Source organism: Phoca vitulina, unplaced genomic scaffold (genome assembly GCF_004348235.1).
Source record: "Phoca vitulina isolate PV1807 unplaced genomic scaffold, GSC_HSeal_1.0 scaffold7, whole genome shotgun sequence".
Classification (NCBI taxonomy): Eukaryota; Metazoa; Chordata; class Mammalia; order Carnivora; family Phocidae; genus Phoca; species Phoca vitulina.
Genome location: NW_022589710.1, coordinates 49,858,108 through 49,930,196, shown reverse-complemented (window position 1 = coordinate 49,930,196; position 72,089 = coordinate 49,858,108). Strand labels below are relative to the sequence as shown.

The following is a 72,089-nucleotide window of genomic DNA, read 5'->3' as shown; positions in this document are numbered from 1 at the left end:
GAGCACAGCAGGCCGAGCAACAGGCAGAGGGAGAGGGAGAAGCAGACTCCCTGCTAAGCAGGGAGCCTGGTGGGGCTCCATTTTAGGACCCTGGGATCATGACCTGAGCCGAAGGCAGACGGTTAACCACTTAACTGCTTAACCAGCTGAGCCACCCAGGTGCCCCTAAAATCTAAACTCTTGAACGCAGCCCACAAGGACATGCAAAATCTTGTCCTTGCCTACTTTTCCAGTCTCAAGGAGCACCTCTTTCCCGTTTGCTTCAACTTCTCCAACCTCACTGGCCTTTCATTAGTTCCTTATACTTCTAACAGACTCTTTCCTTTGCCTCACACATCACTGTTCCTCCTTTCACCTGGGTACTCATTGTTGAAGTCTTAACTAAAGTGTCCCTATCTTAGAAAAGAGGCCTGCTTTCCTGAATTATCGTCCCAAGCCTTCTACTTTATGGCCCTTGCTCCAACTTTCTATAATACATTATTTCCTTAATTATATTTTTAATATTTGTCTCTCCCACAATTTTTAGCCCTTGGAAGGGGCAACCTAGAGGCTCTGTTTGGTTCACTATTGCTTATTAGCACCTAGCACAGTGCCTAGCAAATAATAGGTGCTTATTTGATAAATATTTATTAAGTCATGAATGAGCCTCAGTATGTTCGTATATAAAAGGAACTTTTTAGGGTTGTCGTGAAGATTAAATGATATTTATTCACAAGCACTCACACATCCACAGCTTAGCACAGTTCTAATATATGAGTGAATCCTGAATAAATATTAGTACTCTCCCTTCTTTACCCTTTGATGTTAGTGACCTCAGTTTGGGCTCTTTTTAGCTTCTCTTAGGCCATGGTTAAGGGTGATGAATGATGGCTGGTGGAAATGCTGGGTGTGGGGTATGTGGGAATCCCAGGAAGAGAGGGCAGCGTGAATAAAAGCAGAGGGCAGAATAGTGAATGCAAAATTTGAAGAAAAGGGGTAATTTTGATTGAGTAAAAATCAGGGGCTATGTGAAAGAGTTATGGTAGGAAAGAAAATAGACTTGATTCAGATTTGGAGAGTGTTATTAAGGAGTTCAGAAGAGAGGTTGACTAATTGATATAGATTTTGGAGTTATTTGCAAGGTTGCTTGGGACACTTCACTTGTAGCAAGAAGGAAAACATGGAATATGACTGCCAGCACAGGTAGGTTTATAGAATTGGCAATAATTTCTTTTCCCTTGCTGACTTTTCTTCTGCTTACCAGTTAAGTGCTGATACTTCCTGGACTCTGGTTTGGTATTATTTTCTCCTTATTCTGTTCTTTTTCCCTGACTCCCTCATCTATTTTCCCATTATAATCATATAATTGGACTCTCTTATGCTTACGAGTATCAAATTATATTCCAATCCAAAGCACAAAGTCCAGACCCATCTAGCCAATACTCTCCAGATTCCTCTGAGATATCTCAATCTCATTGTTTCTAAAACCACCCCACTGTTTCTCCCACTAACATAGACTTCTTCTTATATTGCCTGTCTGTAAGATAAGGCACCAGCAGTATCCTTTCAGAATCCTGGGAGTCATCTGGGTTTCCTTTCTCTCTCTCCCTCCTTTTTATATGGAATTAGGGTCAAATCCTATAGATTTTACCTCTTTGATCCTTCATGCCTGTCCATCTCCCCTTTTCCATCTTCACTGATGCTTAATTAGGTCATGCCTGAATCAGTTCTCACCCAGCCAACAGTTCCAATAAGTCTCCACCTCTCTAGCTGAGTATTTTCTTCCATTGCTTTCCCTGCTTTCAACAATCTTTCTAAAATGCAAATTGGTGTTACTTCCTGTCTTAAAAATACTCAGTTTCTCTTCATCCATGGGATAAAGTCTAAGAAGTTTAATCTCTTTATTATCATCTATGAGATTTGTCCTTTCCTAGCAGAGGTCATTCCAGACTCCTCTGCAAGCAGAATCTGCCACTTTCTCCTTTTATGCACTTCACTCTGTTTTCAGTCCAAAACCAGTGCCTAACACAGTGCTAAATATATAGCAAGCTTTCTAATTAATGTTTGCTGAAATAAAATGGCATGAAGACTGGAAACAGACTTGGAAATGGCTTTTACATGGGGAGTGGAAGGAGAAAGCAGAGCCAGGAAAAGAGTGAGAATGGGTGAAATAAAGAAAGAATAGCCACTGAAATTATGGAAGACAAGAATAGCCATTGGAATTAGAGAAGAATAACCAGAGTGTTGAGTCATAAAATCCATTTACCTTTGGTTTCTAAAGGAGGAGGAAGATGTATAAAAGTGTCAAATATAGCAGAAGGATCAAAGAGAAAGAGAGAGCAAAGATTTAATAATTGGGTAATTAGGAAGTCATCGGTGAGGTTTGGGAGAAGAGTTTTAAGGGATTAGTGGGTGGGAGGTAGAAGACCCATGGTAAACACTGAGAAATGTGTGGCAAGGAGGTTGGCAAGAAGTGCCCCTGAGAATTTTAATCAAGAAAGGAAGAGTGGTATCATGGAGTTCATGTTAGAAGCAGAAATTCTCCCCCAAAATATGTATTAAAGCCACCCCTTCCACTTAATTTGAGAAAGTTAAAAAATGTGATGGAGTTATGTTTTATGCCTTCCTCTGCACACCAACTGCTTTTGAATCTTGAAAAGATTATTAGGATAAATGTTGAATGTGTAAGGATTTGGATTTGGTTTGGGAAAAATGATACATAAGCATATATATGCACAAGTGTTGGAGAGAGAGAGAGAGAGAACTTTGTATATATGTTACTTAGTTTTTCAATTTGTCAAGTATTTGTACAGATTTTAAAAAGTAATGCATATTATCATTTAATATAGTCATATAAAAAGAAAAGAAAATCCCATGTAATTCCTCTTCCCAGAGAAAACTATTAGCATATCCATATTATGTGTGTGTGTGTGTATGTGTGTGTGTATACACTTATTGCATGACTTAATTTTAGCATCCTAACTCAAAATTTTAAAGATTAGATAGGAGGGTATGGGGTTCGTTTATTGTAGAGTTCTTTTGCTATGGCTGCTGGTTGGAACTGCTTATAACTATTTTTTTCCAGTGGAAGCTCCCAGTATACTTTTACATTTAATGACTATGCTGTTTGAATGCAGTCTAACAACATTGAGGAATTTATGACAGAGGTTTGTGAGTAGCAAGCTAAGGCCAGTGTTTCTGAGCTTAATGACCCAAAGAGATATGGTCAATCGATAATATGTTGTAAAAATTGTACAGAATAAATAATTCAGGCTTTTCTCTTCTACCAAAATAAACTCACCATCTCAGCAGTTCTTGTTGGGCCTTTGATTCCCTGAATGCTACCCTCCATGACATCACAGCTCCTTCGTAACCAGTCCAATGACTTTTGGAGCCCTTCGGTCATCCAGTGATTATAACCAGGAGTGTCCTAAAACCTTGAGGGAGAGGCTATCTTCTGTTTTTCTGAGCTAGCACAGGAAGTAGAACCACTGGGACAAAAGCTCTTGCCATTTCTTGCCACTTTTCTAGCTGACTGCTAATGGGATTTAGGATTTGGCTCTCTATTGAGACTTTTGGGGAAACTTAAACTCTGACCTAAAGAGTTCCATTAGGTTTGAAGAAGAAAGCAAGCAATGTTGTTACATCGTGCTGGTCCCTTATGGAAACTATTGTTTCAAGGCTCTACTTTTCAGTGTTTGAAGCCTGCCTCGTCACATCGTCTGCACAGGAGATGAAACTAGCCTGACTTCTCATGCCAGCCACACTCTGATATTGCTCTCTTCCCTTTTACAATGTTCTTTACATGTCATGCCAGAAAAATAATAATTCTGTGAACCTTTTTACCCCTGATAAGTGCTCACACAATGAATTTAATTAAAATCCCCTTTATCTATTATGCTGAAAACAAGGAATTAACAATATCCATTAAAATGACTATTACATTCACATCAAATGGATTTTAACACCCGGCTAAAATGATGTGGAGGAAGCCATAATCATGTGGGGCCCAATATGGTGTATAATTTTTAAACCTTTCAAAACCCTAAATTATTTTAATCTTCAAATGTAATTATCATAAATGTCAGTCATACTTTCTCAAGGCCTCTTTCTGTTGAACAAAAAGAAACAAATGAGACTGTGAAGACTTTAAGCTTTACAAACTCATGATTAACTCTTCCATTACCAGTGGACTCTCAGGCTCCAAATAAACAAGACATTTTTAAGGGTGTCACAGGGCCTCTTGCAGAAAATATAATCAGAGGATTATAGTCAGTGGGTTATAGCATTCCTTGAATTAGTGTTGGTTGGCTGATAATGCCAATAACTCTTTAACAATAGCTATAGATTCTGCTTTTTGCCACGAATTTGTAAAAGTGATTATGTAATAATCACTATATGATAATATTCAACTTTATATAATAGGTGAAGTTGTTCATCTTCTTGGCACCTTCAATGGGTAGCATTCCAGAGTCCTATCAGGTTGAGACACATAGTAAATATAGTGATTGTCTTTCTTATGGCATCGAAGGGTATATTTATCAAAACCAAATTCTATTGCTCAGGTAAAATTTGTCCAAGGAAAGGAAGAAGACGTATTATTTCTTGAGAAGAGAGAGCCTAGTTTTACTTGAGGGGGTGTATTAAAAGATGATGTCAACAGAAGAGACACAAACTTATTTTAGTTCATTCTTTACCACCATTTCCAATAATATACTTTATCCAAATTATACATTCTAAGGTACTTCCAGGAAAGAGTTTTTTAGGTTACATTATCTGTTGGGCTCATAGACGTCTCCTTCTAAAGAGACAAGTTGCCAACTCTTTGCATGTGCCATCTCCCTTCTGACACCAGTCATTACACAGTCCAAATTCCAAATTTCGATTGGAAACCAAACAAGTAACTCACAAACACCACTTCAATTACACACAGGTTATAAAATTATCTGAAAATTGTTAACCTGTTAGATATTTAGAATTCATATCATACACTAGAAAAGTCATCTTGTTAAAACCCTCCTCACATCCCTTCCACTCCATCACATCAACCCAGGGCTCAATCTTTATTCTTTTTCCCTGATTATTTTATTGCCTTATCTGGTACTTGTCCCTTCTTTATTGTTGGTAAGTTCTGAAAGCCTGTCATATTGAGCCTGCTGCTACTCCATTATTTGCTTTGAACAAACGCTATTATATCGCCCTAATAACCACAGCTGTGTAAGCATCTATCAGTCTTCTATTGTGGTATAATTTCTATATATGAAAGCAATTTGCCCTCAGTGTCTGCTGATGATTTCCATTGTTTGTATTGACACATTGCTCAACCCTCAACTCTTGGCTCTTGTCTACCCCCTCTTTCTCTCCCTCCCACTGGAGCAATTTTAGCCTTTATCCTAAAATGCTACTTTAAAATTAATGAAACTAAAGTGGCCTTAGCCCTTCAGTGACCAAAAGGGCAAGATAAAGAAAAGAGACTGGCTTACCAAATCTTGAAAACATCTCAGTTTGATGGCTCCTTTCTGAGACATCATTATTATCTGTGTGTGGATTGCCATGCTGAGAGTATTATTACCCTTAAGAGTGCCAAGGATGGAAACTTGAAACTGGAAGCTGTCTTTGGACTCTGTTACAGAGACAGCAAGTGGTCCCAGTGATGTCACTGTAGACGGGAGTTGTTCCAAGCTAAAGGTCTTTAGAGCAGAGACAGATTCTGACCTTGGACATGGCTATGAATGTTGAATATGCCACTGATGTCCCTGTTGGTGGTTTTACCAGCGTTACCTTTACAGTGTTACCTTGATGCCATACTTGGGAAAGGCTTTGAATGAGGTCCAGAAGCACAGGAAGCAGAATGGGGATAAATATCTTTCCATCTCTTTAAGTTTGTTAAACATCTGCATTTCACAAATGAGTAAACTAAGGTTCAGAGAGGTTAAGTAAGCAATCCGAGTTTTCTCAGCCAGTTAGGTGACCGAGTTAAGATTCAAACCCCAAGTCTCTCCTCTTTTCATCATATCTCTGAAGTGGAGGTTGGGGTAGCTCAGCCTCTCTGGGCTGACACCAAACCAGGGTTTTGTGATAGTGGAGGGGTAGAAGTAACTCCCATGGACACACTAACATTCAGGCTCACATAGGGCGATGCATGTGTGAAGTGAATGCTGACAAACTGTTGTTGTAGACTAATCAGCCGGGTAGAGCATCCAGAGGTGGCTCATTTGGAGCAATTTTTCAGCAGTTGTCCTAAGTCACCCATACCATCTGAAAATGGTACCTAAAGCCTCAGATCAGACCAAACCAAGGGCTTCCTGTATTCTGTGTTATTAACTGTATCTGTTTGATATGTGTGTATTTATGCATATGTGTCTGTGTATGTGTGTGTTGTTAGTATTATAATTAATCACAGGATTAGCCTGATCCTAATTTACTTTGTAATAAACTTAAAACATAACTTCACAATACTAAGTGCCAAATCCTAATCTCTCTGCCTTCAAAATTGATCTAAAATCTGACTACTTCCCACCACCTCCACTGTGGTCACCTTAGATAAAGTGACCATCATCACTTGCTCAGATTACTCTAAGAACTTCCTTATAATTCTCTGTGTGCATCTACATTCTGATTCTACCTGGCAGCCAGTGTGCTCCATCTAAGATCTATATCAGACTACATCATGTCCCTTATCAAAGACTTCAAAGGGTGTCCCTTCACAGTTGCATTATATGCATCCCATGTAAAGTCCCTAAGAGGGATGGTCTGAGCTCTTTGTATCTATCTCATTATAACCACCTCTATATCCATCTCTTAGCACTCTGCCCTCACTCTCTCTGCTCTAGCCGTACTGGCTCCTTGTTTTCCACACATATCAAACATGCTTAAATTTTAGAATCCTTGCACTTGCTGCTCCCCTAACTGGAATGCTCTTCTCTCCATGGATAGCTCTCATTCACTCACATTATTTAGGTCAGAAAGGGTTTCCCTGAGCTCCCCACCCCCATGACACCCTACCCCACCCCACACATTCACTTTCTATCCCTGGCTCTGAATGCTTTTTCTTCATAGCACTTAACACTAATTGACATCGTATTGTAGATTTACTTGTTTGTTTGTTTGCTTTGGTTTGCTTCGTAGTATGTCTCCCCCACTAGAATACAACTTATGAGAAGAGGGATAATTTTTGGTTTGTTCATCACTCTGCCTTCTGCCTCTAAAGTGCCAGACACATAACAGTTTCTCAATAAATATCTTTAATGGACTAATGAATGAATGCAATCTGTTAACCACTTTAAAAGATCCACTTTTGTACTTCTGCCAAATGAGTGGAAAAAGTAGTTTACCAGAGCTTCATTATGCACTTATTAACAAATATTTACTAAACTAGGTACTGGGACTGCAGGTACAAATAAGGCAGTCTGTATTTAATGAACTCTTGCTGGAGGGTGAGACACACAGAGGAGTGTTATGACAGAAAGAAGCAAATGTGACTGTGGAAGTCAGGGGAAGTTTCCTAACCTGGTCAACGGAAAAGAAAGACAATTAGGGTTTCTAGAGATTTCTGGAAGAAGAGATAGCTCAGCTGAGTGCTAAAGGATCCTTAGGACTTAACTAAAAGAGAATGTTGGATAGGTCAACCTAGGTAGCAGGAGGAACCACACATGAAAATGCACAGAGAGAGAGAGAGAGAGAGAGAGAGAGAGAGAGAGCAACTTTAGGAGAACTCCAGTTAGTCTCATTCATGCCCCATTCATTCTTGCATGGGAAAGGGATGAGAGTAGCAAGAGATGGTGCTTTAAGATAAACATGGACAGCTAGCAGGTTTCTCAGTGAAATAGAAGAAAATCTCTTTTCCAAAAAACTTTAAAGAACTTTATATTTACTGAAATTTTTGGAAATTCTTCATGGTTCTATATGAAGTTCAGAGGTGAAAACTTGGCCAATATAGATTCTTCTAGTTCTGTTGTAGGGAGACATTTTTGAAGCACTTTATTTACTCTAGAGATCCAATACATTTTGATATTTTAAATAAAGAAATATGTCTTTTATTATTACATATATATAGCCAAGTTTTCAATGGCTCCGAAACTTTAGCTGAGTCCCAGAAATTTTGGCTGAGAGCACTAAGACAATCTCTCCTGATATCAAAAATGGCTTGGGATTTCTAAAACCAGAGTTCCATGTACTCTGTATTAATATAAAAGTCTCATTCTGAAGCCTTCTTTAGCAGACAGTATTCTACTCCATGAATGCACCTTGTAGGGAGGGCCAAGTGGGCCTTGTGGGGATTTGGATTTGTGATTTCAGTGCTTCTAAGTATTTTACAGTTGATACACAGACAACTAAATGATTCCCCCAGGACTTCCCTATTCTACCAGTGGAGGAGGTCAACATAAATAATCTATGGACAAATGCTGGCTCTTTTGGGTGGATTTATTAGAATCCTGTTGAAAGAATTACACACTTCCAGAGTTAAACTCAAGCCTGCTGAACTGGCCTAAAGCATTAGTGTTGACCCTTCCAAAAAGATATTATGTAGCAAAATCTCAGACATTTTTATTATATCCAGTTGGAAAAACAAAAAACAAAACCAAACTCACTGAAAAAAAATTCACTGGGTTGAGTACAGTTTTTTAAACTTCTGGGGAGAACGTTCCTAGAGCCTTTCCAGCTGCTTATTCCCTCAGAGTTCATTGTGACCAAATTCACAAAGCTGTGTTCTGGCATTAGTGATAATTACATAAGCAGATGTACCACTTAAAGCTTTGATCTTAATGGTTGTGAATTAAACAGGGTTGAGCCTTGTCGCTACTTTAAGGGGAGGTCTACAGGGAATTTTAAAGGTCTGCAGCAGTAAACCTTACTTTTTGATATAGTGGTACTCAAGAGCAACCTGGAGTATAGTGGTTGTCCAAGAAAGCGCTCTGGGTTGTCCAGAAGTTTATTCATGCAGCTATTATCCTTCATATCAATTTTTAAAAGATGACAGTAACAAATTACAGGCATTTTTAATTTAAAAGTTTTGGCAAAAAAAAATGATACCTGGTGTTTAAAAAACAGAAATGTTTAAGAAACATAGAGCCTAATCCAAACATTCAGCTATCACTTCCATGCAAGTAGCCCCTTTCATCATCAGCAAAAAAAGAAAACAAAAAAACTTGCAGGTCTGGATCTGGATCTGTTCTTAGTCCTCTGTTTTCAGTTGTCTACTAGAAATACCAGACTCACTGCATGGAGAGAAAACTCATTATTTTCTCTCTTCCTCTAGGCCAACTGCTGTTTTCCAACTCAGGTTTCTAACCTAAGAAATAATGAAGCTGTCAGGGTACAACAGACATAAATGAGGTAGGACCTTTGACTCTACAGTTTTCTTCATCTCTAAAATCCATGAAGTCATTTTGATGTGTCATTTTCTCCATAAGGTGGCTCTTGAGTCTACCTTTTCCTCTTCATTCCCACTGCTTTGATTCAATTTCTCATTACATTATATGGGATTTGGAGGGCGAGGACCCTCCTAAACTGAATCATTTCCTTCTCTTGTTCCTGAATATTGCTAAAATGATAGGCTTCCTTAAATCCTACTTTGTCATGACATCTTGTCATAAAATTCAAACTCGGTGCCAGCTTTAGTAGTCCCCCATTGTTCCTCGATAGCTGTGCCTGCCATTCCCCATTGCTCATTGGCACATACCATTCATTCTCTTCTGAGTCCCTTCTGCCCTCTGTACCATATCATGCTTATTCTGTTGGGACCCTTAGCAAGAGTACTGGACTGGGAGTCAGGAAGTGTGGGTCTTAGCTCTACTTCTGTGAATTATTTGTGTGAACTTGGGCCTGTCATCCAACTCCTCTGGACTTCAAGTCGAATACTAACCAAAAGAAGTTGCCATTATCAATATCAATATCAGTATCATCCAAAGTAAACATGAAAGCAAAAGAATTACTTACGATTTTGAGAAATATAAAAAAATGATGAAAGGATAAGTTTAGGAAAAACATTCTCAAATTTTATGTACACAATTACCTCAAAAATTTGATTTAAAAACTGACAAAATTGCAGGGAGAAATGTACACAAAATCATCGGCATTGGTACTATATCTCTGTCTTTGATAGCACAAGCCAACTAAAATAATTTTACATCTATGTGTATAGAAGATTTGAACAGCAAAATCAGCAAAATTGGTCTAATTCACCTATCTGGAATATTGCATCCAACAATTAGATAACAATCATTCTTTTCAAGCACATATAAAACATTTATGAAAACTGATCATGTGCTATGTCATAAAGTTAACCACAACAAATTTCAAAGGATTGATGGCATAAGTACCACATTATCTAATTGCAATGCCATTAAGACAGAAGTCATTAATTCCCTAAAAATATGAAAAAAATGATTGAAATTTAAAATATATGTTACTAAATACACTCATGGGTCAATGAACAAATCATAAATTTGGAATATAATTATAATTTAATATTAATGAGGGGCATCTGGGTGGCTCAGTTGGTTAAGCGACTGCCTTCGGCTCAGGGCATGATTCCAGGGTCCTGGGGTCGAGCCCCACATGGGGCTCCTTGCTCAGTGGGGAGCCTGCTTCTCCCTCTCCCTCTGCCTGCTATTCCACCTGCTTGTGCTCTTTCTCTCTGTCAAATAAATAAATAAAATCTTTAAAAAAAAGAATTTAATAATAATGAAATTCCTACTGTCAAAATCTTGTTAGGTATTGAAGTGGTATTAGAAAGCAATTATTAGCCTTAAAGAAAGACTCACAACTAATAAGTCAAATACCTTAAGCATTGAACTTAATAAAGTTAGAAGAGCAAGATAATCCTAAAAAAGTGGATGGAAGAAAATAATAAGAACAGCAAGTAATAAAATAGAAAATGAGGAAACACAATGAAAATCCACAAAACTAGAAGTTGGTTCTTTGAAAAATACTTATAAATGAAACACTGACAAGATTAATCAAGAAAAAATTGATGAAATTACAAATAAGCAATATTAGAAATGAAAAAGGGAAGAGATGTTATGCAAATTAAGAGGATATTATAAATAACCTATGCCAAAATATCTGAAAACCTAGGTGAAGTCAATAAATTATAGAAAAATACAGTTTTTGAAACTGACCCAAGAAGAAATATATGACTAATTATATAATCATTAAGAAAGTTGAATTGGAGTTTAAAAACATTTCCATAAAGAAAGCACCATGCTCAGATGACTTTATGGGCAAGTTATACTAAATTGTCAATGATAAAATAATTCTAAACTCATATAAACTCTTGAAGAAGACAAAAAAGATTATTCCCCAATAAGGCTAATATTACCTTGATACTGAATATCAGGCAAGACTATTAATAAGAGGTCAATTTTATTATTAAGCATGGACACAATAATAATAGCAAATAAAATCAAGTGACATATATAAAAGAGAACCATGACTAAGGTAGGTTTATCTCAATGATAGTCTAAGATCAATTAAGTAAATTATCACATTAACAGAGATGGGAAATCAAATGTCACAATACTAAATAAGTTAAAAAAAAAAGCATTTGGTGGAACTGAATATCCATTTTATTTTTTATTTTTTATTTTTTTAAGATTTTATTTATTTATTTGACAGAGAGAGAGAGCACAAGTAGGCAGAGTGGCAGGCAGATGGAGAGGGAGAAGCAGGCTCTCCGCTGAGCAGGGAGCTGGACGTGGGGCTCGATCCCAAGACCCCAGGATCATGACCTGAGCCGAAGGCAGGTGCTTAACCGACTGAGCCACCCAGGTGCCCTTGAATATCCATTTTAAATAAAACTTCTTGCAAACTGGTAATAAAAGAAACTTTATCTAATGTAAGGATCTGCAAAAATCCTATGGTAAGCATCATATTTAACCATGAAATGTTGAAAGCATTTCTTTTTATATCAAAATGAAGTAAAAAATTGTTCAGATGGAAAATTCTAAATATTCTATAGGAATTTTACTATAATTAATATGAATTTAGCAACATCATTATATACAAAAGTCATATTCTAAAGTTTATTGTTGGGTATGCTAACATAACTGCATAATAGAGTCTGTGAGGAATTGAAGTGGATAATGTCCATAAAGCACTTATCACCTGGAACTCCAATGGTAGAATTGTTATTGATGTTAAAAAAAAGTCAGTTGCATCCCTGTACATCAGCAACTAGGTAATGTCATTTGAAATTACTGTCTTAGCCTAGGTTTCTTTAGGAGTCTGAAACAAAGGTTTTTGTGCAATCAGGAAGTAGAAAATGTGATACCATTTAGCAGTTGTGAAAGATGGGGGAATAAATGAAAAAGAAAAGAAAGCCAAGATAAGTCTGTGTTAGTGATCTGGCCACAAGAACTTCTGAAGATCTTAGGCAACACATCTCAGAAACGTCCTCCTGTGGTGTGAAAGGGGGAAGCATTTATCCATATGCTCTTGTCCACCAGTGCTCCAGGATGGGCCCAGGAGGGCTAACTCCCTTCCACTTCCAGATTGCCTACAGATGAGTGCCATGAGTGTGTCAGAGAGGCTCAGGGCAGGCGTTAGCCCATGTGAAATATGAACAAAGGCACTGTACTGTGTATAAGGTTGCATGTAATTAAGCTGGCCAAATTTGGAGATTATATTGTCATGAGGGTTGGAATAAGAGGTCATGAAATGATGCACAAGAGGTGTTTGATGCAAATGTTCTATGAAACACAACAACGAAAGGTATGAAACTAAATAAATCTAACAAAAGGTGTTAAAAATTTCTGTGATACAATTTTTGTGTTATTAAAAAACAGTAAAACCAACCAACCAACCAACCTAAATAATGATCTCGGATAGGGAGAGTCAATGGTCTGAATTGGCAGATCTCTCCAAGTTGATTTATAGGTTAAAAAGAATTCTCTACAAAACCTCAGTAAGATTTCTTATATTGTTTTGTTTTTATGGTATTGGATAAGCTGGTTTTAAAATAGATACTTTAGAGCATATGTCCAAGAAACTAAGGCCCCATGCTCCTGAAGAGGAAAGCCAGAGTGTGTGTGTGTGTGTGTGTGTACATCTTTCCCTGCCACATACTTGATATATATGCAGGGAAAGACTCATTGACAAATGGAACAGAAAAGGGAGTCCTTACACTCATGCATGCATAAAAGTAATTATCAAACGGTGACCTTTTATAACAGTGATTATATGAAATGATATGATAAATGATAAAATATGAAAATGATAAAATAAATTGAATCCCTACCATATTCCATAGTCAACTATCAATTCTAGATTGAATAAAGACTTAAATGCCAAAGCCAAAACTAGAGAACACTTCAGGATTCAATAGCAAAGAATATATTATTATTTTTTTAAAAAGTTAAATAAAGGTAAACCATAAAGGAAAAGACTGATAAATGGTACTAAATTAACATTTAAAGATGTTAAATTAATATTTAAAAGTTCCATAACCAATACCAAACAGCAAGACACATTCCAGGAGAAGATTAAGCAATCAAAAAAGGATTAGCAGCTAAACATCAGAAAGGAAGATAAGAACTCAGTAGAGAAATAGGAAACTGACCAACAAACAAGCAAACAAAAAACCGTAAAGAGGTTTACACAGAATATGAAACACAAATGGTTCATAAACACATGAGAGCCACTCAACCTCATTTGCATTAAGGGAATAACAGATTAAAATCACAATTAGATACATTTTACACACCAGTTGGGCCACTTTAAAAGTCTGAAAATAACAAGGGATGGTGATAACTTGAAGCAACGGAAACTCTCATCGGATGCTGCCGGACAGTCAGCTGGTACAACTGCTTTGGAACTGTCTGGGGTTACCAAGTGAAGTTGAACTTGTGTATTTCTTCCTTGCTCTGGAACCCAAAGAAACTCCATACCATGCACCAGGAAACATATACAAAACAAGCATGTTTTTAGTAGGGTCGTGTCTAAGAGCAACTGGGAACAGCTGAAATGCACATATTAATATTAAACATTAATATTAATATTAAATATTAATTTAACATCTTTAAATGTTAATTTGGTACCATTGTGAGATATTCATACAAATGGAGTGCTATTCATTAGCAAAAACAAACCAACCATCACTATGCATCACCATCAGCATGAATGCAAAACTGCAAGTTCAGGGGGAAAAACATGAGGCAAAGTAATATATCAGCGTGATTAGTTCCTACAAAGTTTAATACTAGCAATCTATTATTTAGGGAGACCTACACAGAGGTTGTAAAACTCTAAGAAAAACAAAGATATGATAAATATGAATTCAAGATATTTCTGTCCCACAGGGGCTTCTAAAATACTGCTGATATTTTTTTTCCTTAACCTTAGTGCTAAGTACATGGGTTTTTAAATATTATTATTGTTTACACTGTTGAAATTTGTTTAATGTACCACTTTATGAAATGTTTCGACATAATAAAAAAAAGTTTCAGTGACAGATCAATCTCATGAATAACCCATTCTGGTTTTGGACATGTCTACTTTATAATCTCTTTCTTTATGTTAAGCTGAAGCATTCAGCACTTATTCTTTATTTGGTCTATAAAGTTTCATAGAGAATCAAATCCTACTTACACATGACAGCTTTTTAAGTACTCCAGGACAGTTGTCTTGTTCCCTTTTAGGCTTCTTTTTTCCCAAAAATCAACCTTCCTTAAATCAGGTTTCCAGATACCTCACCGTTTTGGCTACCTTCCCCTGGACATGCAGCCAGAACCGAGTGCAACATTCCAGTTTGTTCTGGCCAGCAAAATGTCTGATGGGACTATTAACTTTCTTGTTTGGGACACTACACTTATTGATATAGCCTAAAACTGACCTAGGTTTTTGTAGCCTTGTACACCTCATGAATTTATCTTGGGTTCTGTGTCATTTCAAACCTGAAGTCTTTTCAGTTAAGGTCTATGTAATAAAATTTTCTTTCTCATCCTATACTTGAGAGGTTGATTTTTTAAAAACTGTATTTGGGACTTCACATTTATTCCTACTGTTTTATCTTGGAAATTTGGTTACATTGTTTTAGCCTACTGAGATCTTTTCAGTCCTGATTCTGACATCTGTGTGTTTACTTTTCTTTCTAGATTTGCATTATCAGCAAATTTGGTAAACAAGTATTTCATTAATCAAGCATTTATTTAAAAACTACCATGTATAAGGTAATGTGCTAGGTAATGCAACATTCACCCCAGTAGTAAATAAAAACATTAAAATGGAGATGCTCCAGAGTAAAGACTTCTCTCCGAATTGATAATCCACTCTTGGATTTTTGATATTTGATAAAAATTGGCACACAGATTTACAGTCTACATTTCCCTTTAAAAATTTCCCTCATTCTCACAGTGAACTGTTGCATCTTTGTTGGCAAGACCTAAATCTATACCTTCAGCCTTGACTGATTTTTTATATGTGATTGACTTCTCTGTTTTGCTACTTCACTGTCCATAAAACTAAGCTATATGCAGGATTTTCTTTTTGCCAAAACCTGCCCTTTTCCCTCTATTATTATCCGTATTGATTAATGACTTTAACATCCTCTCACTCAGTCCCGACAAACTTGAAGTGGTTTTTAATTTAAAAAATCGTATTGATTTTTTTCTTAGTATAGAAGAATATTGGATCCTGTTATTTTTAAAAAGAAGAAAATTAGTAGTATAATGGTACAAATAAAAATTAAAATAAATATTCATAACCTCCATCTAGAAATGAGCATTTTATATTGCTATTTATCCTTCTGGCCATTGTTCCATGCCTTAGAGAAACACAATCATTATTCACTTACCTGAATAAGCAAAAATTTTAATATAGTGTGAATGCATGTAACTGAAAGAATAATAAGGAAATATCTATGTGATTATCACCCCTGTCAAGAAATAGGTATGGCAAATGCGCAGATAACCCTCATATGCTCTTTCTGTGACTACTTTCCCCCTCTACAAATGTTTCTGTCGTGACTTAGAATATTATAGTTTGTTTTGCTTGGTTTTTAAACATTTATTTAAATGAAGTAATATGCATTCTTTTTGTGTCTGGAAAATTATTTCCTATATTATGTTGGTGAGCTCTATCCACATTGTATGTGGGACAGTAGTTTATTCATTTTCAGTATTGTGTAGTATTCTATTGAATGTGTCACAAAATATTTATCCAGTCTAGCATTAATTAACCTCTGGGTGGTTTCCAGTGTGAGGATATCATGAATAGTGCCGCTATGAACATTCTTTTGTATGCACACATGTATTTCTCTTTGAAATATGTCTAAAAATGGAATTGTTAATAGGACATATGTATATTCAACATTAGCATAGGATGTATGTTTCCAGAGTGGTTCTACTCATTAGAATCCACCAGCTCTCTATGACAATTTTAGATGTTCCATATTCTCACCAACACTTAGGATTACCAGTTTTATTTTAGCCATTCCAACTGGTGTGTGTTGATATCTTCTTGCGGTTTTGGTTTACATTTTCCTAAAGTGTCATAATATTGAGCACATTTTCATCGGATACCTTCTTCTGTGTACTGAGTCTCTATAAATATCTTCTCCCAATTAGTGCCTTACCTTTTTGCTCTCTTAAAATATCCTTTGACAAGTGGAAGTTTTTAATTTTAATGTCTTTTCCTTTAGCATTAGTGCTCTGTGTGTCCTGATTAAGACATTTTTGGCTTACCTCATATTACTGAGGATATTCTTCCATAGTTTCTTCCGGAGGCTTCACTGTTTTATCTTTCACATTTAGATCACACTATACCTTTAGTTGATCTTTGTGCATAATATGAGAAATATTTTCTTTTATGATATGCCTATCCAGATGAGCTAGAATAATTTTTTAGAATGACCATTCTTTCTCCACTGCTTTAGAGTACCACCTTTGTCATGAACCTATTGTATGTATATGCAAGGATATTAATGGACTGTTTGTTCTGTTCTGTTGATCTAGGCAACTATTCTGTTGGCAATACCATGCTCCCTTAATTACTGAAATTTTATTTTTTATTTTTTTTTAAGATTTTATTTATTGTCAGAGAGAGAGCGTGCCGCAGGCAGAGGGAGAAGCATCCTCCCTACTGAGCAAGGAGCCCGATGTGGGACTCGATCCCAGGACGCTGGGATCATGACCTAAGCCGAAGGCAGATGCTTAATGACTGAGCCACCCAAGCGTCCCAATTACTGAAACTTTAAAATAAGTCTCAACATCTGTTAAAGTCCTTTAATTCTTGTCCTTCAAGATTGGCAAACTTTTGCCCTTTGTAAATTTACTTCATTTTAGAATTTGCTTGTCACTGTCTACCAAACAGCAACAACAAAAACCCACTTCCTGAATTTTGACTGCAAGAAATTTGAATGGAAAGGTCAATTTGGGGAGAATAGAGATGTTTATTATATCTTCATTATATTGTAATATATTTTATTCCTCTGATTATTTAATGACCACCCATTGGCTAAATATGGTCCTCTGTCTGTTTTTGAAAATGGAGTTTTGCTGGAGCACAGCCACACCCATTTATTACATATTGTCTGCATTACAGGGCAGAGTTTGATGGTTGTAGCAGAGACTATCTAGCCTGCAAAGGTGAAAATATTTAATATCTGACCCTTTACAAAAAATACTTGCTTGCCTCTCATTTGAATATTGCTTATTTCTTTTCATAATGTTTTGTATTTTTCTGTGTGGGACTCCTAAGATATTTCCTTAGATTAGTTTCTAAACATGTAATATATTTGGATGTTGTTATAGATGATATAATTTAAATTTTCATTTTATGTTCTTTGATGTTTAAAAAATACTATTGATTTTTATATACTGACTTTGCATCCAATCTGTAGATTCTTTTTATTTTTGTGTGTATAAAATCTTATCAGTTTTTATTTCTTCTTTGCTACTTCTCATATATATTTATTAAATTGGTGATAATGGGAATCCTTGTTTTGTTACTGATAGTAGAGGGAGAATTTTAACATACCACTATTATGTAGGGCATTTGCTGTTTGCTATTTTGTTGAAATAATTTTCATCAGATTAAAGAAGTTTTTCTACTCCTGGTTTGCTTCTATTATGAATTGTTGAGTTTTATTAACTATTTTCTCTGAATACATTGAGATATTCAGTATGCTTTTACTTCTTTCTCTGTTAATGTGGGAAGTTATGTTGTTTTCAAATGATAAACCTCATATTACTGAAGTAAACCCAACTGATTGTGATGAATTATTCTTTTGGTATTTGTTTACAAATAAATTTAGATTAGAGTTAAATCTTGCAAATTTTGTTGTTTTGTTTTTGCAATTATAATCCTGAGAGAGATTTGGCTATAATTTACCTTATAAGGTTTGATATCAAGGTTATGCTGCCTCAAAAAATGAGTTGGAGAGTGTTTCTTTTTTTTCATTCTCTTGAAGAGCTTATTTAAGATTGGTATTAGTGCTTCCTCAAATATTTCATATAATTTATCAACAAAGTCATGCAGGCATGGAGTTTTCTGAATGGAAAAAAATTTTCATTGAATTAAATTATATTATAGTTCTAGGAAAGTCTATATTCCTTTAAGATATATAAAATAGTGGCAAACATTCCTTTTTCTGTAACAACTAGAAAAACCTGGATGAATTGAAAAATTATATATACCTATTACTTATATCTCTATCTCTGTATCTATGCCTACAAAAGTCATCAGAAAATAGTGAATGTATAGAGGTCTAGAGGAATTAATTTCCAAGAAGAGACCTTCTACATGGACAGAGTTTGGCAGCCATGTTCCTCTGGGGGCTTTTACCAAGTCCAGTTATAAGTTGAGGTTTCCACAGAGACAGGCAGAAATTGATGAGGGAAGGAGAAATCAGAGGAGCTTTTAATGGAGGGATGGCACAGCCACTTGGAAACTGGATGAGTCCTAAATGCATAGCTATTTTCCCCCACCATATTTCTCCACAAGACTCTTGTCTAGGGTTCTGCAGGAGGGAGATGGGAGACTGGGCTGAAATACTCAATAAAAACTATTTCTAGTCCCAATACTTAGAAGCCAAAGTTCTGTGAGGTGGAAATGTTTATAATAAACACAGTACTGCTCACGCCTTTGTAATTTAGTCTAACTAAGGTGGCAACCTGAAACATTTACCCAGCTTAATTCCTAATTAAGGAGTTCAAAAGAGCCAGTTACCCTCCCTGTCTGACAAAGAAAAGTCATGTCCTCTGAGGGAAAATAATATTGACTCCAGTCTCTATTGTCCTTTTTGGCATACATAAAATAATTATGCAGCGTATGAAGAAGGGAGAAAATGTGATCCATAATCAAAGAGAAATACATATCCCAGACCCCAGATGATCTAGATGTTGGAATTAGTAGACAAGGACTTTGAAATGACTATTACAATTTGTTATGGAAAAATAGAAAAAAAATGGAAAAATTTGATAGAAAGATGGTGAATTTTGACAGATAAATACAATTTTAACAAATTTTCCAAGCAGACACTATGGATCTGAAAACAAAAACAATATCTGAAATTAAGATTTCATGGGAATGGCTTAGTATTAGATTGTACATGTTAGATAAAATTAGTGAACTCAAAAGCAAGTCAATAGAAATTGAAATGAATGAATAAGAAGAGTTTAAGAGACTTGCAGGAGAGTCAAACATATAAGCAGAGTCTCAAAAAAGAAGAAAAGCAAAAGAATGATACTTAAGCAATATTTGAAGATACAATGGGCAAGAATTTTTCAAAACAGATGAAAGATAGCACTACAGAGATCTAAGAAGTTCAGCATGCTCCAGTCAAGATAGTATGAGAAAAACTATGAACTTAATCAACTATGGCATTTTCATCATTTTTGGAATGTTCTCAACTCTTCGTTTCTCTTCTTCTTCTAGTAGTCCTGAAGGTACAGTAGACCTTCTTAATGTATGTCCTTAGACTCTTATTCTCTTAGTGTTTTTTTTTTGTATTTTTCATATTTTAAAAATATGTTTTGGGCGCCTGGGTGGCTCAGTTGGTTAAGCGACTGCCTTCGGCTCAGGTCATGATCCTGGAGTCCCGGGATCGAGTCCCGCATCGGGCTCCCTGCTCAGCAGGGAGTCTGCTTCTCCCTCTGACCCTCCCCCCTCTCATGCTCTATCTCATTCTCTCTCTCAAATAAATAAATAAAATCTTTAAAAAAAATAAAAATAAAAAAATAAAAATAAAAATATGTTTTATTCTGAACCCTTTCCTTCCACCTAATTGTCTTTGAATTCACTAATTCTCTCTTCACCTGCAGCTTAGCTCTTCTTGTTTATCCATTGAGTTATTAATTTTGATTATTGTATTTTTGCTTTCTGAAATTGTGATTTGATTCACTTCTTTTACAATTGCTAGTTTTTATTTATTTATTTATTTATTTTTATTTATTTAAAAGATTTTATTTATTTATTTGACAGAGAGAGACACAGCGAGAGAGGGAACACAAGCAGGGGGAGTGGGAGAGGGAGAAGCAGGCTCCCTGTGGAGCAGGGAGCCCAATGCGGGGCTTGATCCCAGGACCTCAGGATCATGACCTGAGCTGAAGGCAGACGCTTAACGACTGAGCCACCCAGGTGCCCCATACAATTGCTAGTTTAAAAAAAAAAAATACTTCCAATCTTGAATTCTATTTCTTCATGCATATTCATCAAATGTTTAAATGTCTATTATTGATACTTGATTCAGCATTTATTTTTGGTAACTCCATTATCTAGATATTTGATTGCTTTGTTTCTTTTACTATCATTCCAGGCCCCCATCACAGTTTTTGTTTTGTGCATATGTGTGTATTTATTTTTTATTGAGTGTAAGGCACTGTATATAAATAATTTGTAAACTGGATAATGTTACTTTTCCTCAGTAAGGCTCTACATTTGTTTGACAAGTGGCTAGGGGCACAGACAATCCGGGACAACTTTAGTCTAATTTCAGGGTTTGAGATTATTATCTAATTCTTTGTGAGGTTTGGTATATTTGTGATTTATTGTTATTCTTATGGTGCAGCTTTTTGAGGTCTTAATATAAAGCATTGGGGTCTTGGATTTTAATTTTTGTCCCTCTATCCTAAAAGTTTTTCAAAATCTCTTCTTAGGTTCTTAGCCTCTCAGTGGCTTTTCTAGATTCTACAAACACTTACAATTAAAGTGGCCTCAAATGTCAGACACACCTCTCTGGGACCTTTTCTCTTAAATCTTTGACCTCTAATTTTCTACTGTCTCCTTAGGTCTCATAGCTTCAGGAAATCTAAAAAAAAATTTTGTCTAACTTTTCTATTTGTTTTCAATGGGAGCTTTTGCTTGAATTACCTATTTTGGCAGTATTGCTAAACACAATTTTAAAATAACTATTGTGTTAGTTAAGTTTGGATGCTTATAACAGCAAACACCAGTGGCTTGAATACCAGAAAGTTTTATATCTCTCTTACATTAAAGAAGACCAGAAATAATCCATCTAGTGCTTGTTTGGCATTTCTGTGGTCATTAGGGACCCGGGATATTTTTATATTTCTGTTCTACTAGACTTAGAATGTGGTTTCCATCCTCAAGTTTGTCACAGAGTCTGAGATGGCTGCCAGGACTCTAGCCACCATGTCATTAGAAGCATAAATGGAAGAATGGGGAAAAAAAACCCCACCAGTTATCTGATCTTTAGGGGAATATTCTCAGAAGTTCCACCTAACATATTTTGCTTTTATCTCATTGGCTAGGATATAGTGTCATGATCACCTGGCTGTAAAGGGGGTTGGTAATGTAGAATTTTATCTGGTAAGTAGTCTCAAATAGAACGGGGTTATGATATTAAGAAATAAGAATAGAGTAGAATGGATATTAGGCAAGTAACTTGTAGTCACTGATATAGCTCCATAATATCCCTTAATGTGGTGGACTATAATTTATTTATTGTTGCACATTCATGTTTTTCCCACCTTTTCCATTATTATAGGCATGCTGTGATGAACCTCATTCTGTAAAATTTTTCATACATATACATTCTTATGACCTATTTTAAAATATCTTTGTATTATTCTTTGCCTTTTAACTTGGTCAATAATAGTTTGTATGTAGAGTAGTATTTCCTTATAATATCTAAAGATTTTCCTTTGTGATTTTTGCTGTTATATGCTTTAATTATCCATCCTCCAAAAGAGAGGAGTTAAATATTTACCTATCTTTTCTAGTAATTTTTTTCATGATTTTATGTGTTTTTATATAGGAACATATTTCACACATGTGAATTTGATTACACACATTATTTTTTAAATGAGGACCCCTCAGAGGGCAAGGTCCAGATTGTAGTCTTATTTTTGTCTCTAACACTAAGTACAGTACTTGGATCGACAGGTACATCATACCTGTAGTTTAATGAATGTGTACAGAATGAAGTTGTCTTCATGTACTTATTTCTTCAACTACGCCATCTCTATGTCTTTGCTTTACCCTGTTCCTGGCATCCTGTGTGTTTAAATCTTCATGCCATCTTCTTTTTACAATTAATATAGTCATTCTAGTGTTAGAAATTTCCCTAATGAAAGCTACATGACTAAGTTTTTTGCCCGTCACTTTGTAATACAGAGTTGTGAAGTATGTGGGGGAAAATAAGGGAGGGATAGGAATGTGTGGACAGAGAGTACAGCCTTCACAGTTCTCCTCAAGGCAGTTTTATGGTTTGCTAATGAAGCTAAGCCTCAGGCCCTTCACTTGCAATGTGTTTATATAGTTGTATATTTTTGCAAAGTTTACATAAGTGAGGTATTTTAACCACAATTGGTTAAATCAACTGTCTTTACATCCTGACTTTTATTCTTTCATACTTTTGTGTTCAGTGGTATTGGAGAGCAGCAGATATTTTTAGTAGAAATGCATTTAGTTCAGGTTTAATGGGATGTATTTATGTTATTTGCAGTCACTTATGCATAGTTAAGCTACTGTTAGCTGTCCTGGTGTGGAATTGTTTCTAGGAATATTGCCCTCTATAACAAATCAACTGATACTGTGACAGCAAAGTAGAGGACCAAAGGACTAAAGATGTGATTGTGGAGGAAAAATAAGGTTGGAAATATATATAAAATCAGAAGCTTACTGCTGGATTATCCAAACTTAGATGGAAGAACATTTGACATCCCTCCTAAAACTTTATATTGACTTTAATGAGTTATAAAGTTGAAAGAAAATCTTCTAAATGATCAATAAGAAGAAATTTTATTCCTGTTTGCAATTTTATATAAAAGACTATTATCTTTTTATTTGATAATATTATTTATTGTATTATGAAGAGATGATCAAAGAATATACAGTCACAGAAATTTAAGAAATGTATCCTGTAGTTAATTAATAAAAAAATACTCTGCTATTTTTCTGGATTTTGTGATGTTTGTGGTATTTCTCAGCCTTTAAAAATTTGTAATTTGTCATGATATCTTTTCAACATTCTGAATAACTATTTACTTTTGTACCTAATTTTTGTATTTATAACTACATGTTCTTTTTCTTAAAGAGGGCCCTCCCAAACTATAGAAACTTCTGGCCTCATAAAACCTGCATTTATTCCTGTGTTCTCTCTTATGCTACCTTATTCACTACAAAGAACTGGTAAAGTACTCTCCAATTTGCAAGCCAAAGTCCTTGGATCTTCAAAGTCAACAAAACTCAAATCACATGAAACTTCTATTTTCAGTAACAGTACTGCTCCTCTCTCCTTGGCGGTAGGTAGGATGAGGAAGGGGGAGACCAGAATTTTGGCAGGTGAAACTGCTTACCTGATCCTGACAATGACAAAGATTGCCAGCCTGTCAGGCTGGGACAGTCTCATCAATCAATCTGTGTTTGAACTATTAGCACTGTCAGCTTCCTCCTAAAAGATGACAATTCAAGGGTAGCTTTCCTCACCTGCTGAAACTCCCTCAGTCGAAAGAGCAAAACACTTAATCAGAAGGAGGGGCAGGAATGCACATCTCTGGCAACAGAACTGGCCCCATCTACTTTCAGTCTACAGAGCTTCTTATACTAATTTTTGCATGACTGTGAAAGTGATCCTCAGCAGAAGTCCTCAACTTGCTGGTACAAGAGCTAGGGCAGGGCTTGCGTCCTCTGCCTTGGAAGGGAGTGGTTGTGATGCCAGGAATAGGAGGGTTAGAGCAACTTTGCCCAAATACTCTCACAAATGATGTCTGATTAAAAATAACAATAAACACTTGCCCATATTTGTTTATACATGCATTATCTTTGCAGGATGAGCAGAAATGAATGGCTGGCTGAGGGTATTAGAAATGAAAACTAGCTATTAAGCTTTGACCTCACTTGGTCATAGGAGGAAGACCATAATGGACTGTCTTTTGGGGTTGTAAGGATTATTTAGATCTGAAAGCAGAGCTGTAATTTTTTGACCCTAATGCAAATAAAGTAGATATCTAGAGAGTGTCATGTAACCCCTGGTAGTTGAAACTTCTAGGAGTTCTGGTAGCTCAGATGGTGTTATTTCTATAAACTTTCACAAAAATCCATTCTGTTGATGGATTTAAAACATTTTGGTGCTTGTATATTTATTCTATTATTTTGAAAATAAAGAGCTGGGGGCACCTAGGTGGCTCAGTAGGTTGTCAACTCTTGATTTCGGCTCAGGTCATGATCTCCGGGTTGTGGGATCGAGCCCTGTATTGGGCTCCGAGCTCAGAGGGGAGTCTGCTTGAGCCTTTCTCTCCCTCTCCCTCTGCCCCTCCCCCTGTGCTCACTTGCTCACTCACTCTCAGATAAATAAATAAATCTTTAAAAAAATATAAAGAGCTGAAAATCTGCTTCACAAATTTCTATTTCTTTTAAAGGTCATGATAGCTTATCTCTATCAGGAACCCTATCACCCATGTGCCTTAGTTTTATTTTTGTCTGCTATAGAAAGAACAAAGATCACATTTTGGGGTGAAACAAGGGAAAAGCATCTCAATTGACCCTCTCCTAAGTCCTTTTCTCTTTACCTCCACTTCTAAATCACAGAGAGAATTAAAAATGTGCCTGCTGGCCACTTACATTAATGAAACTGCTAATGTCTGATGCAGGAACATCACCTCCATATGCTCTAGATACATATATGAATAGATGCACATCTGCCCTGAATGTCAGTGTAATCCATGTAAATCAAGGATTGGCTTTAAAATCCTCATTCCCAGAAACCTGAGTTAAGAAGTATTGAAGAGATATGGAACATGAACAAGCTGTCCTTTGGCCTCAAGATCAGACACAGAGTTGTCTGATTAAAAATAAACTCTCAATTGTTTTTTTAAAGAAATTTATCTTTACTGTTAAAGGGGGTCCTTATTGGCCTGCTTTACAGCTTTATGATTTCCTTTAAAACAAGACCACTGTAAAAGAGGCATATTAGTTCCATTCTTTGTTTCTTATCTCATTTCAGCCAATTGGTTATATTCATTAGCATTTATGCTTGCTCTAAAACAGTTGTTTTCAACTAAGGGTAATTTTGTTCCCTGGAACATTTGACAATATCTGGAGACATTTTTGATTGGGGGATCAGGTAAGGTGTTGCAACTAGCATCTAGTAGGTAAAGATCAGGGATGCTGTTAAATATCCTACCATGCACAGGAAAACCATCAAAATGAAGAATTATCTGGCCCAAATTGTCAATAATGCTGAGTTTGAGAAACTCTGGTCTAAAACAGTGCACATAAAGTAGAAAAAGTGAAGTCTTTTTGATGATGATGTGTTGAAAGTCTTATAGGCAACCTGAAAATGCATCCCTTCTACCATGAGCTTCCAAGCCTCTTGTGCCATTGTTAATTATGGCTACAACAACTGGCTCAGGTAAAACAGGTTCTGATTGCTGAACCCTATTTTCATTTTCACTGAGAAAGAGAAATGGGTTAGGGTGGACATCTTCACCTCTGCTTGCTCTTCTGTGATGGAGTAATCTAGTTGTTGTTTTAGAGGAATCAGGTAGGTATAAAATCTGCCATAGCTTAGGGCAAGTAAGTGTATCTGTAATTTTTATAATTTCCATAAGTAAACTAGAGGTCTGATGTCCCTTGAATTTGTTGTTATACAAAAATTCTTATCACTATTAAGTAAATATTGTTTGTTTCAATTAGTAATACTACCTTATAGATTAAACTCATTATAGAAATAACAGATGACATTATTTAACAATTTTTTACAGTCCATATGGATGACTAAAAGTAACTTTGTGGAATTGATAGGAATGTTTATGGAATAAATAATCACTGTTAATGTTGGAGGGGTTTTGACTGAATTAATCTAAGTGTTTTTGAGTTAAAGATCCATTATTGATTTGGAAAATCATACAACCATACTCATCCCGTTGGCATATGTCTCTCCATTATGCTTAGACCTTGAAGAAAATCTAGTTTATTTGAATTCTGGAACGACTTCTGAATTTCACAACTAGAGTGGGATATCAGAGGAAAACTGGAAAGATAATTGTAACACCAGAAATTGGTCCTGTAATAAAGAGACTAAATAAATGAGCATTATTCATCCTATGTATATAACAGTGATATGAAGTTACTTAGAGTATGGAAGATTTCATAAAGGACAGAAATAAACTAATATCTGTTCCTTTAGAAAGCAGAGCAAAAGAAAGTAAATGATTGACAAATTAGAAGGGATTATTTCCTGAGAGTGGGATGGTCAAATGTTGTTAACATGTTACTGAAGGAAAAATTGTCTCTCTTTTAGTTTTTAAAAACCAGAACATTTAATTTATGTTCAGTAGTTTAGATATTCTTTTAATTGTAGCCTGTGTCAGTTTCTAATGGCTGCTGTAACAGATTAGCACAAACTGGTTAGCTCTAGCCAATAGAAATTATTCTCTCACAGTTCCAGAGTCCAGAAGTCTGGAATCAGTATCTTTGGGCCACAAATCAAGGTGTTGGTCAGGTCAGAGGTGGTAGGGAAGAATTCTTACTTTGCCTTCTTCAGCCTAAATTCCTTGGTTTGTGACCACATCACTCCAGTCTTCAAGGCCAGCATCTTCAAATCTCTTTTTGCTGTCTTCTCATTGCCTTTCGTGTGTGTGTATGTGTGTGTGTGTGTGTGCACACTTGTGTGTGAAATTTCCCACTGCCTTTCTTTTACAAGAATCTGTGAGATGGCATTTAGGGTCCACCTGAATAATCCAGGATAATTTCCCCATCTCAAAATCCTTTACATAATCACACCTGCAAAGACCCTTTTTCCAAATAAGGTAATACTTAATGGGTTTCAGGGATTAGGATTTAAAATTCTTTTTTCAGGAGGGGGGTCTTTTTTTTTTAGCCAACCACACAAATTGAGGGATAAACTGGTTGCCTGCTTCATGGGTACCTTCCAGCGTTAGGATTTTGTGATCCAAAGATTGTGACCTTTGGAAATTTGCTTCATCCCTCCCTGAGCCTTGGTTTTCTCACTTATGAAATGAGCCTAATAATGGTATTCAGGCCAATAAGATTGCTACAAAGATTAAATGACTCAATACAATTAAAATATTTAGAAATTTACTGTTATATAAGAAGTTCTCAGTAAGTGTCAGCTATCAGTACTTGTTGGTGCTGTTTGTGTTGATGAAAAAGGATTATGTGAGAAGATAACTGGGTACTTGCTTGGTGGCCTATGATATAACCCACATTTCTTTACTGTTACTTTATTTTGCTTTGACAAATTTAATGAAGGTGAGTCACAGAAGTAAAGTGGTGACTCAGTGTCTACAGAATGTGTTTAATCTGCTTTGTGGAGTTCATTTAACTTTTTCTACAATAGGGACAGACTAAGTTAACCCCTATATTGAGAGGGCAACTCAGAAACCAAGTCTTATAGAGGTTCCCATTAAGAACAATAGCTTTAGGAATAGCAGAGATGTAGTATTCTCTCAGAGAATAAATTATTTTATACTCTGAAAATGTTTGAGTCACGTTTTCAACTTTTTATGGACGTAAGTAAAATCTCAGATTTTTAGATTGTAACAGAAATCCTTTCCTGCTAAATTTGAGTGCCATCCTTAATAACTTGGCTTGTTTAATATCAGTCTCCCATTCAAGTTAGCCTTTCTACCTGTAACACTTTAGATTGTCCTTTCCACTCCCCCCATCATTTTTGCAGTATAAGAACATCTAATTTGTTAGCAATAAAACAACATATTGTCTACAAAACCTTTTCTAGCTATAAGTATTACTGGGCTTTCTAGTGACATTCTATGTTCTCACACACATTAGGTTTCATCATTTTGAAGAAGGAACCACTGGGCGTATTGCACTAATTGGGAGGGGACATAATTTCTTCCAGGGGCTACATTATGCCACTGACAGAGACAATGACAGGCAGACTAAAAAATAATATTAATTTGTTTTCCATTATTAATATGATTTAAAAAAATAAGATTTCAAATAATGTCAAGGGTGCACCAATGGGAATACTTCCATTTTTCTCTGTGCATTTCACCAAGAAATAACCATATATAAGCTCAAGTGCAGTTGCAATCTGTAGACCTTTTGACATTTGAAATACTATTAGGTTAAATAATATGAAATTGCTGTTTTAGTAGGTCAGAAAAGGTTGAACGTGGTGCTTTCATACAGTACAAAGTAAACAGACAGTACCCCTGTGAAGGAGCTCAATTTTCCAGAGCTATTAAATGAAAGTAGCTAGATGAAACATTCAAGTATATAAGGAAATTTTTGCATTTTCAAGTTACTGATATTTCTCCCAATAAATATAAACTGGGTCCTGTTTCACATCCTTTACTTTAATGTCAATGATTATGGGAACATGCATTATTAAAGGAAGGGAAATGAGCGAAAGAAATTCATAGTACGGAAAGCTAGGTAAACAGAAAACAATGAAAACTGCAGATTGTTACAAACTTTGTAATCATTTCTGTTTGACAATGTTTATCTCTTTAAATGTTTATCTTCTTACCCATTTTTATTTCATTTTTATGTGTCTCACAAAGTTGGATATCACTCAATGTTTAGCTCTTTGGTATCTGAACATGGCAAGCAGATTGCCCTGGCATTTTTATATACTGTAGAAAAAGAAAGTCATTTTCATTTATTGAGATTTATTATTTGAATATGTTTTCCAATATAGCAAAGCACACCTACAAAATTTAATGTACATGCATATGCAAGTACACTATTCCAGCATAGCATCAGGTAAAATTTTATACTTTCTGTTGGAGAAGATGCAGGCACTTAAATAGATGCACACACTTCTGCCCTCCCACCCTCCACACTTTCCCTTAGTGATCAGTGATATGGGGAAAGGTATTATATTTTCCATAAAACCCTCCAAACATCCATTCATCACTTTCTAGGCTGGGAGTTGTTCTGGAATGGTAAGTAGTTGGGAAGATGGAAAAATCTCTAATGGAAGAGATTATTACCTTTGGGGAATGTTTGATGACTCAGGGAAGGAGAATGACTTTAAGGAACAGGCACACAGACCTATTATTATGGGTTTCACTAAGAAGTTAAGTTTTACATTCATATGATTTTTGTTTTTTATGGCAAATATCATGATTTTCTTGTATTAATGAAGCTTCCCTGTGAGAAATTTCACATTAAGAAACACATCAGCTTGTCATTGATCAATTCCATGAGTTCCTATCAGCTTTTGTTCTACCACAGTCGTCCAATTCTTATGACCTAGTTGGCAATTTCATGTTGTACCTTGTAGCACATTGCATTTTGGGATGGATGTAAATGAGTAAACTTAGACCACCTCATAATTTAAAAAGCAATCTCACTCTGAGTCAACATGTGTACTGCCTACCATTAAAAATGGGGGAAAAAAGGAAATGACTGGTTCAATAATTTATGAAAAGTGTTACAGTTTTATTGTTTATGCATTTTTTTTACAACACCCATCACTGTAGCACCAGGGTACTCAGATGAAAAATTGGATTCAAGCTCAAAAATGATGGGGGAGGAATGTCTGTTTTCCATTTCTTTCTTAGCGGCTTGGCAGATAAATGTCACGGTGAGTAAAAAAGGTAGATATAAGAAAATAAATCAATTAGCTAGCTAATTTATATGATACTTTCTGCAGGCAAAGAGACATCACAGATATTGTGGGAAAATCAAAGAAATCTGACCTGAACTTCCCTCAAAATTACATGGAAAGCAGGGAAGTAGGTGAGGGTGATAGAGATCAAACAAGATTGGTCCTGAGTTTATATCTGTTGAAGCTGGTTGATGGATACACGGGATTCCTTATTCTCATCACTCTACTTTTGCATATGTTTGAATTTTTCCATAATAAGTTTTTCTAAAATCCCAGGATTTGACTATTTCCCAGCAGGAGTTGATACTCCAAATATGGAAATAAGAATGTTCATTTTTGCATGTATACTGCAGGCTCTATAGTTCATAAATATTTCCTATTTCCATAAAATCTTGATATCCACATCTTTCTTGCAGGAACTAAACAAAATTTTCCAACTAGTAAACATATTCAATGTTTCTGACCCTGCATCCTATACACTATCAGGGTGATTTGTCATGAGAAGACGAAAGTAATAAAAATCACAAAGAAGCAAGAGGGATACCCTAAGCTATAGACTAAAGAGAACTGGAAGAATGAAAATTTGGATTCTGAGTTACTCAACCTATTTTTTCTCTGTAGCAGCATAAAGGTTCCAAAGGCCACCATATTAGATCGTCACTAATTTGGAATCTCAGTACGCTTTATGAGCTTGCCTTTGTGACGTACCTAGAGAACCTAAAAATGAAATGAATGGCTTGAAATCATACAAGTGTGGTAGTGTAAGACTAGAATTGACCTGATTACTCTTATCCCCATCACTGATTATTCCTTAACTGGATGTGAACAGCATTATCAAGAAGAACTTCCTACCTTCCATGATATGTCCATAACATTCAGATATTAAGATTGAACTTGTACATACTAACTTTCAATTATAAAAGGAGAGAAAAGATATATTTAGGTCCTTGTTCCTGGCTGTTACTAGTAGAATTTGTCAGAACAAAGTTTTAATCAAACTTTTTTTTCATTTTGTGTAAACATAACAACTTTATCATTTATCAAGAAAAGATTATCTATACCTAAATAACTTAGTCCCAAGGTAAAAAAAAAAAATACTATGTATGTATAACTCTAATAGAGATTATTTTATCAATAGTCTCTATTAGCGTAATACATAAGCATTGTTTTGAACTTGTTCTTTATTATCAAATACCACATTTCTGAATTTGATTTTGCAGTACTATATTTAGTGTGGCTTCATTAACACTTTCTTGACTCTTATCCCACATAGAATTGGCTAATTCTTCTTTTATACCATACTGTACGCTGCAACTTTATTTATTATAGCACCTATACCATGAGTTCCCTTCTTTAGTTTACATGTTTGTCCCCCTCTACTGGACTCCAAATTTGTTTGAGACCAGTAATCCTTTTCAATGCCCAGCAAAATGACAAGCTCTTTGTAGGTTTTAATAAATGTTTGTTGTAAGTAGATTGGCAAATTAAATAAATGTCTTCTGGTGGCTGATCTTTTGAGTGAATTTGAGCTTATTTTATTATGTAAGCAGATGATTTTGGCTTTTTCCTATCTCTTTTCTCACATGACCCATATCCTTTCACTGGGGCTACACACAGAAGAGGAAAATATTTTACCCACTGACTTCCAATTTCTCATCCTTTCATTGAACTAATCTCTATATTCTTTGTGTTTCTCTGCTTTCCCAGTATTTAATATATTAATTAATAGATCCAATATCTATTGTGATCAGCGAATCAAATGTTATTGAATGTGCACTGCCCCCCCAAACCCTTATTATATTCATTCATCTAAATCCAGCCTTGTTTTCTATTTTTCTGCCTTATCCCTTTTCTCCCCTGCCCCCATTGCCTCTTAGTCCCTTCTAGAAGAGTCGTTTTGTTTAAAACAAAACAAAACAAAACAAAACAAAAACCAAATAGCTTTGATAGCTCTTTTAAGACCCATAGTTCTGAGGTCCCATGGTAGGAGAGAAATATTTCTATGTCAGGTGAGTAAACATTCTCTTAAATAAGATACAAAGTAGTTGGCAGGCACTGGATTTTGTTGAGGCTTCAGTTTGACAAACACATTGTCCATTAAAATGTCAGTGGTTTTCCTCTTTTGCTATTGAGCGTTTTTCTACCCCATTCTGGTCCAAAAAAGCTTAGGAGATCAATTGTTTTCTAGGATCAGGGATATTTGTGTAGATTTTCTTTCTAGTCTCCCTGGAATCATGGAAGATGAAGGAGTGGTTACATGGTGAATAATTTATAGAGTTAAGGAACATTCCTCTCCAAAGGGCTCTCAAACAGGTTCAGTTCAGGGTTGAGTCTGGTTAAAGATTCGGGTTCATTATTATTATTTTTTAGGCACAGTTTGTGCATCCCTAATAACCACCATTACAGGTAATCTTTCCTGTTTTCCACTAAGTAAACAAAGGTTCCTTAAGGTCATTTAGAACAGGTTGGTAATTCATACTAAAATCAGATCTGGCCTGCTAGGGTTATTTTTTTTCCAGAAGTTTTTATTAGAGGGAATCTGCTGATACAAAGAGGTCCAAATAAACTTACCAGCCAGGACTGCTTTTTATTTTGAATATTTTTAGAATGAGACTAAGTTTCTTAAAAACATGAATATATTAGCCACCAACACGAGATAAGTATGGGAAGACAGCTTTAGCTCCATTTTGTAGGTAGAAGATCAATGCAGAGATTTGTTTCTGATCCTATGGGCCTATATGGTCCCAGAAACAGATTCTGTCTCTGATGTTTGAAGTCCGCTAGAATAAGATATCTCTTGATAAGAGGTGAATGCCAATTTGCTGAGTGAGCTGGTATTATTTAACATTTATCAAGAAGAAATTGAGATACTAGGGCTAAGGAGTTCAGCGTCTTAGATTTGTGTATCATTTAGTTCATTACTGATACAAAAATCATGAGGGTATTGGTTTTATTTTGGGAAAGCAGATTTTGAATGTTTAAATCATGATAGAAAATTCTCCTGAGAAAACAAAATAAGAGTATTCAGGAATTTGTACACATCTATTTTTAAAATAATCATTTAGCTAAGTGGTTGTGTCTTTATAAAAGACTACAAGCATCCGTCTAATAAATGAGGCTGGATTTTAAAAATAGATTTGAATTTCATGCCTTATATTTTGTCTGTAGAAAACAAACAAATGCTTTCCTGTCTACTACCTTTAGAAAAGCATAAGGTTTTACTTAATTGTACAAAAAAAAAAATGTGTCTTCAAAATTGAAATGGAAACAGAGCAATAATTTATGATTATGGTATTCTGCCATGAGCCCTGTTGGATGGTTTTATGTATATGTTACATATTAACTTATTCTAAACTATTATTTTAAGAGCACCATGGCTTAAAAAGATTTTGAGAGATTGTCTTATTAGCCTCCCTCCCTCCCTTGAAAATAAGCCCACTGATAACATTTTCATAACCTCCCTTGGTAACATATCTCATTGTATAGTCATCCTCATTGCAGGTATTTTATCCCCATATGAAATGTGGATTTTTTTATGCTACAGTAATTCTACTAGTTTCACTATCTCCACTGAGATTAGAATATCTAGCTTATTTTCTCTGTGCATTAGTGTCTACCAATTCTTGAGGAGTGGCATCCTTTGCTCCCAGTAGGAACAAGGTACTATTGCCTCTGGAATTGCATGAACCAGCATGAATCTTAATATATTTTGTCATGCTCTGTTCATGTACTCAGTATATGAGTGAGGTAATGTATAAGTGATTTTTTAAAAGGCAACTGTAAAACTGTTTATAAAAAATGGCCTATTTTATTTTAAAACTTAATGTCAGCTGGTGGTTTCCTATGAGCTATAGAGTGGAACTAAGTAGAAGAAAAGCTGTTCCGAAGATGATGACTTTTTGGCTGTTTTCCTTTGTTTCTTTTGGTCTGCTGCATTGGGTCAAAGTTTTAGGGAGAATGAAGACATTGAGTCAAATTTTAGGAAAAGAGGATGAGTTCAATGTATTCATTTTGAGAGCTCCTTGTCCTGAAGGAATTCATCTTGGGTCACTTTACAGAATGTTCTTTTCTATTCTCCTGCCTTCCCCACCACCAACCTTAGGTGCCTCTAGAGGTTAATAAACTATTCTCAAAACTAAATAACACTCAGAGAGCCTCATAGCACCAGAGAGGTTTGGGCAGCTGGGGGTGGGGATTGGCCATCAATTTAGATCTAGACCAGGTCAATAGCAAATGAAGGCTGTTGTCTTGAAACAGCTGTTCCGTGGCCTCTGTGAAATGAGGTGGTGGCTTCCATCCAGTTTCTGGACAGCTGTCTTCCTCACAGAAAACATTGCCACAATTGGCATTAATTGGCTCTCTTGCTCAGAGCCTCCCGCAGCCAGTTCATTGAAACTTCTCTTTTCTCCCTTCCTTTCTCCTCTCCACCCTCCTCATCTTCCTTCTCTTCATTTCTGCTTTCCCCTTCCTGTTGTCTTTTCCCTTTTCCTTTCCTTCTCTGCCTTACCGGCAGGTGGCCTGGAAACAAGAGAGTAGCAGCAGTTCCTGAGGGAAAAATGCATTAACACCTCAGCCTGTGTTTTCTGCCAGGGCTTGCAAAGGGACCTAAGACCAGCTGTTGGGATAGAACGCTCATACCTCCCACAGCGTCTGCCTTCTCTGCCCCAGCCCTAAGCTGCTTTGCTCAAGGTGTGTCAGAGTTTACTCTGGGGTTGTCTATTTTATCCATTGAGCTTCTTTCATCACAAGGCAGGGAACACGGCTGCGTTTGTAAAATGGCTGGGCCCACAGGGAATTCTGAATGATTCAGTAGTGGTAGTACAAACCCTTCATTATTACTCCCTCTTGGGCACAACCAGGAGTTAGTAGAGACGGAAGGTCGTGCAGTTTTTGATTCCCTTCTCTGATAAGGACTGCACTATTTGGGGGGTGGTGTATATGGCAGTCATATTCCCAAACCCCAAACCAACACACCTGTCCTGACCAGACATTTTTTGATTTATAATCTATTTATTTGACAAGTTTTTAATAAAGGAAGAATTAAACTCCATTTTTAAACTATATTTAACAAATTGTTTGAATTACAAGGAATAAAATTCTGTGAAACAAGACTTCTTAAAAATCCACAGCATGAATTATTAACTCCACAGAATTCTTTGGATGCACTTTGGCTCCTTCATAAAACAATAACGAGATAGCAGTGATAACTTCCACCCCTGAAATTTCCAAGTCTGCTCTCAAGTTATCCACCTTCATGTTCTCAGTCTCAATTTGAGTCAAAAAGTAGACCAAAGGAAGACTTACCACTCATATTATTTCTCCAACCAGAAGGAAGCAATGATGGACATGATGCTCTCTTACTATAGAAAGAGAACACAATTAAACAATTTTACAGCGTTTCTGCACTTACTAAAAAACCCAAAGCATTTTGCCCTAAGCTGCCTTTGTTTAGAATTTGAAACCTGTGTACAACGTTGTATGGAGAAATTCAACCAACACGCCACACATTGGTTTGCAATTAGCTGATTACAATGTTAATTGCTAAGAACACTTATACGGCCACGAAGATATCCAAGCCTTTGAAATGACCATATGAAATCTAAACCAGGAGCTTGAATTGGGGCAATATTAAACAGATGTGAAATCCCAGATATCCTTTGCAAATTAGAAGGTAAAATAATTTAGCACAGCTGCTTTTGGCAAGGGTTTCGATTTTCAGAGTATGACCAGGACCCACAAAACAGTTACATAAGAAAAAAGTGAGATTCAGCTTTAGGGAAAATATCCTAGCATGAGCTCTGACTCTATAGACTTCATGATCCACTTTCTCTCATCTATATGATGGGACAAATCATTCTCTGTCACCGTATGTGTTATTTTTTTTTTACTTCATGGGTATAAAATTACTTGAAAACCAAAATGCTGAATACTGTTAATAATTAGAGCAAGCAAACTGTGTGTAAAAAAAATAGCTTTGGAGAAATGTAATTTCTAGAATGGAAAGATTGTCTAACAGGTAAAAGAATGGCTCTCAGTTTTGTGATTCATTTATTCATTTAAAAAAGTGATGGAAGAAATCTGAGAAATGATATGAAGAGGTTGGCTATGTGTCTATTTGTTCTTCTATTTTAAAAAAGAAAAAACCTCAAACACATCTAACTTCCAAAGAAAGAAGAGGAAGAAAGAAGGAAAGAAAGAGAAAGGAAAATAAAAAGACCAAAAAAAAAAAAAAAGCCATTCTGATTTATAACCATTTGTAGTTTGGATGTGCCTTGAACTTTGCATTTAAAAAGAAAACATTTTTCTGATTTTCTACCAATCCCTCTCCTTAGCTTGCCATTCCTAACCATATCTTTCTCCTTGAAAGCAAATGACAAGTGAGGAAGAATTGGTTTATAGCTGCTAAAGTCTCTGCCTTAAATGAGCACTGCTTTCATTCAAACAGGTCAAAATGAATGTCTGAGAAGGGGCAAGATTTTAAGGCTTGAACAGCGAGTGGAAACATCATTTCCTGACTCCAGACCTTCTGTCATTGTGGAATGGGACTTCATCTGGCACTTTAGTTTTCCCTTCTATACTAGTTAAAATGCCATGTTGTCACTTCCCTCTCTTTTTGTCTTTTTTTCTTCAATAGGGACATTGAGAAGATTGAGAGAATGAATAGAGTAAATGGAGATCATGTATATGAATAATATTCTTTAGCCAACAATGTATACTAGTCACAGGAAAAATATTTTTCTTTATGGTTTATATTCATTTCTCTAAGCTCTGAAATCTCTCAAAATTTAGCCCATGGAATATAAATCCAAGGTTCATAATGGGCTAAACTGATGAGAAAGATGAAGGAATCAGGTTTTTAAGATAATAGGGAATGGCCAGGGTTGTGTCAATGGAAACGGCCACATCCAAGACCAGCCAGGTGTACAATTCTGGGGCACCATAGTCATATCATATTGTATGTGAATGGTGCCCCCTAGTGTGGAGCAATGCATACCCTGCCCATTGGTCCATTCAGTACATCCTCCTTGAATTTACTCCGTTGCCAGGCATGGTTCTAACTGGTGGAAGATAGCAATAGAGAAAGCAGATAGGAATCCCTGGTCTCATGAAAACTAAAAGCATTCTCACTGTATTATTATTTTTTTAAAGGCAAAAAGCACTGGGCCAACCAAATAAAATGCATATATATGCAGAATTTGGCCCATTGGCCCACCACCAATTAATGACCCCCTGCTCTAGGCTTTTAAATTATTTCTGTAATCTTGCAGGTTATAGCCACAGGGACAAAACACAGAAATGTACTGACCACAGGTTTGCATCTCCTGCTTAGCTTGTGCTTAATGAGAGCACTGTGTACATAGAAAAGTTGGCTAATTAATTTTCAATTTAAATTCTGTATCCCCACCCCAGTGTCTGTACTTACTACTCCTTCTTCCAAGAAAACATAATTCCTAGAGGTGATTGGTTAGGTAAGTGAGGAAGGAAAACTAGAATGAGGTGGGGGTCATGGCATTCTGCCAAAGCATTGTCTGCCTAGACATCGGTCCTGGAAACCAATGGCAGAGGCGAGCCATTGAGCAATGTTCAGTATGGCTCTTGAACCAATTCAAAGTCTGCTCCTAACCACCTACAAATTTAATTAAATTTTTTTTTCAAGGAAAAAGGAAGATTCCCTAAAGCTTCAGGTCTCTTAAGGGTTATGTTAACAGAAGCAGGGGAAGTGCAGAATTTAAAGAGCTCACTTATAAAGAAATTTATTTCTCAGTCTTATGGCATCTTAATGCCACTTGATAGAAAGTTTTAATTTAATCTGCATGTAGGCAAAATTGAACTAAAAGAAGGTCTGGTCACCTAGCTACTTTCATGGTGTCTGGAAGATTTTTTTCTTTTTCTTTTTCTTTTTCTTTTCTTTTTTGCATTGGAAATTTCAGTGACACTGAAAAGAAAACTTGTATTCATTTTCTGAAAAAAGCTTTAGAGAAATGCTGTGATGGTACTCAAAGAGTTTAAAAGTTTTCCACCTCACAACTCAATTTGAATTTTCTTAAATAAGATCATGACTCAAAAATATTTAAAGAACCTAGGTCACAAATCTGACGAGAAACTGTCACAGTATAAAGGTATAAAGACCAGATGTAAGCATCCACATCTTCTAAAAAATAGAACAGAGACCATCCCTGAGTACTCTTTCCCTTTTCTACCTGCCTTCCAGAATCCTTTCTTTCCAAAAACCCCTCATAAATGAACAATAACAATAATCATCATCAGAGGAGAGAGAGTTTCCCTATCAATTTACACGTTACATTAAATTACTTTTCCCAAAGTCTGGAAGCATTTCCTGAAAACCGTCAAAAGTATTAATTTTTTTTCTCTCTCCCTCTCTTTAAATCACAAAGCAAAATTCCACTGTCCCTCTACCCCCCTCCTTCTAAAAAAAAAAAAAAAGTTGTCGAGTTTTGCTTTTCTATTCACTGCAGTTCTGGCCAAAGTAAAGCCCTCTTTCTCAATGACGTCAAGATCTTTACCAAGATTAGGCTTTCATTTCTCTATTGCAGCAATTAGCCAGGGAATGTATAAAAGGCTTCAGGGAGACTCACTGGGCTGCAGAGAGAGAGGCACTTTGCACCACAGACAGATAGCACGAAGGAAAAGCCAGAGGGAGTGAGGAAAAGAGGAGTCAGTCGCTCCTGGGGAAGGGAGAGAGAGAGACAGCCTGGGAGAAGGAGAACAGAAAGTGTGTGTAAAACGGAGTAAAGAAGGGGAAAAACTACCCTTAAAGCACATTTTTTAAAACTCTGGCAATTCAAGAAAGAAACAGTCTACGTTTCTGAACATAGAGACAATGAAAAGCTAAAGAAAAATTTGCAATCTCTGCCACAGTCTCATAGGTGCTTGGAAATGAAAGTAGAACTGCCTGTCTTTAACCGACTCTGAGAGGGGTAACTGGATTAGGAACGGGTACGCCAGTTTGTGTGTGTGTGTGTTTTTTTTTTTTTTTAACATCTTAAATCCTGAAAAAAAAAAAAAGCAGCAGCTCCGAATTGAATGAATTGATGGGCACACTCCAACTGCTGGGCTGGAGAGACTGGACTTGGTCTTACCATTTCTGCTTCTTTGAAAGAGGAGACAACTTGGGCTTCCTTTTAATTTAGTTTTTCTCCTTCTCCCCCCACTCCCGGCCTTCCCCTTTATCTCCCCCACCCCCTCTATCACCACCCCCCTTTTAAATAAGAGGGTGAAGGGGAACCAGAGCGCACAAGGGAACTGACTGGGAGGCAGAGAAGATGGGCATCCTCAGCGTAGACTTGCTGATCACACTGCAAATTCTGCCAGTTTTTTTCTCCAACTGCCTCTTCCTGGCACTCTATGACTCGGTCATTCTCCTCAAGCACGTGGTGCTGCTGCTGAGCCGCTCCAAGTCCACTCGCGGGGAGTGGAGGCGCATGCTGACCTCAGAGGGAATGCGCTGCATCTGGAAAAGCTTCCTCCTCGATGCCTACAAGCAGGTGAGCTGCTCCGACAGGGGCTTCTCCCGTGATCAGCAGGGGTAGGGGTTGGCAAGTTAGGGACGGCAGGCCGTGGGGAGCACTGGGCTGGGATCATGGAGCTCTCTTTGGGGGCCTGGTGGTTATGCTCAAGGGAGCTCCTTCCTGCACCTTCCACACCTGTCACACAGGTTAGATTTGGGGCTGACAGGTATTAAGTCATAATGACTCGGCGTGACTTAGTAAGGAGGCTTTCTAATAGGGTCATTCGTGTCTTGCTGCAATTTTGGAGTAGAGGGTGTTTGTGCCGGTTAAATAACTTGGGGAAAAGTCGGAAAATGTCGGGGGAGGGGAGACTGCTGCGTTTAACCTGCTCTTGTCACAAACTGGGATTTTGAGGGTTCGCTTGATGAGAGGTGGAGGTGCATTAGGAAAGACGGTTCAATGGTGGGCACTGAAAAGCAAGGGGAAAAAAAGAAAATGCTACTCAGAACCCTCAGAGTTGGCAAGATGTAACAAAATGGTCACAGCTGGTGTGATTTGGCATAATAGCCCCCCTCGTTTCTGGTAGAGGTAAGAGTTAATGAAGGCAGCCCTGCGTGCAGCATCCTCCTCTACATGGACATTTTTGTAATTGAAGGATAGTTGACATACAATGAACAGGTGTACGACATGGGGTTTCGACAATTATATACATTAAGAAATGTTCACCATGATATGTGTGGTTACCATCTGTCACCATACAAAGTTATTACAAAATTATTGACTATATTCCCCATGCTACACTTTTCATCCCCGTGACTTATTTGATTTGAACCCTTTTGAAGTGGTTATCAGGCACCGAGTCCCGGGGTTAGCGGATACCAATTTGCAAAAAAGAAAGAGCTGAGAACTAGCTGTCAGAAATCCAGACTTTGTAAGGGAAACCACATTTGCTTTCTCAAAAGTGAAACAAGTTGTCCTAGAAAGAGCAGATAAGTCTATGGTTCGTTACAGTCTCAAAACTGTTATAACACGTGTCTTGAGCACTGGAGCAGTGACCTTACTTAGCTGCGGAACTCATGTCCCAGGGCTGCTTCTCAAGACCAGACTTGATGATCTTTGTTTCTAAGACTTACTGACATCCCAGCCTTTTGGCTGCTTGGAGATGTTGGTAGGACACCCCCAACTCAAATCTCAAGGGGCAAAGGGGAACTGGTCCTTTGTCGGTTGTCCCCTCTGTCCATGCCCACATGAGTCCTAAAGATCTCTGGGCTTAATTAAGAAGAATGGACTCATTTGGCAGAAGTTGTGGTCAAAGTAGACAATCTTGGTTTTCCCTAACTGTATTGGGGGACCTTGTCCGAGATGCCAGGGAAGGGAGTTTGAGAGGCATATGGAAGCCAGTGAAGTGGTACATTATAGACAAGTGGCACCTCAGAAACAGGATTAAAACTCAGAATCGTAGAGGGGGGAAGGAATGAATCCTCCATCAATAAAATCTAGAAAAATAAAATCTGTGCACCAGGAAAGGAACAGAAGTAACTTCTAGTCACAAAGAATCCAGAGTAAGCTTGTTCCACTGAAAATTAAACAAGTGTTCAAGAAGGAAATATTCATCATGAATTAGGGGCGTTTTACTATATTGCATGTCTTTGTTATCAAAAGTTACCTGCAGAACGTCTGCATGTGTTGTCCTTAAGGCCAGAGAATAGTAAGAGCTCTTGTTAGTAAGTAAAAGTTCCTTTATAATAATAGGAAAAATTCTTAAGGTTCTAACCATATAATGTTATGTATGTTGGGCAAAGGGGAATTGAGGGAGGGAGATATCGAGTTGGCCATTTCATTCCCACAAATGTATCATTGAATGTGGAAGTTTTATGTTTTGATGTGGGAGAAAAGGCTTCGGACGAGGGTGGAGAATGCACACTCACGTATGTCAGGCACGTTATTAGCAAGTTCCCTCATCCATATCTGGATTTTGTAGGTATTGGGAAGATAACATGCCAGTGCCAGTGGATTGAACTCAGCATATTAAACTCTTACTTCTTTGAAAGATAATGGACTTTTTGCCTATAAAAGGAAAGTCACCAGTTGCGAGAATTTTACTTATACGCATATATCCTTGTATAAATATCTCACATAAAATATGGGGGCTCTGCTGTTACCCACAAGAGGAGTGTTTCTCCTCTTAAGCAGCTTATTGGAAAAAAAGGGGGAAAAAAACCAAATGCCTCTTCAATAGACTTTATTATTTATTTTTTTCACTAATATATAGTGTGTTGCAATATTTTGTGTTTTGTAGTCCAAGAGATTGACAAGGACAAGTGATTTTTTTTTTTTTTTTGCATATGGTTTATGTATTCTTCTCCTATATTGTTTCTACTGATTTGATTAGTGACCAAGTTCACAACTGATGTTATTATGTTTGCTTTTTATGATTTATATAATAGATTCCATGAGAAGAAGCAACTCAAGAACCCATATATCCAGAGACAAGACTGGACTGGGTGTCTAATGAATAGAAACGTTGTGAACACAGCTTGCCTTGATTTTAGGTCTCCTTCTGTCTCCCAAGTATGACAAGGTGGTGGTGGCTGTGGTGGCATTTAAGGGTCACGGCGAATCTCTGAAAGAGGTTGAATCACTTCCCTGACTGCTGTTGTCATCTGCGACACTGTCTTTGGGTGTAGCCAATCTAGGGCCACCCTGGAGGAGGTTCTGTGACGCAGCCGCACTGTATTTCACAACCCTGACTTGCGTTACTTTGAGGCTGCCACCTGCGGAAGCAGAGTTTTCCCGGCTGAGGGGTTTGCGCACCTGTAATACATTAGGCACGTCCTTTCTAATTCCCTTTGTTGCAGGTCAGATATTTGGGAAGACATCGCTATAAAAGTGCTATCCCTGTGTTTGGCTCCAATAGGAGGCCACAAGGAAAGCAACAGAACAAAATAAAACAACCCTTCTACGTTCAAATATTGACTGGGAGTTAAAATTAACTTCAGAGGGAAACCTTTAAAGATAACTTGCGCTCGGTTAGAGGGAGTTCCGTGCAAGGTTTTGATGAAAAAGAATGTCTATGGAAACTTGTGACAGAGGTGAACACCAGATGTGTGTTCTTTAAGTTTTCCTAATCTGTGTCATTGCGTCTAACACTGCATCCTTGTGCTGGTGTTCCGAGACTCAAAAATGCAACCAATAAGCAAACTACCCTGTCTGGGAGTCTGGCTCCTACCTAAATGAAGTGTAAAAGTAAACACACAGTATAGAGGCTGACAAGCAGTTTAGCTTCTGCATGGTAAATACTGCAGTAGCACAGAAAACATATTCATTTGAACATATAATTTTGGTTTTGAAAGGGTTTCTAACATCCTTCTCCTCTTCATTCACCTCAAACCTTTTGACACTAGTTTCTACAATGGAAAATAGCCCTCTTAAGAGAGAAATTGTCCCAAAAGAACACAAAGGAGGCCACAGCCAGAGCTTGTCCATCACTTGCATAAACCACTAGGAAGTGCTAGAGCTCAGGTACAAATCAAGGTTTTCAAGGTACAAATCAAAAAGAGAATGACCAAAAGGGAATCGAGGAAAGAGTAGGTAGCTCATTCTTCAACTCTGGTTTATTTGGCCAATTTGAATGTAAATGGGTAAATTGCTGCTTAATAATTGTTTGGCCATGTTTGTAAGGCCGCTGATGTAGTCTGGTCATTATTTCAAAAAATTTGAAAATTCTTGATGGTTAATAAAGCCATTCCAGGGCTTTGGGTAGCAAGAAGGATGTGTAAATATTGTTCTACCACATACCCACCACCATTTTTATCATTTGCCTTACTTCCTACCATGAGATGAGGTGATATTTTGTCCAGAAGCCTTTCTTGGGCTGTGGAAAAGGGGGTAAAAAAAACAAGGTTAGTAGTATATGCTCTATTTCCAGCTTCTGCTTGATGAATGGTTCTTTTTTTCCCTTGCCCTGCATTTCACAGTCCACATGCTAAAGAAGTATTATCCTTTTCCCCATGCACTGAACACTGTCAGTAAAAGGAGTACCATCATCAAGGGAGTCAATTTATATGCCATATATTTACACTCTTGTTCATATTTATAAATATGGCTATCACAACATTTGTGCTCTGCCCAGAGATGCCCTGTATTGTAAAAATGCAACCCTTTATCTACCTCCCTTGTTGATGTTGTGTTGATGTTGATTACACAAACATAAGAAAGGACAACTGTAATAGCGCAGATGGGAGCGATAAAGTCAGTGATGACGATATTACATTTTACGTATGTCCTTTCTGATCCTTGCAAAATAAAGGGACCCTTTGGGAACATCGGAACTTCAAGACCAATTAGTGGAAATGATGCTTCTTGTGTTTGGGCATTAAATACTGGGCAGGGTTCTCTTTAGAGCAGCTAATGCTGGCAGGGAAAGAGGTACCGACCTAATTACTCTTCCGCAAGAGTAAAAAATGCCTTTTGAATGCCTCTTTGGCAAATATGTCTCATTAAGGACAAAAACCAAACACAAACCCTCTAAGAAGGAGAAATTAAGATGATAGGTAACTTGTGGCCAGGAGACTTTCTGTGCCACTGTGGGAAATTAAAACAAAGTTTGGGAGTACCAGGGGATAACTTGTTTTTGTTGAGCTTCTTTCCTGCAGCCTAAATGTTATTATGGGACGAACTTTATTTTCTTCATCATCCTGGCTCTTTGTCAAGGAATGCTTTGCTCCTGGGGAAAGCAAAGAATCTTCCATCATTGAAGACAATGGTGATTCTCCCATTCCGTCTCAGCAGGGCGTATAACTGAGCAAACCAAGAAACTCTTCATTTGAAATTCTGGTCATAATAGGAATTTAATTGTCACAGAGATCAAATGAGAAATGACATTGGTCTCAAATGGCAATTGAGAAAGGACAATAATGTCCTTTTAAAAGGTTTATTTTTTTAAGTTAAAGGGAACTTTCATTTTTTAAATTTCTGAAGTTTATTTTTTTTTTATCATTGCTAAATTGTCATCAGCAGGTTTTAGCAAAATGGACAAACTTTACAATTAGTAGATGAGGTTTACAAAAGCAGACTACTGGTCTACTCACATTGGGACTCACAAATAATAGGTGTTTTTTTTTCCCCTCATAGGTTTATTAATATCATTGGTCTTACCTACACGTTTTCTCTAACCTAGTCACCCTCATGAACAGGATGTCCACTTATGACCTTCCAATCTGCAGTAGGGCCCCATGGCTGCTCAGCAAAATAAAGAGGATTGGATACTATCATTTCATACACGGACCAGCCGAGATAATCAAGAACAGATCGATAGTATTTGGTGTTGATTATGACAGAATTCTATAATAGGGCTCCAGGATTCACATTTCCAAATTATCTGACTCAGTAGCATATCCATCACCCAAACACAGTTATGTTCTTTGCAGGTCAAGATTATTATTAAGTGTAAAATTCTTCATTGACCCCTACTCCTAGGATTATAACAGCTATTATTCACTCAGTTATTCATTCAACAAAATTCCCAGCTTAACAAAATGCCAACCCTGCTGCCGGCACTACACACACACACACACACACACACACACACACAAGCATTATGTATTTGGTAACTTTTCTAATTTTTAATTTTAGAGTGAATGTATTATACTTGTTTGAAATTTTCTGACGTGGACTAGTCTGTATTTTGAAAGAATTATATGGCTGAACTATGTGTCACTAAGAAGAAGGAGAAGGTGCTTTAACTTTCCAAGAAAATTAACTACAGGTAATAAGAGAGTCACCTGTGACTGATGCATCAGATTAGATTATTCAGTTGAATAATCAAGAATAATGCGAGGATCAGCAGCTCTGCCTGGGTGAGAGTCAGGGGCATCAGAGGTCTTTAAAATGACTCCAGCAAGCAGATGGTTGTTTTCACCTACCAAGAACCTATAAGTCTACAGTCCAGAGATGATTTTTCTCCTGTGTATGGGTTGCTCACTTAACAAGAAGTCACTATGACAGTTCATGGATTTAGACTGGTCTGAATGCATTCAGATCTTTATATCACAGTGTATTGAGGAACGCAGCGCAATATCATTGAAAGCAGCCCTCTTAGAATTATTACCTGTATTTTAAGTGGGAAAAATCTAACGAGAAGGTAATGGTAATGCTACCCACCACCTAGATCTACAAAGAAGTACAAGAAGTACCCATAGATTAAAAAGTTTATAATACCTGGGCGCCTGGGTGGCTCAGTCGTTAAGCATCTGCCTTCGGCTCAGGTTATGATCCCAGGGTCCTGGATTCGAGTCCCACATCGGACTCCCTGCTCAGCAGGAAGCCTGCTTCTCCCTCTCCCACTCCCCCTGTTTGTGTTCCCTCTCTCGCTGTCTCTCTCTCTCTGTTGAAAAATAAATAAAATCTTTTTTAAAAAAAGTTTATAATAACTTTAAAATGTGTATCTTTAAATTGTAAGTATATTTTAATACCTCAGAGATGAATGAGGTATTATTTTTACCTCGTATAAAATAACCCAGCTGAAAGTAGCTTATTAGATTTCTCCATCTAGTGTAACTTGCAAATTAACCAAGAAAATTAATATAAATAAAGTAACTTTCTCCCTGATAGTAACTGAAAACAAACGTACTTATTTAAATCATACCAACAGCTTCCTTTTCTAAGAAAGAAGGTTGTTATTCTAAGATTTTTTAGGAAAACTAATTGTATCATTTCAAATCTGCATTGCTAGGATTTTTCAGAAGGGAGAAAGAACTTCTTTACTTCTTTCTCTACAGTTAAAATGAGTTATGCATTCACATTAGATAGAAGCTTCTGAATAAAAGCCCTTGAGTATTTTACATCAGTTTGGATTGTTGAGTTTTTAACAATTTACTTCTAAGTGACTTCAATTACTAGCAGTGTTATGTGTGGCTGTATTTATATGAAGGGAATAAGTCGATCCAGTTGGAAGTGTTTTGTAATATTAAGTATAGTGTATAAAAATCAATTGGGCTGTCGTAAGTTGTCCCTAATGTTATTGGCTTTGATTAAACCATTCTAGGGAAAGATCCGATTGTGTTAATTCAAACTGAAGTAATTGGTTCTTTTATGTTGCCAGCTTTTTATTATCAATTTACAGATCCAAAGGCCAGCAAACTTTCCTTCAGTCTGTGTTCAGCTATTTAAACCACTTGCAAAGGGGAATGTGGAACAATTTTCTTGCATACCTTCTTCTCTACCTGCCTGAATATTTTTTAGTTCAGAGGAGCTTGTTAATAGAATGTATGATAGACTAGTAAATGGTTTGTGATTTCCTAGATAAAAACAAGAAAACAAACCAAACCAAAAACACGTGAAAAATGAGGAATTAAAAGAATTCTGGAATAATTGTATGTTTTTGTTATTTCATTTGTTTTATGGAAATGGTGAGGTTCCAGTTGTAGGAACCTGAAAGTAAGTAGCAGCTCGAGAAACCTCCAGGAAGGACATCATATAGAGAAGAGCTCAAATCACTTCTAAGGATAATCTTTTTTTAAAACATAGAATTTCCCAGAAAGATGATATGCTGTTTCACATGTTTGGGTGACATTTAATGATGGAACCTATACCCACACAATGATTTGTAGTGTACAAGAGCTCATTTTCTTATGTTATCACCCTATAACTGTCCAAGGAAGGCATCACCATTTTACAGATGGAAAAGCTGAGGCACTGAAGAAGTAAAGTGGAAGTAGCCCTTCCAGTAAATGGCAGAGCCCGGGTTTTCTAGCTCTGGACAGAAATACACTTCATTGGGATCATTGTCCATTGGTTGAGATTAAATGAATTAGCATCATGCAAGAATATAAAGGTCTTTCCCAAGTATTTTGGGATTCATTAGTGGGAATTCAGAAGGAGGTACCTAACTCCCACAACTCTGATAATTTCTCTTAAACTAGACCATTCACTTTTAACTTTTAAAATGAAGTCAATTAATCATTTGTTATACAATGTGTGCTAACCATTGACAGCAAAGTAAGGGTAATAAAGAATACCAGCCTCAACGTAATGATGAAGAGAGTTAACTGAGATGCCTTCAATGCTGAAAACAATTAGCCTCAGTGACTCTACAGAATGAAAAGACTTCTACTCTTTTTAGGGCCTTTTTTTACATTACCTGCCATGATGCCTCTTTACTTAAATCAATATAGGTTTATTACATCCTATAAAGGAATACCACATTTGATTAGAGCCAGTTGTTTTTGTATAGAGTGAAATGGAGTAACAACACATTTCATATGGTATTCTCTCCCTTTTTTTTTTTTTTTTTTTTTCTTTCACCACCAGGTGAAATTGGGTGAAGATGCCCCCAATTCCAGTGTGGTACATGTCTCCAAATCTGAAGGAGGTGACAACAGTAGAAATGGTGCCCAGGTAAAGATGGTTGATGGAGCTGAGTGCCACCTTCTTGACTTTGCCAGCCCTGAGCGCCCACTGGTGGTCAACTTTGGCTCAGCCACTTGACCTCCTTTTACTAGCCAGCTGCCAGCCTTCAGCAAACTGGTGGAAGAGTTCTCATCAGTGGCTGACTTCCTGTTGGTCTACATTGATGAGGCTCATCCTTCAGATGGTTGGGCAGTGCCTGGTGATTCTTCTTTGTCTTTTGAAGTGAAGAAGCACAGGAACCAGGAAGACCGATGTGCAGCAGCCCACCAGCTTCTGGAGCGTTTCTCCTTGCCGCCCCAGTGTCGAGTTGTGGCTGACCGCATGGACAATAATGCCAATGTAGCTTATGGGGTAGCCTTTGAACGTGTGTGTATTGTGCAGAGACAGAAAATTGCTTATCTGGGAGGAAAGGGCCCCTTCTGCTACAACCTTCAAGAAGTCCGGCGTTGGCTGGAGAAGAATTTCAGCAAAAGATGAAATCTAGATTAGCTGGTTAAAGGTATGATTGTAAAAGAGTTTTTTGTTTTTTGTTTTTTGTTTTTAAATTATGTAAAGGAAAGGAAACTAAGAACTGAATCCACTATTTCAACTGAGTCCCATTGTCTTGCTGAAAGACAGAAATTTACATGTCAGAAGAACATAAACCTCTAACATCTCCATACTCCTTTTACCACTCAAATGGCATTTGGCTAAATAGTACCCCAGCACATCTCTTCCTAGTGAGAAGCCCTGAGTGAAAAGATCCCAAGATGGAGAGGAAGAAACCCTGTTTCAACATGTGTTCATTCTGCCTTGGGAAAGAAGTAATACAGCTGATGCATGCTTTGGGACTTGAAGAAAAGACTTACCTGAATAACTACTATGTTAGGGAACTATTGTCCTTATTAGTATAAGGGGTATTGCCTACACTTTATTCAGCACAGATAGAGCCCATCTGGAAAGTTCCCAAATATTTACTTATAACGAGTCCTTGAGCCCAGTCCTTGTGGTTAAGGCTTTTGTGTTTAACAGTGTTCGAGTAGTCTCTGCTGTTCTAGTTTCTAGCCTTGTGGTGCTCTATGCCAGTCTAAACATCCCAGAACTCACAGGTATATTTGCAGATATCAAGAATGAGCCCTACCTGGAGGATGAGGATGATTATCTGAAGTCTTAGGGTTCCTTTCTAGGCAGGTGGGGAAAGCCCTAGAAGAAAATCAAATTGACAAGCTAGGGACAGGAGGCAGAAAGATGAGGAGGCTTCACAGAGTTTCACCTTGAAGCTATAGAGAGTGGGACTAACTTGTTAGTCACAGAAACATGGAAACATAAAACATATATGGGCCAGAAAAAGAAACAGCTCAACTGAAATTAGCATTGAGAATATACATATGAAATCAATGTATTTATCATATACTCCTCAATTGAGGGAGAAAAGGGGATGGAAAGGGGAGAAAAAAGAACCCCACACTTCATTATTTGTAATTATGAGGATTCTTTGGTAGAAATAATTACTTTTTGAAACAGGTTTGTGGTATGTATATTTTCAGTGGGTGAATTATACCCCATGATACTGATTAAATGTAAAACCAGCGGGTCCAGTGGTGCTGGTCTGTCCCTCTCCATTCCTACAATTCTGATGTGGCCCCACTCATTCTTGGTCTTAGTCTCCATAACGGTGGCTGAGCTGGAGAGTACATTCTTCATAATATAGTCTTTATAATATATATAAATATATTCTCAGCTGCTGTGGGAGGTAGGTGCCCTGGCCATTCAGCTATAGCACTGTTCTCCTCCCAAAGTAGGTGAACTATAATGAATAATAGGTGCAAATAAGCAAGATTTCTTCAGTTACAAAATAGAGGAATAGAAAGTTTGAGACAATTCTCATTAATAATTTTGGAGGCTTTGATATAAGGCAACCCTCAGTGGCATGGAATTTGGCGAAATGGAATTCCCATTTACATTTAAATTTGGACTGGGTCTTCCTTTGTTCCAATTAGCTGAGGTCTTGTAATCTAAGGCCTCTATCATCATTATAATGCTATATATATATATATATACACACACACAATGTATATATATATATACACACACACACTGTGTATATATATATATATATATACACACACACACACACATTTCTCTTTAAAGATACTATAGTTTTACCTATAATATAATATCTAAATATCATAACCCCCAAAGAATAGACCAATTAATTTTGTATTATAAATTTTTTATTGTAAATTTGAGGATGCTGTCAAATCACAGTACATGGTTGTATTGATATGTACAATCAAAGGTTCTTATGACCATTCCATTAATGATTGAATCATACAATAAAAGTCATAGAAAAAAAAAATCTCAAGTTGAAAATATCTTCCGGAACTAGTTGCCTGAAATAAGAAAAAGGTGGAAACTGAGTGTGTAAGAACAAAAAGTATATTAAAAAAAAAACAGAACTGGAACAATGTATCAGTCATATCACTAGTTTATTGTTTAGATATTAATGTACTCTTTTAACTGATTGTTTTTTTTTACAGCAACATTTAAGCTTTCCAGTGTCTTAAATTCTATAAAATACACCTGCAAAGAAACAAAGCAAATTTTGAAAATGTGGCATCATCTAACAAATTTCTGGAAATTCCCACGGAAAACAGATTATTTCAGAGTTCGTAGTCATTAAACTATATACTCCAGACTACTCAGTGGGCCCCATTGAATTTTATCTTTAAAATGGTGTCAAGATTATGTGGTACCCTAGAAAAGTAAAATGAAAACTTGGTTGCAGCACACTCGCCCTGTTGTCCTTAAACTTCCCCTTTGTTCTACATGTACAATAATGGAACAGGATGTTAGAGAAGCTGGTGGGGGGATGAGATTTGGCTAAGGCAGTGCTAGTTGTCTGGGAAAAAGGATGATGGAAAAAGCACCCAGTCATGATATATGTTTAAGGAAAAGAGAAGGTCGTGTGTGTGCAATTCCTCTCCACGAGGATATTCCAATGGAAAAATGAAGCAGTGGAAGTAAATATACAAAGGCATAGGCTGAATATCAGGGAAAAAGATATGTTCAATAGAACATAGAAGACTTTCTGGAAGAAAGGCAGTTAGGGGCCAATGAAGAAAGTGAATTGACAAAGCTCAGGAATCCTACAGTATGTAGAATGGCTTGGTGTTACCAGAGTTATGATAAGCCTGTAATTATGTAACCTATTTATCTCAACATGATTTTTTATGATTTCCTATGATGTATCTTTTATGAATATAACAAGAACTCATTATTTGAAGTAGAAGAGAATCAATGCTTAGCTGGTATGCTCAGAGAAATTATTAGATCGTCAATACCCACCCCACCTACCTTGTCTTTGTAAAGTATGTTCATTTGAACAATTGTTCAAACATACTTTGTAAAGTATGTTCCTTTGAACAATTGACACTTAAACATCCCCTCCCCCACAGGCTGTGTTTACATGGAGCTATCAGTTTAGCCTTTTAAACTGAATTAGCTTGTCTATTATTGAAATAGTTTCCAAGAGATTTTAGATATTATCATAGCATCTGGATTTACTCAAACATTGTGTTTGAAAGATGTATGTCTTGGAACTATTCAAACTTACTTTATTTTATTGCTTAGAGAAAATTTTAGTGGAATCAACAATGACTTTCTTGAATGGGCATGAATGAAATGCCCACACAATAATGTAGAAATGTTTGATATAGATATTAAAATGTAACTGACCTCCTTAGAGGCAGACTAGTAACTGTTCTTTGTATAGCTAAAGTGACAGTCGTTTAACTTATATGACTTTTTATATTCATGTTTTGGATCTCTGGTACTATGTCTTCACCTTGTTTATAGAATGTACCCTTGATTTTTGGTAATATCAAGTGCTAAATGACCTATTGATTTAAATTCTGCCATTAAGCAGAAAATGCCTATTCTATGACCAAGGAAAGAAGAGAAGCCTGCTGTCTTTTATTTTGCCTGAAGTGTATTTCACTCTTTGGGCTCTTGAATAAAAAATATGAAACATGGTGAGGTCATGTGTGGGTACTGCCTTGCTGCATAAAATACCAGAGGGCATGTTAAAGACAAAACTATGCCTTTGGGAGAATTCCCAGCTGGATACAAGGTGCTCTTAGCATGCCCTATGGGTTATATCCACAGCAAAAGGAATGCACTGATGTACAGGACTTTCCAATCTGTAAAGCTGACTGATGGTTTGGAAAATTAGCTTAATTAGAATCATATGGCCATTGCAAAGGGGAAAATGTAGACACCAATTTCTGTCCCATTGAAGAGTTAATGGAAACCTCTCCAGCACGTAGAGCTTTCAGAACATGTCCAATGTCATGTCTCTCAGCAGTGGAGATTAACAGTAAGAATTCCAATTCCAGGAACTTAAAATGATATTGCCAAAAATCAGAGCAAAATGTTTTTAGTTATAGTCCAACTTTCTCCTTTATCTTAAAAATAGAATCCAAACTTAGGTTTCATATGTACATCCAGAATGGGGCATAAGTATGGATCTCTGCTTGGTGATCAGCATTCTCTTGGTAGTATCTTGAGGTCCTACATGTAAGAAGGAAGTAGGGCCTGGGAGAGTCAGGCAGTTGCTAACTGAGAAGAGCTAGGCCCTGGGAATTTGGTCGACTGATTTGGGAGAATTTGAAAAGAAACTTCTCACCAATGGAAGAGGGCTGCTAGGTGTCAATGAATGACTTTAGGATGAGGCGAACATTGGGCCACTTCTTAATGCCTTGCGTTGTGGATAGCAGCAGAGGCAAGGTCTCAGACTTAAGAGACCCAGCTCTGTTTCAAGGCGAGTCTGAGCCAATAGAAAGCCAACATGTACAGATGTCCAAACAAGACTGCTCATGCAAGTCAGGGCTTGCTGCCCGTCTGACGCACTAGCACCAGGGCTGCAGGGAGTTTATTTAGTATTTGCTGAGGAGATCTCAAGGACCCAGGAGATGTTAAATGAAGTCACTATTTGGGCTCAAAACTCCCCCCTCTCCCCCCAAAGCAAACAGGTAAACACATAAATGAAAGAAACCCACAGAAGGGGGTGGGGAATAAATAGAAATTCTCTCAAGACTTCTCCGGACTACGTCACTGGCCCATGTACTTTTTATGTGTATTAGGATGAGAGACTATGAAGACATAAGTATCCAGTACTTTGTAACCAAAGCAATTAAAAGATATTGGGTAGGGAATGTTGGCCAGTTTTACCTAGTTTTGCATCACATGATCGCCAGACTCTATCACTAGCCCAAGTAATCGGGCACCCAGAGAGGGAGACTGTGATGTGCAGAGGTGACCAATGTGCGAATGATAACTACTGATGAAAGAGTCACCGACTCAGTTAGTGGTTGGATGTAGTCACATTAGTTTTCCTCTGCCCGTCTTTGTCTCCCTGGCAAGGAGACTATTTGGGGCACGATGCTATGGGTACTGGGTAAATGTGGTGAGAATGCACGTGTGTATTTCTCTGCTGCTCAGTTGCAGAAACAGAAATGCTTTGGAGATTATCAGTAGAAAGAGTGTTATTATATTGGTGCTGAGTGGTATGTGTGCTTTTAAAATTTGTTCTTGTATTTTAATAAACTTTGAATAAAAGAATAAAGTTACTCTTTGGTTCTGTTTGTTTATTTTGGAAAATTACTCTCTAGACCTTGCCCCTGGCTGGAACACATTCATGGTTGACAAGGGAAAGAGAATCCATCATTCTAATATTTATTCCTTGGTATTTGTGGGTAAAGACACCAGCGATGCCAGGTTATTTTAATCTCATGCTGTGTGCCAGAGTCTTCAAGGAAATCAAGACAAGTTAGAAGAAAATCTTCAGATACTTTCCATATTCGTGAACAAGTCACACACAGAATTCATGGAAAAGGCCCTATTGAGACTGTGGAGCAAAGTTTTACTTTGTTATGTTTATGCCCCAGGTTTTTTAAGTACAATAAATAAACTTTCCAGGAGTTGGTTAAAACTATATATACACCTATATAAATATATGTATCTGTGTATATATACATATATATACATACAGATATATGTTATATAAAATATGCTTGGCAGTGTGTTAATGTGGAATGAAAAAAATTTTAAACACATTTATATCAAGTACTTTGCATTGTGAGAAGGTAATAATGGATATGAATGATTTATGTAGGCAATGGCCTGTTAATGACAAGAGATATATTTGCAATGGGTTAAATATGTGCATTTAGTTCCTGAAAACAGGTGACTTAACCGATGTATTAATATATCTTGAGACTCTGAACTTGCTGATGATTTCCTGCATATAATAATTTCATTAATATTTGTGATGTCTTATATAATATGCCAGAATTTTAATGGAAATTTGAGGAATCATGACTCTGACAACTATTGATTGGGATTCTGTTCTTTGCAGGGTAAAACCTGTGCTTGGCGCAACGGGAGGTGTTAAAGCCGTGAAACGAAATTCACAAAGATATGACTCCCCCCAGGAACCTGTCATCAATTTGTCAAAGCTCTGCAAGTGACAAATTCAAATTAGTTGACCAAAAAAAAAAAAAAAGTAGAATTTATTGGCCAGTATAACCAAACCCTAGAAATGATTGGAATGAAACTTACCTCAGGGACAGTTGGATGGATCCAGGGACTTTAGAAACCTTCAGTGCTTGCTAAGTCTTTTGTCTCTGCTCTTTTTGAGTATCAGCTTTTTCTCTCAGATCAGCTTCTCATGTTGGGTGATCTGGTTGGGGAAAGTTCCTTACTTACATTCTTTTTTTTTCTTTTATTGAGATATAATTGACATATAACATCATATTAGTTTCAGGTATACAACGTAACAATTTGTATATATTGTGAAATGATCACCACAATAAGTCTAGTTAACACTTGTCACTGTATGTAGTTTGAAAGAACTTCAACCTAAAATGGAATTGGAAGATATAAGATGGGAAAATTCAGAAAAAAATCTTAAGGAATGAGAGATGATTTCCTGTAAAGGCGTGATTTACAGAAAACTGATAATATTGGAATTTTCTTAAATGATAGGGAGTTGTTCAGGGGTTGCCTCAAATCAATGTTGGGAAGTTTTGATTATGGTTTCCAGACACATGAACAGGAAATGACCCAGATCAGGTTGGTCTTGCAAGATGAGTTGAATTGAGCTTTGTTTGTATGACTGGACTGGTTTTGTCTGCTTACGGAATTTTCAAAATTGGTCTTCATTTGTTTTTTATTTTAACAGACCGAACTGAGCTCTCTCCTCTTTATACTCCTGCCCATAAACACAGCTACCCCAAACCTTCAGCAGACTTGCCTGTAACTTGCTACAGTTCGCTTGTCCCAAATTACAATTTCTCTGCTATTCCTGAATAAATCCATCTTTTGGACAATTTTGAGCTTGACTCAGTTTACCATGTTATTCAGTTGCAAAAAAATTGCAACTAAAATTTTTTTAGTTGCAAAAATTTTTTTTATTATTATGAGGACTTTATGACTTACTATCTTAGCAACTTTCCAATATGTAATACAGTATTAATGATAGTTACTGTGCTGTACATTACTTACATTGTAACTAAAAGATGCTTCAGCTAGAGTCTGACCCTATCCCCAGAGAAGGACTTGAATTGGACCAGCTTGTGTTACATGCCTACTCTGTTGCCATGGTAGCAGGGTCTGCTACCAAAAGAAGGAGAGCAAGAAGTGCTGGGAATGTCCAAAGGTATCAGAAGTTAACACAGTGGCCATTTCTTTAACTTCCCTAATAATGAGGGTTAAATAAGTGATTGGATATGTACAATCAATAAGAACAAGTTCAGAAGAAGGAAAGAAGGAACTCTGGGTAGAGCTCTCAGAGGAGGCTTTGTGGAGTATAAAAGGAGTTGACCTCAGCAAATGGGTAAGATTTAGAAAGAGCGGAAGATGGACTTTCATTTAGTAAGTCAATCTGTATTTATAAGTGTCCATTAGATGTGACTAAGAAGGCCAAACCCGTCAAAAAATAAGACATTAAAATGGCCATCATCCTTGGAAGAGAGAATTCAATCCACTTCAGTAGAAAGTTGAGAAAACTGAGGATAGAAGCTGTGTTTGTTTTTATTTCTTTGTATTTCTCCCTCTCTTGGGTAAGCAGACATTTAAATATCCAAAATGCAATCACCAATGAATGTTTTAAGCATCTACTAAGTCATAAATAAAAGACTAGCCAGCAAAACAACACATTTGGTGGGTATATATACAAACGGTATGAAATATGGTTTCCCACACCGTGTTTACAGTCTTGTTGGTAAATGAAAAATCCAAACATGAAATCTGATGTGTCAGATACAAGCTCCAAATGTGCTGAGCCTTAAACCCTCGAAGTATTGCCATTTCACTCCATCAAGAAGGACCTTCAGAAGAAATTGGAGGGGGAAAAAAAAAGAGAAAAGGGCACTTAAAAAATAAAGGAATCTTTTAGCCAGCATGGAGCTCTTAAAGACATTCCAGGAAAATTTGTAATAAAATTCCTTAGTATAATGCCTTTTATTGGGGCATTTTGCAAAGATACTCAATCCTTTTCTAATTTTCACATGGGTGAGGATTCACTGTGGTTTAGTCATCTTAGTCAATTGCTGCAGGTTAGATTTGTATAAAGAGACAAAAAGTATACGTAAGAGTAAGAGGCATAGAATAACCCCCCAACATATGCCAGTGCGAAAACTGGCGACCTTTAATCAGGGAAGTACAAGGTCCTTCGTTGCAAAGTTAATGCAATGTCCTGGGTGAGCTCTCACACCTAGCCACTGGGAAGTGAAGGGATCTACGGTCAGGAGCCAAGACCAGCTGGAGCCTTGCTGCAGTTCGGCTCCGCATGGGACACATGCTGATACTTGTAGCTTAAATGTCCGGGGGGGACTAGTTCCGGGCCTTGCAGCTGCCTATGTCTATAAAGCAGTGATAAAAGATTCCAGGTGTCTCTTGATAAACTGTGGCTATCATAACTGGTCCACACCAGGGAGATTGGGCGGGAGAGAATGCTAGGGATCCAGGAACCCATCCACTCCCACTTCTGCTTCAGAAAAGGGAGTTTAAATTTTCTTTCCTCCCTGGCCTTGCCACCCCCTTTATATTTTTCCCTCTCCCTAGGAAAAAGATAAGGACTTTAGCCTGACTGCAGTGAGCGTGGAGATGGGCTAGGGTGGAGTGGATTGTATGATTGATATAGTCCATGCAATTCAGGCAAAAATCTTGACTTATATGTTTTAGACAACACATAGGAGGCAATTTAAGCAATTTATTAGCATATGCACAGACCACAGGCCTAGGTATCCTCATAGGCCACTCCCATAGGACAGATGCTTAAGTGGTACTTGCACTTAATGCTGCAGGATAGATTCATCAGGGACCCTACTTCAGCCACGACATTTTCATTGCCTTTTGTGTTTCTATTCATCTACACCTTGGTTACGTTTTTTACCTTAATTGTTTAAGGTTTAGGTGCTTTACCAGCTCTAATGGGAGAAGTACTGCCTTGTAAATGCATGACTAGGAAAGTTTCTTTAAAGTGAAAAAAACACCCTAAAGGGAATTTTAGGAATTCTCACCCCTTGTTGGTGCTAGGCACAACTAATCCCTCATTTCCTACAGTCGTCATGAGGGAGACAAACCTCCCCAGCTTTTGTAATAGGGACAGTCTCTTTCATCAAACCCAACACTCTGTCAACTCACTCCACTACTGACTCTACCCATGTGCGCGTGTTCCCCATTATACTTTGAGGATGTGTAACTATATATATAAGCTCTTCATATGTTGTAATGACTGAAATCCCCTGAATTCATTCTTTACCACTATTTCTTATGGAAAAATTTCTTTTGGCATTTATGTTCTTAGTTTGTGCAGACTTTTTAAAAGTCCCCCCTTCGGGTATATCAAGGAATGCCTACTTTTATTTTGCAAAGTTCAAAGTTCTGGCCTGCATCCACTCCCCTCGTTCTGGTGCTCAGGGCTTCTACGCAGAGATTGGTGAAGGATACATCTATATATAACTATTTTAGTTATATCTTTAGAAGATTTGTCATTTTCTATTACAGGTAAACACTTATACACACATCTATAAATATACCATTAATAGTAACCTATATATTTAATGGCAAACAAAACAAAACAAAAATCCAGTTACCTTCTAAACCTAGAGAAAAAAGAATCCCGTTATACACTGAAAGAGAAAGGTTGAACCCCAATTGAATTGTCAGTCACCATTCTAGTGACCAGATGGAGCGGACCAACCATATTGCTAATGGGAGTACCATGATTGTGGAAAAGACATCAAGAAATTATCCAGGGTAAGGGCTATTTCTGTTTCTTGATGATTTAGGTACATCTAGTTACACCCGTCACCCAGAAACACCAAACGTGTTTGTATGCTGGTTTTGTGTGGAGCTGCAAGATCTCCAAATAACGTGCAGGTGGCAACAATCCTTTGAGTGCTGTGTTGCTTCACTGGTTTTTTAGTCACTCTTTGGAAACAATCTTCTAAAGTCACCAGTGACCTCCTTCTAATCTAGACAAGTCCAGAGGTAATTTTTTTTCAGTCCTCGCTTTCTGTATTTCACAGCATTTGGCACTTGGAACTTTTATAGCTTCTCTCTCTTTTACTGTTCCTTATTCTCATTTAGTCCATTAAAAGTGGATGTTCCCCATGATTATTCCTCTATATTCTGTTTTTCCCTCTTGTAGTCTTTCTGTAATAAAGAGGGAGGAAATGTGGTCACAAATTGCACTACTTAGCCTTAGGTCTGCCTGTGAGGAGCAGAGACCTAAAATAATAATTACTTAAGACAGCTTATTTTTCTCTCTCATGGAAAATTTCTGAGGTGGGCAATCTGCAGCAGGTATGGAAGCTCTGTTCCATAAAGTCCTTAGGGATCTAGGCTCCTTCCCGCTTCTGCTCCACCCCCATGAGGCCTTATAGTCCTTATATACCCCTCTCTGAGGCTGGAGAGTAGAAACAGGAAGAGAAATAAAGGCAAAGCAGGTGTCTACCAGCTTTTAAAAAGGAGATTCTTAGAAACTGCTTTATGGACATTTCCACTTACATCCCTTGGCTGGAACTTCTGCCATAAGACAATCCGAACTGCAAAGACGGTTGGAAAATATAGTCTTCATTCTTGACAGCTATGTGCCCATCTGAAAATTCTAGATTGTAGAAGGGGAAAACATATTTGTAAAGACATTCTATATTTTCTTCTAGCCGTTTTGCCTTTCACAAGTATGTGTTTTATCCACCTGGAGCTAATTTTGTTTATGGCATTAGGTAAGAAATATAATTTGACTTCACTTTCCTATCAAGTAATTAATGATTATAGCATCTTTTATTCCTTTTGTCCCAATGATCTATGATGCCAGTTCTGGCAAGTTTCTAGGCATGCATAGGTCTGTCCCTATGCTCTCTGGTCTGGATTTGCCTTGTCTATTTGTCTTTCTGTATGCTACATCTTTATTATTAGGTTGATCCATGAGCAGTTACCAATATTTGGTTTTGACCTATAAAAATGTCAGTTTCATATGAATTAAAACTAACCCTAAAGTTTCATAATAAGCTTTGTTATTACAAGTTCCTCTCCTTATTTTCCCCATACATACTTTTCTTTCTAAGGAGCATCTTGGTTATTTTTGGCACTTTATTCTTTCAGATACATTTTAGAATCAGTTTTCCAAGTTGCAAGAAAGAACATTTTTAGCACTTTAGTTGGAATTTTGTTGAATTTATAGATTATTTTTATGGGATAATTGGTATCTACATGGTATCACATTTTTCTGTCTATGAACATGATGTATCTTTCCATTTATTTAGATATTCTTTAATGTTTTGCAATGAAGATTTGTAATTTTCTCAATAAATTTCTCACACATATTCTGACATGTTATTTTGGTGCAATAATCTAGTTCTTTTTCAAATTACACTCATTTCATACACAGACATTACTCATTTATATTTACTTACATATTTGCCAATTTATTTGCTTATTAGTCCTTCTTGAATATCAGGCCTACCTCACGAGATGAGTTTCTTTTTTCCTAAAGAACATTTTTTAGATCTTCTTTTAGTGAGGGTGTGCTGGTGGTAAATGTTTTCCGCCTTTTATTTTTTAATTTTTTCTATGGATATCCTTTTTCATTCTTGCTTTTGAATTAAAGTTTAGGCAGGAATATAATTATAGATAACCTTTTGGACATGTTATTCTGTTGGTGTTTCCCATATTGCTGTTGAGAATCTGCTGACAGTCTGTTATCCATTTGTTTTTGTTTTTTTTCTCTCTCTGGCTGCATTTTTAGATTTTCCTCTTGTCATTGGTATTTTAAAACTTCACTATCATGTACTAAAATGAGTATATCCTTTTATTTACTCTTATTGGTATAGTGGTGCTTCCAGAATTGAAGATGCATGACTTTCAGGGAATCTGAAAAATTCAAAGCCATTAATTCTTTGAATGTCAGTTCTCCTCCATTTCTTTATCTTTTGTTAACTCCAAATAGATGTATGTGTATCTTTATTCTGTTCTCCAAATCTCTTACTTTTTTTTTATTCCAAAGGCGCTGCACTGCTTTTGTTTTCTCGGATCTCTTGTGAGTGCTCTGAATCTCTCCTCAGCTGTGTCCAATCTGTTGTTTAAGCAATCTGCTGAGTTTTGAAATTCAAAATTTATATTATTAATTTGTGAAAATTCTTTTGAGTTCTTTTTCAAATGTTCCTGCTTATTTCTTGAAAGTGCCAGGTTCTGTGTTCTTATTTTTGATTCTCTCTTATCCCCCAAAACTTTTAAAGCGTATTTTAAGATAATCTGTATCTGATTATTCTAACATCTGAAGACCTTGGGCTGTTTTGCTCTATCTCTTGTTAGTACCTTGTTTACTTGTTTTTGATCATTTGGCTGATATTAATTGATGGAGATTCTGAGGAATCTAGGTTAAGGGAATTGTTCCTCTAAACAAGATCCGTGTTTCTTTCTGCCAGGTGTCCTGGACCACTAATAACCTGGAAGCCCTGAAAAATTAATTTTGCTTGCAGTTTACTAGAATGCAAAGATACCAAGTGTTCAAGTCCCTAACCTTTGAGAGGGCAGGTTTGTCATTATGAATTTCCGAATTTCCAGGGGAGAGTCATTTTTCCTTTCCACCAAGACCTAAGGCAAACTTGTTCCTCTGTTGCTCTCCTTTCCAGTGGATGAATTTTTTTCTGGCTTACATTTTTATTGAGGGAATATCTCTTCAAGTAACCGAACTTTCTGTAGGAGTCCCAGATTTGACTTATTACTGTGATCCAGACAGGTCTTTCTCACCCTTCCAGGTCTTGACTGTTAAAACCTGAGCATCTAGATTCCTGCTGTCCGGAGATGCCCCCTGAGCATCTGTGACTTCAGCACCTGCTTACACTCAGTTTCGTGCTCTTTTAGGTTCCTTCTTCTTTTTTGAACTTGTGAATTTCTCTTACTTTTTTGTTATTCATCTATGTATTTTAAAGTCTGTTTTATTTTATCCAGAATTTCTCAGGGTTTATAGTTTCTGGAATATATTGCTGATCCTATTACTGAAAGCAGAACTTGCTGCTATTCATTCCTATGGAATGTTGTCCATTCTAGTGATTATTATCATCAATTCTATGCTAACGGACAGTGAATCCCAAATCTAGATCTTCAGACCTACACTGCCATCTGCTTTCTATTTCCCATAAGCATTTGTTGTTTTTGTTTTTAAAGATTAATTTATTTATTTTAGAGATGGTGGGAGGGGCAGTGGGAGAGGGAGAGAGAGAATCTTAAGCAGACTCCACACCCCCCCAGCCCGGAGGGGACTCAGGGTTCCATCTCATGACCCTAAGATCGTGACCTGAGCCAAAATGGAGAGTTGGATGCTTAACCTACTGAGTGACCCAGGTGCCCCTCCATTAGGTATTTGTTAATATGAACTAGCAACTTGAATATTTCATCAGCTGTTAAAGCTCAGGGTGTCCAAAGTGGAATTTATCTTCTTCCAGGAATTGATTCTCCTATCCAATGTTGCTATTTTATTCTTCAACAAATCAATCTTATTCCTAGTTTTAGCATAAGCCTTGAAAATACAAGAAACACCTTTATATCCTTTATGCAATCTGTCACTGTCTCCTCTGTTTGCCCCAATATCTGTATTGTAAATATCATTCTTTTTTTAAAAAGATTTATTCATTTATTTGAGAGGGAAAGAGTGTGCCTGCCTATGTGCACATGCACATGCTGGGGGGAGGGGCAGAGGGAGAAGAGAATCTTAAGCAGACTCCATGCTCAGTGCAGAGCTGCAGGTGGAGCTCCATCTAGGACCCTGAGATCACCACCCTGAGATAACTACCTGAGCCCAAACCAAGAGTCGGCTGCTTAACTGACTGTGCCACCATGTGCCCCTTAAATTATCATCCTTTTTTTAAAAAGATTTTATTTATTTATTTGACAGAGAGAGAGAGACAGCAAGAGAGGGAACACAAGCAGGGGGAGTGGGAAAGGGAGAAGCAGGCTTCCCTCCGACCAGGGAGCCCGATGCAGGGCTCGATCCCGGGATCCCGGGATCATGACCTGAACCGAAGGCAGATGCTTAACGACTGAGCCACCCAGGTGCCCCTAAATTATCATTCTTAATTCCTACCCAGAATATAAGATCCTAATCACCTCACTTAAGAATAATTTGATATAATTTCAATGTATCTAGTATGTATTGATCATCTTTGTGAAAGGTAATATGCAAGCTGCTACAGTTGATATAAAAGACATGTTATTTGGCTCTTTCCTCAAGATTCTTGGTTTCAAATGGCTAATAAAAAAGAGTTTATTTACTAAACTCATATATATTATTTTTCAATTAAGTATTGACTAAATATAATCAATTGCCTAAATGTCTGTATCAGGTAACACGTGTATGGGTGGGGACAAGAAAGAAGAGATTCCAATGTTCGTTGGAGGTAGGGAATGACCCTGAAGACACTGAAGACAATGTGAAGAAAGGCAAAGCTGAGAGAGATGTTTTACTGATGACATAAGACATCATTTCAGTGCCTGCATCTAATCAAATATCAGCTAGCTAAATAAGTCAATAAATTCCCATCCTCCTTTTCTTTATTGATCTTTAGCTTCTTCTTGCTAAACTTTTTTTCACCTTTTAAAAACAAATCTATTTTTTTTTTTTTTTTTTTTTAGCCATCCTTCATTTCCCTTTAGGGATCTAGTTGGGGCTAAATTTCTATAATAAAGAGAATCCTGGTTATCCACCCTCAGTGAGGTTTTGATCTTGCAGTTCCCCAAGATTCCCTACTTTTTCTTGATTATAGTTACTACCTATACTTCAAGACTCATTACCGACTTGAAGTGTGCCCCTGGATCCTCTAACTCATTGTTTTCTTCCTACTTTTGGATACCTATTGCATTTATTTTCAATTTTTTTGAAAAAAAAATAAAACAACATGTAGCTAAGCATTAACTATTTTCTATCTCCCTTAATCTCTTTAATGAATGTTTAATATAGGAAAGTAAATATTTTAGTCATCTTTTATTTTCCTAGTGATAAACATAATGCCTGATTCATAGTTAGTGCTCAATACACTAACTTTTAATTAGACTTTATCTTGTAGAGAGAGGACTGTTCCATGAGAACTGAAAAAAAAAATGTTTATTCATTTTACATCTACCACCAACCATAGTCAGGTCTCTGATTCAACATGCACCTTTAGAAGATAATTACCCTGTGACTTGATGGGTGGTTGGGAACCCTTTATTCCAATATAAATATTCTTGCATCATGGGATGCCTTAAAATTCACCTTCAAAGAATCAAATTATTCACTCAAAATGTGGATTATTATATGTTAATATTTTTACCTAGTTTCAGAGCATTTGTCCTATCACTTGATTCATTAATTTACTGCCTTTGTTTGAGATTGATTCTAATCTGGCACTAATCATGGATTATATGTGTTATATCTGCTATACTCTGTGATCTATAAAGACGTTTAGATCTAGAGGAACACGTATTTAGATAATTCACTGGTGGAGATTCTGTTACAGATGGTACTGCTAATATGACTATAAAGGCAGAGATGTTATTTGTATTGTTCATTCTTTTTATCCTCAGTGAGTGCCCAATACAATTCCTTGAACCTGATAGATACTTGATAAATAGTTGTTAAATAAATGAACTAAGTATTGTATATTCATAATAAGATTTATACAGGTCCAACACTTTTGTTTATACAATCTGAATCTTGTACAGTATCCTATTTTCAGAACTACGTTGACAAATTGTCACTCAAATAATTTGGCATCCCTATCTCAAAAGATTTATTTGTCATTCAGTAAGTCAATGTGCTAGCTAATGCAACTAGAGAAGTGGGAGGCACCAAGGGAACATGAGAACAAGAGATAGGGGTTTTAAAATACATCTCACTTTTTAAGTATTAAATAATGCAATTTAATAAGAGGTCCTTACTGCATTATGAAGTTTGTCAATAAACAGATCAGTGGCCTGAGCAGTCAGAAAATCTAGATTTTTATTGTAGCATATTGTTAGCCAATTATGTGACCTTGGGTGGTATCACCATCCTGGTTCAGTTTCCTTATTTAAAATGAAAAGCTGTCTTAATTTTATGAAAGTTCCTTCCAGCTCTAACTTCCTATATTTTATATTTATTCCACATGTGTTAAATATTGCAAATTCACTGGTCCACAGTTGGAGGCACCAGCCATCCTGCTGCTACCCAACTGAGTATGTGGTTTTCATGCAGGAATGCAAGCCTGGTGTGATCAGATCTTCGTATTTTTAAAAAAGAAACCAGAAATCTGGATTTTTATGTAAAATTTCAAACTTTTAAATATTAGCCACAAAGTCAAATAGCTTTAAAACACTGTTTAATCCAAACACAATACAACAGTGGGTTGGGTTTGGCCCATGGCTGCCAGTTTATCCTTTAAAGGATTTTTTTCTGCTCTTACCATTTTCAATTACTACTTTTCTGGTCAGTGAACAACAGCTGCTGCATATTATGTTTCTCCTGCCTCCACAGAGATAGATCTAGCCCAGTAGAGTTGGATCATAATAGGTGTAGGTTTAGTGTTCCAGGATGACATTGAAATTAAGACATGAGGAAAAACTATATTTTATAAATCTTACTTCAGATTTCCAAGGTATGCTATGGCTAGTTACTTTATATAGATCCTAATCAGAGAATTGCCACATTATTTGGGAGAATAAAAGAGAGATCTACAAAGGGCTTCAGAAGTTCAATAGGCAGCAATTCAGTAGAAACCTTGATGTCTATTTCTCATTTTTGATCAAAGAGAGAGGACACAAAGTAGGCTCAGTGAGGGAGGAATGTTGTTACATATCTGACCCAATTATATTCCTTCTGCAAGTTTTATGCCTGGTGAAGTCATCTAAACTTAATTAAAATTTAATTGAATCAGAATGGTGTGACAGAAAAATCACATGGCCAACGGAGTCATACTTGGGTGTGAATCTAATTTCAGTCACTAACTGTATAACCTGAATGTTACTAATCTTGTATGTGCCTCAGATACCTCTTCTACAAAAAGGGACAATAATACTTACCTCTGATGCTCATTGTGGGGAACAGAAATAACACATTACTGATATGGAGTGCATAACAAAAAATAGCTGAACTTAAACTAAATTTAACATACTTCTTTATGGAGCCTCTTCTGTGTGACAGTTTCTGTTTGTGTCCTACAGAGGGAATAACATGAGCACAGCATTATTCCTACTCTCAAAGATTAGGTGCTTGTAATTGGGAATAAGGTATAACCACAGATAGCTATCATTCATGGTAGACTCTAATGTATATTAACAAATAGCACAAGAACACATAGAATAGAGAGAGTTCTATATTATCTCTTTTATGAACACTTTTAGTGTGTTCCTCATTGAAAAGTTCTTGAGTCTTAGTTATTTTAGTAGGAAGAGATGAATTGAGACGAGATACCAAGAAAGAGCTTCTAGGAGAAGGTAACAGTGTAAGAAAACACATGTTTTCCAGAAATCATAGGAGATATAGTGAAGACATTGACGGAAAATATAATGGGAAGAGAAAAGAAAAAATATTGGAAAGAAAGGTTTTGGAAAGATGGTGGCATTAGCAGAGATATTCAATTCCCTCATTACCAGATTCCAATAGAAATGGCCAAGGTCATGCAAAAATCTGTGAAAACTACAAACTATGATATTCGTCTTCTAAAAATGTCAAAAAATTTCAGCTACATAAAGTCCAAAAATGACAGATTAAATAAAGCATAGAAGAATGACCTAAAGCTGCCCCTCCTATAAAGAGCAAGTGTTCTCTGCTTGAAAAGTAGAGATTATCAGAGACTGGTAGAGCATGTTGATGGGCTGCTAATTCAGAAGAATGGCAGGCTTGTGGTAAGAAGTCACAAGAAGCAAAAACGAGAAGATCAAGTTTTATCCTGGAGAAATGGAGGAAGTTCTACCTCTTTGGGCTTCTTCTATTCTAGCAAAGGGCAGATACAATTGAATTTTTTTCTTTATCTATGAAGGCATGTAAATAGGGAATATCACCAAACACATCAAAATGATATTGTATTCAAAAGGATAAGACCGCCTTTCCATAAGCGGATGAAGAAAAATTTAGCAATGTTCTCATTCCTGTTACTAACATGATTCAAGAAGTTGTCACAGCTATAAAAATTGAGCAAGCTGTTGTGAAAAGGAAATATTCTGAACTCATGATAGATTGCATGGGAATTTTTAAAAATGCTTAACTAAAAGGAGGCAGTGAAAAAGTTGATTGAATACTTTGAGAACTGAATAATGAGGTTTGAAAGTTTGAAAATTTCTCCAAGAGCCTAGAGGATAAAAAATGGAATTCTTAAGAGAGAGAACAAAAGAAAATTGAACACAGATTTAGGGAAAAAAATCTGCATACGATAGAATGGAAATCAGTAAGGAATAGAAAAAAAGAACAGAAAGAATAAGTAAAGAAATAAAAGAAGAAATTGTGCCAAACTAAAGAAAAACCCAAGTTTTTTGGGTGCCTGGGTGGCTCAGTCAGTTAAGTGTCTGTCTTTCGCTGAGGTAATGATCTCAGGGTCCTGGGATCAAACACCACATCAGGCTCTCTGCTCAGTGGGGAGTCTGCTTCTCTCTCTCCCCCTGCCCTTCTCCCCTGCTTGTGCGCTCTCCCTCTCTCTCTCTCTCAAATAAATAATAAAATCTTAAAAAAAAACAAGTTTTTCACTGAGATAATTCACCAGTTATCAGGCAAATTTAATGAAAATATACCAACACCTAGAAATAGCTTGCTGAAATTCTTAAAAATCAAAGATAAAGAAATAAACTTAAAAACATAGAAGCTAATTGCAACAAGTTGGGTAAAAAAAGAACTAAGATGAGGCTGGACTCATACTTTTCCCAAATACAAAAGACAATAAGAATGAATGACAAAAGGGTTTTGGATTCTGAAACATTGCTACACAAGAATTCTATACTCACAATATGTTTGGCAAATGGATTGTGTTTGGGTAAAGGAGAGATATTTCCTATCTTCAGGACTAGGGGAGTCATTAGTGTACCTTTCCTGAAAAAAAGGAATTAGTTGAATACACATCTGTGGAAGACAATTGAAATTAACAGTTAAAACAAAATAATAAACTCAAGGATAAGTAAGTTATAGTTAAAAAAATTAATTTTGAGCAATAAAGCCATTTGAATATCAATAATTATTTCTTGGGTGATGAAATATTTTGAACATCAAAAATAATCTTTAAAGTAATGCGTGACAAATAAAGAATAACCTAATAATAATTCAATCTAAAAATTCAAATTAAATCAACAATAACTGGAAACTGATAAGAAGAATGATAAAGTAATATGTCTTATATACATGGAAAATAAATGTATATTTTTGATTCTTGATATTGGTAACTAGGGAAACTAGATTCTAATGTATTTTAAAAGTAGAATTTAATATTTGTATCACTACCAGAAAAAAAACATGATGTAAACCTCAAAATCACTAGAGAAAATGAAAAAAATGTCAGGTAAACGTCATGATATAATAATTAAATAAAATAAGCAGTAACTATATATGCCAAAATGCCAATAATTATTAGTTCTATGTTACCTAAGTATGGAATAAATTTACTTATTTACTTATTTATGCTTATCTAAATTTTATACACTTTGACATAAGCACAGATTCATTACATAATAACAACAGATCACTTACATTTGAGTCAGTGTAGCAAATGGTATTAAAACAATTAAAAATTATTTTCAAGCATGAAAAAATGTTACCAATATACTAGCAATGAAAAAAAAAAGGGGGATGTTTCCACTTTAATAAAGAAGGACATGTGTAGATAGACCAAAATATCTTTGAATGGTAAAATTAAGATTTATATCATTTTCATATTTTTTACACAAAGTTTTACAATTACCTGGAGTTATTTTCATAATAATAAAAAAAAAAAAAACCTAAAAAACTAAATCAGATGCTATCTAGAGCTTGGCTGGGCTGGGTTGTGGAGCTCCAGGTTAAGGAGTTTGGATGCATTCTTGGTCAATGGGAAGCCACTGAAGCTTTTTAAGAAGGGAAGTGATGTGAACAGATTTGTATCCTGAGATTAAGACAGAATTATTGTTATTGTTTAGGTTGGATTCAAGTGGAAAATTGACTGGAATTTATTGTAATGGTCTAGACAGGAAGTAATAAGGGCCAGGACTACATCCTTGCAGCAAGGATAGGAAAGAGGAGAGGCATTTGATGTAACAGAGAGGAACAGTCAAGGGGACTTGGTGACAGCATTCAATGTTAGAGAGCAGGGGAAAGAGAGAAACCTAAGAGATATGGAGTCAAAGTTATTGGGAGAACAATGATACTCTCAGTAGGGATAAGAGAGTGAAGGGAAGCAAGAAGAGGAAAAGGTTTAAGAAAAAGGATGACAAATTTGATTTCATATATGTTAAATTTCTGGTGTTGAAGAGACATCACATCTTTGGGGTATTACAGAATAATGGCTGAAATCCATCTAGGAAATACTCTTTTGGAGCTATAATGGTCTCACTGAATGATCCTTTTCCTTTCTTGACAGCACATGGGTTAGAAATCCAGAGACTCCCAGCCCCGTATGGTCAATGACCTATGCGAGTGCGTGCATCCTTCCCTGCCTTGAGTTTAGAAGCATAACACCAACCCCAATGCCAAACACCCGACCTGGGTTAGAGTCCCATGAGAAGTCTGTGGAACCCACACCTCCTTCATTTCTATACTGCTTTGGAACCTGAGATACTAAAGCCTGTTCTCAGTGCCTGCTCAGTCCTCTTCCCTAATCTATCTTCCCAAGAGTGAGTTATGCTGGGGCTCAGTTTCTCTTGATCCATAGGGTAGCCAAAGGGTGATTGTTTTGGAAATATAGATTGAGGTGGGTGTATATACTCCATGTGGCTAAGGCTCTTTGTGGTGAAATATAGAGGCAGGTGTGAGAAAACGTGAGTGGACCACAGTATCGGGTAAGGCCATTTGTACTTTTGTCATGAATCATGCTATCTACTTGGCAGAAGGCAAGCAGAAGCAATGCATAGGACAATTAAAGGACACTTAAAATCTAAGAGTAGATTAATATTTTGGTTACTGGTTCTGAGTACAGCTGAGTACACCAGTAGGTAGGGGGAAAATCAGGTACAGATTTTTTATGAGGTGTTTTTCCTAAACCACAATTAGAGGCCCACTTGAAAAGGTTCCTTTCTCTTTGTGACTCAGAGAAGACTGAAATCACCATTTCCTATTGAGGGGAAACACAAGAAAAGGGAGGAGATGTATCATACTTTGGTCAACCCTGGTTTTCTGCTTTCTTGGGCTGGTTCCTAAATAAAGAAAACCATTTTCCTCATGTTCTTTTCAGTCATGTGCCTCTTCTTCCACATCCTCAGCACCATTCATAAGCCCCAAACTGCTCTTAAAGACTAGATTTGGCAATTTATGTGACTTGTACCTCTGCTTCCAACCTCTTTTTAAAAACTCAGCCTCGACACCAAGCCCTACTGCCCTCTTCTATCATGTGACCCTGTATTTAATGGCCGTAACTGATTGGATCAAAGAGGAGACATCTAGGCCAATGTTCCTGGGTGTTAGAAAGCAGTGATAGTGGATTTCCTAAGATGCCATGTTGGACCAGATGCAACCAAAGGGGGACAATCAAGATAAAGAAGATACAAAGAAAGTTCAAGATACAGATGCCTCTGCTGCCCAAGAGAAACAAAAAAGTTGCCCCACTCCTGGACTTCCCAGTTCCAGTTCTTGTCCTTGTGTGGCTCTGCTCTTCTTTTCCTTTTCTCAGCTGCCTGTTAAATATCTTGTGCCTCCTTATAGTACAGATCTTTTGTATAAGCTAGCTAAGTATCCATTCCTTGTCACAAATAATCACGAAGACACTTATGTCAACTACACTAACTTGGGAGAACTTAATCACTTATCCTTAAGATTGAATAGTTGACTCCACTGGATTTGTTTATGTTGACCTTTCATCTCTTATATAAGGATGCTGGGGCACCAGAGGTTAAAAACCTTGCCAGGGTCATTCACACAACTAAGCAGATTTGGGTGAGGAATCTTGGCTTTTTTTCTTTCTTTGGCTGTCCTCATACTAAGCTCTGTTCTACAGCTCAGTCCTACTTCATAACTACTGATAATTGAAATGTGATCAGCAACATATAAAAAGTATCCATAAGCCCCTTGGTGCAATGTGAAAACCCAGTTTTTCCTGGTTATCTCATTTTTCCTCTCTTTTTCTTCACAGTCAGTCCTCTTTCTTAGCTTATTCTAAATGCTATGCTGAATTAAGAGGCCAGTGAGCAAAGTTGCTGTATGCATCTCTTTCATTCTTCTGACTTTGCTAGAAACTACTGCCTGGGCAGGCAAGATGATACTCTTAACTTCATACACTTCCCAATCATGGGGTAAAAATATTAAAACATTGGACATTTGAACAGTATTCGGAGCTCTCCCACTGAACACAGGTCTCAAAGCTTTGTCAGTCCTGACTGTGGACAGAGTCACAGGTGATGAGAGGCATAAAACCATCTTCTTTATCCAATACCTACTCCTCTGTTGCTCTGATTTCTAAGATCCCTGGGCTGGGCTGCCTGGATTGACCAGAAGGAATTCTTTGCATATTAGCTCTGGATTATATTCAGTCCACTGTGGACCTGCATTTAGCAGAGAATATGGTTAGCAGGCTCTCTCCAACCTACTTCCCAGATAATTTTGACTCACATGCCAAGATATTGCATTATATTTAAATTGTCATTCATAACAAATATGTAGGTAAAAGGTAAAAGGAAGTTATAGCGTCAAATTTTATAAATTTTATAAAATGCTGTCACGCACCTAACCTTACTTGCCCTCAGAAAAGCCTATGAAATAGATACTATTATTTCCTTTGTTTTACAGATGAGCACACAGCCTCAGAAAAGTTAATGATGTTGATAAATGGCAGAGCTAAAACTTATCTCCAAGTCAAGTATTTTTTGTCTACATCTACTACCACTCATTTCTTCACTCCACAAATATTTCTTGAGTGCCTATGTGGCACTGTACTCAGAACTAGACACACTTCTCTCTCCATCTTGGGAGATCAGAGAAGACTTATCTGTAGGAGTGGTATCCAAGCTCAGAAAGGAAGAAGTGGTAGATGTTCTTCAGGCAAAGTGGGAGGGCTGGGAGCCTTCCAGGCAGACCAAATTTTTTATCTCTAAACTATCCCAGTGGACCTGAGACATAGAAATTAGGCAAGGAGTGAGGAACTAAATTTCCACAGTTATGCAACCTCATATTTAAAACATGAAGACATGCATCAATTAGATTTTCTTTTTCCTTTGAGAGTCAAATTAAGTGTCTTGTCACTACCTTCTCAAGACCAAAGAGAGTTTAACACTTCAAAATGGACTTTGGTTTGTTTTTACTGACTTAATGATAATTGTTTGTCAATCAAATTTCTTTTCACTACCTCAACAGTAATTGAAGATTGAGTTTTGACTGTGTACAATTCACAAGGACTCTGAGGCTGCTTCCTTTTTTGAGGCAACACTTTACAAAGACTGGGACCTACTTTTTCAAAAGCCAGGTAATAGAGGTTGGTTACATAGCAACATTTAGGAAAATGGATACTGGCTGCAGAAGCAAGACCTGTTCCTTGGTATTCCATGGCATGTTTATGCAGAAA

The 72,089-nt window shown here is 36.8% G+C and overlaps 1 protein-coding gene across 1 annotated transcript; it reads left to right on the top strand.

The window, feature by feature from the left end:
- Positions 1-38,585: 38,585 nt before the first annotated feature.
- On the top strand, positions 38,586-53,471 carry DIO2 (iodothyronine deiodinase 2). Its single transcript, XM_032405703.1, is given in 3 exon segments — positions 38,586-39,489; positions 47,764-48,334; positions 48,337-53,471. Coding segments are annotated over 3 exon segments (816 nt in total). The 5' UTR covers positions 38,586-39,267; the 3' UTR covers positions 48,360-53,471.
- The last annotated feature ends 18,618 nt before the right edge of the window (positions 53,472-72,089 follow it).